Source organism: Anarhichas minor, unplaced genomic scaffold, assembly GCF_050575085.1.
Source record: "Anarhichas minor isolate MPS153535 unplaced genomic scaffold, ASM5057508v1 ptg000028l, whole genome shotgun sequence".
NCBI lineage: Eukaryota > Metazoa > Chordata > Actinopteri > Perciformes > Anarhichadidae > Anarhichas > Anarhichas minor.
Window position 1 is genome coordinate 5,391,126 of NW_027466474.1, and position 62,634 is coordinate 5,453,759.

A 62,634-nucleotide genomic window follows, 5' to 3' on the forward strand; every position below is an offset into this window, starting at 1 on the left:
CTTATGCCTTTTTTTAGTCGAGTTAACAGGGGAGAGCTGACAGCAAATAGGAAGAGGGACAGATGTGGAAAGACATGCTACAGAGGTTACCAGCTGTACCCGAACCAGGGATGCTGCATCAAACAGCCACAACCTAAACCTGATGTGCTGACTTTCAGGAAGCCTTAGAGCAGGATCCATATCAGACCAGTGAATTACAGCCCTTTCTTTACATTGTCCCAGTGTAGCATGCCAAGTATCCTACATGTAGAAACAAAGCATCCAAAGAGTTTATTATTGCCAAACAGGGGAATGTTGACTGACCGATTGAATCATCTGACCTCAGTCCAACTTAGTATGGTTTTCACTTGCTGGAGACCAGGATGGAGTGAAAAAGGCCCAGTGGCTGCTGTACAGGCCTGATGTAGCATCACCAAGAAAAACCCCAAGTGTCTACTGATGTCTGAAAGCTGCAGTCCAACTTCTATGCTAATCCAGTGATCCACTGACGGTGTTCAACCTAGAATGTTTTATCAAGTGGGAATCCATTTAGTAAATTATGCTCACTACATTTAGTGTTTCATTTCCACTTTAAACCTTGAAGCCATTTTTTTTAAATTTCAAATTCAGTGTGGTCTGCTGGATCACAGAGAAAGATGGTCTCTCAAATTCTGTGTTCTAATGTATTTCCTTTTAGTTTCCTTCTCGGTAAACACAAGTGGGTCAAGCTCCCACCTCTGATAAACAATCCACATTAAATCCAACTATAGCCTGAAGAGCACAAGCAGGAGGCAACACCCCCAGCTCCTCTAATGGAGGGAGCCGCGATGTCTTGTGCTATTTGTGGGCGATGTTTTCTCCCCGTCCCTGCTGCTCTGATGTGTGCTGGTGGGGCTGATAAGCAGAGGTGCGAGACACTTTCTGCTCCGGGTAATCTGGTGAGAATGGAGCCACTGCCTTTTCTGTGCCAACTTGGGGCACATGGGGGAGGATGATGGAAGAGAGGCTGTTAAGAGGGACAAATAGCAGAACACTCTATTTGGATTCTCGGCTCTCAGAGGGCACCGAGGTGTTGTGGGATTGAGAGGCCCGGCGGTTAGCAGTGGTGCATTTCATGCAATTCACAAATCTGTTTCTCTACCTGACAATTTCTCCTGTATGAGTTGAAGGCCTGCAGAATGTCAGCTTGTGGTTTTGACTACTGTCACCTGATGAGCTTGTTTAGTCTAAGTTTGTTTTGTTTCCCAGGTGTAAAAGCCAGCTCTGTGCGCTAGTTTTACACAATAAAAGTGTCACTTATTTGTTCTGCTTTCTACTCAAGAGGGATGTGCACAACTTTGTTTCCTGACGCTATAGCTGTCCCCCCCCCCCCCCCCCCCCCCCCCCCTCCTGCCTGTTTACTCTTAGTATGTCTCCAGGGTTCAGAGCCATATAGGTCAACATTATTTATAGTCTGCTTAGCTTCAACTTCTCCCCCTCATTTGTTTTGGCATAGTCCATTTTTGACAATACAGCTTCATATTCAAATAGACCAATTCTTGGCAACACATCATTTTAATTTACCCCTTTCATTTGCAAAAACATTGAGAGTAAGTTATTTCTAAACTGTCCACAAGAAATACTGATAAAGAAGGAGAGGAAGAGAAGTAAATGAGCTGCAGCTGCCCCTCGTGGGAGGTTTCTGCGTCAGCCAGTCAATTACATTAAGTTGTCTTCTTCTGAATGTTGTAAACGCATCAATATTTCTGGGAAGTTGCGCTTGACTCAGTTTGCTGTACATTAAATTGTGTGCAAAAAATCTTTCCATCGTGTCTCATAATTAGAGTAATTTCATGCATTGACTTCTTGACTGGCAGGTGGAAAATTGTTTTCTGTATAACACACCTCTGGTGACAACGCTGTAAGAAAAAGGATAATAAAAGGCTACAAGACACATCTGTAACATCCACATTGTGAGTGAGAAAGAACCAGAAATAAAGGAAGTAACGATATGTGAAGTTAAAAGGATTTATTTTACAGCTTTGACTGTAAAACTGATACATCTGATCATGATACAAATCCTCTACATACCACTTGCAGTAAAGCATAGTCATGAACGGTTTTCAAATTGTTATTTATGATTTTATCAACGTTAATACATCTTTTATTAATGCTTAGCCTGATAATATAATATAATTGCTGATTTTTAAAGCATTAATGAGTAATTTAGTAATTTCTAATACAGTCAATAAAGAAGCACCAAAAGATCCTGCAGTAAGCCTTTCTATTCAGTCCCATATAAAGCACATTATAGAGACATTCATGTCATTTCTGGACATGTAAAGGATGTCACGCCGAAAGTGCGACTGTGAATAAGATGACAAAGATGGAGAGAGGGAGAGTGAGAGAGGAAGGACGGCCGGCAGCCAGCATGTGCTGGCAGTGATGAAGGGTAATGAGTTATAGCGTTCACAGGTACACAGTGCTCACATATATCACAGCTCCATCAGCTCGGCCCGATTCGTGACAGATTATTGGAGACCGATCCAACTCGAGATCTCAGAACCTTGTACACTGGAGTGGCAAAAGCTTTGCTTCCCGTGCGTATACGTGCGTGGCGTTGTGAGCAAGTGCAAGAGATGCTTCGTCAGGATTTGCATCTTCTCTCTTCTTCTTTTTGTCTTTTAGAGTCTCCATGAAGATTCATTATTCTGGCCAAGTGAGGGGCAGAATAACTGATTGGTCAGCGGGTGAAAGACAGAGAAAGAGGGAAATGGAGAAAGAGATCCCAAATAGTGAAAGTGGCAGCCTCCGTTAATGAATGGAGTCCAGAGATGGGCAAAAAGGAAATGAAGGGAGTAGGGGGATGTCAAACTACATGAACGATGAAGCTGCTCATATCGGGGCCTATATCACAGAGTCCTATTAGTCCTCCTGTCTATGGGCGTAATGAGGCAGTCTCCAGAGACCAAACGGATGCCTCCTCTATCTCACCCTCCGACGATGGAGAGTGAGTTTAATGTAGAGTTGTGCAGTAGGCTGTAGTAACCAGCAAGTCTCCTTTGCACTTAAAATATTGTACGATGACACAACTTCTCAAGCACATTCCACTACGACCGGATTTTGTTGACTATTTGTTCAATTCAGATTCAGAAAAATTGTCCATCAAAATGCAGAAGAGATTTGTCTGACGTATCTCTCTCTTTTCGTTTTCTTTTTTCTCGTCTTTTTTTCAAATAAACAACGACAAAGCAAAAGTTTGGGCGTCTCTTGAATCTTTAAAAAAAAATTTGTCAATTGCAATTGTCACGAAAACGTCTTTAAAAACTTAGTCTACTATGTCCTGCGGTATTCATATTGAATACATTCATTCACAAGTATTGATAGTGTATGCGAGAAAAGATTTTCTGTTGAAAATTACGCAGCAAGCCGGAGATGCAACAGGCTGCGTGAAGAGAGCCTGTTCTCACTTCTGTTTGTGGACCCAAACGCACCCCATTTGGACAAATTTGATCCATTGTCGTTCGGGAGAACCTGGATTCAAGCAGGACATTGTCTCTCCTCCTTTTGGACACCAGGATGGCAACAAGAAGAGGCGGAGGTCTGTGTGTCGGTTTAGTGTAGAGAGAGAGAGAGAGAGAGAGAGAGAGAGGCCGGTGTGCTGTGTGGATTCTGTTGTAGAGCGTAGTTGTTGTGTAAGTGGCCTCATTGTTAACGTGACAATTAAGCTTACAGCACAGCTTGTACTTACCTCCTTAAGGATTTAACCTTTTAATAAGCAGCTGTGTCACCTGTAAAAAAAATAAATAAAAAAGGAGAATTTTACGTTCCATGTTCTGTCATGTTTATTCTGTTGATTTTCCTAATTTATTATTCTAATTATTTGGCCGTGGTATCATTTCATTACTGGTACCGAGATTCTTTAGACAGGTATTGTATCAAAGTCACAATTGTAGTATTGTGACAACAGTAGTGCAGTTGTGTGTCTACACTATCCAGTGCACTATTGATCAGAATATAAGTCTGAAAGGTCTTTTTTTTTTACAAAATGTTGGAGTTTGCAAATATGGAGATACAGTATTCTAATGCATATTGTATGGAGGGGATGTAAGGCACTCATTCTTTCACAATCTCTCTTTGAGCCTGTCAGTTTAAAAAGAAAAGAACAGGGACAGTTTGTTAACTTGTTCATTCATTTTTAAAAAGCATACAGGAGCTAAAGTTTGCATGTCACATTGTTGCAAATTTACAGAGGAATTCCTGTGCAGACTGTGTTGCTCCTTGTGTAAACTTTTATTGAAATGTTTAAGAACCCAGGTTGAGGAGGATATCTGTCAGCAACATTTCCTAGACTTTCAAACTAACGGGTATTATTTAAAAAATGTGAGGCAATGTGTCCTTGATTGACACGTCCCATTAAATACCTTTGTATTCAGAAAATTAATTCAGAAAACCTTACATTTTCTTGTTTTTTCCATTTCACTACAGTTTGCTCAACAATAGTATTTGCAGTCCTTTTCTTTTTCTTATGTGACTTTATTCTTTGTGTCACAGGCTGACACCCTTTACCCTTATCATTCCTCACATGTACTGTGGGCGACAATCATGGACAAAACCCCTCATAAAAGAAAGTGCTTCCTCCAGAGATGACAGAGGCACCGACGGAGAGGGCTGACCTTATTAACAGAGCCTGGCAGGTTAACACAGCGCCATGCCATCACTCAGATCATTCTTCACCACTTTGTTTTACTCGCCAGATCATTTCCACCTTGTGTGCATATGAAGACTTAAAGCTGACATGTTCTGCTTACCCATCAGATGGGTTTGTTTTTAAACTGGCCCAATTATGTAAAGACTTGTTTTGATCATGCACAACCTGCAGTTCCCTTCACTTAGAAGGATCTCTGATATGTCTGGATGATTATCTTGTGCATTGCCCCAAAAATGATTTATCTTTTGGGAATCTCCATCTTTTAGGGAAATGGTAAAAGTGACGTTTCTTACTTAACACCGTTGCTGAGCCACTCGACACGAATCGAAAAGCCACAGCAGTGGAGCAATCTCCAGGTATGTAGTCTTCAACCTCTCAAACCCAAAATGACATATTGATTTATTGGACACAATGAGCCCTACAAGCCTGTCCTCAACTCTGAGGCGATTACAGCCATATATACGCTGATACGTCAGCGTCCCAAAGATGTGCGGTATGAGTGTGTGTTCAGCTCCCAAATCTGCACCACCAACCAACCATGTAATCCTGCCAACTAAAATCTAATCCCCGCAACCAAGCTCCTCTATAATTGCAGTGGCCGGATGGTGGAATACATAGATTAAGTTGAGGAGTCTACATAAATAAGGCAGTTGATAGGACAAATAAGGAAGTCTGACACATTTTAAAATTATATCTTAATATAAACATTTTATTCAGTGCATTTTTGTGTATACAACAAATAATAAACAACTGGAAGTTACCAGGCAGCCACAACGCCTGCCTGTAAAATGTTGTTTTTATCAGCTTTAGCCTGGTAGTTTGGAACACATGATCCAACATGGGTTAATACACATAGCCTACATCATGCAGCTCTATACCAGAATTTCCCTGCTTTCTCCCATGCAACAGATAGTTTCACCTAATACAAACCACCTCTGGAGGAACCTAAGAAAAGAAAGCCTCCCAGAAGCATGTACCAGAAAGAAGTTATGTAGCTGAAGGGAAGAGTACCTAGCCCACAAAAAGAGGTCCTTTTTGTACATAATTGTGTTTGTACATGCCCTGTGCAAGAAAGGGAAGGTGTTCATTTTTGTATGTTATTTTTCCTTTTTTTTTTTTTCACTTTTACAAATATGACGTGTCCTATAAAATGTTAAGCCACCTAAAAGTCCACAGTATTTTTTTTTTTAATATAGAAAATATTGTCACCACAATAAGTTACTCAAACACATAACGAGCATCCTGGGAAGGGGCTTGCACCATATTCCTATGGTGAATGGTATCGGTCAATAGATGTCGACAAAAAGGGAGGCGGGGGAGTCGAAGTATGACACACAAGCACAGAGGGAGGAGACGGATCACGAGGACAAAGGACGGAGTCGTTGTGACACAGTGGTAACAGAAGGGAATGGGAACACAGAATAGTCGTTTCAATCCTCGGCCATCGAGCATATCAGCAAAAAGCACAACATCAAGCACGCTGCCACCTCCAAAGTGTTTAAAATCACTTGCTTTGTCCATTGTTCCTTTTATTCCCCCACAAACCTTTGCTTTCTTTCAATAAAAATGTACAATGAAAAAAAAAAAAAATATCCAGTCTTTATACTGGCTTGGTTTTCAGCGGCTTAAAGGGACACTCTTTCGTTCTGTCTTTGGTTTGCTGGAACCCCTTTCTGTGATGTAACAGCAACAAAAATACAAATACTGAACGATGGTGAGGGAAGAGAACAAGAGGGGACAAAAACAAAAAACAGTTATCAAATAAAAAAGCTCTTGGCTAATTCAGAAAAATAGCAAAAAACCCAAGGTGCAGCTGTGGCATTTCTGAAAACAAAAGAAAAACTGCAAGAGAGCCACACACTGTCCCTTTTTATATTTCAGGTCGGCTGAACATAGGCTTCATTTTCCCATGAGCTCAGTCTCTGAGCGTGTGCGCTAGGACGCAGGAGAGCTACCGTCCGGCTGGCCACAGTCCCGGCAGCGCCAGGCTGGGCCACACCAGGGAGTTTATAGGCTTTGTATTCACAGAAGCATGGATGAGACAGAGATCAGGGCTCGTAGACCAGCACTATCACTGGCAGCCCCGAACGCCAACATGTCTAACTTCCTGTCCCTGTCTCGACAGATGCACGAGTGCTTGGTGTCTAAATGACCAAAGGAAGTTAAGAAAAATCAAACAAGATAAAGATGAGCTAACTGGTATGCGATCATCACCAAAAGAGAGTGATCAAGGTAATAGATAAACCAAAGCAAAAATGTACATTTTTTGTTATAACGTTCAGAATGGTTTCTGTGCTGTTAACCTTCTTGCTATTGATGATCTTTTTGATGATGATTGACCAGGATGGTACCTAAGTGTTTGTTATTGATGGTGTCTGCGTATTTGTGTGTGGTTTTGTTGTCGTAGCTAGTCCTGAACCGCCGATCGGTGAGATGAGTCTGCTTGTGTTCGTGCTCTGCTGGAGGTAAGGTTTTCGTGGTTCGGCCCCAGGCCCCGGGGTTTTTCGGCTGCCGGGCTACGTCGACTCGTTCTGGCTCACGGCTTTGCCTCCGTTGAGCACAGCGGAGGCACTCCGACTCTTGGTGGGCGTGCCGCTGCCGGACCGGGAGAACTCTGTCAAGTCATGGAGGGATGGCTCTCTGTACATCGCCACTGTGGAAACACAAAATAATTGAGGATCAGACAAACCGACCTTTTTGTACTCATTATACAAGCAACGACAGACATCAAGGACCGTGATTTGTAATCTACAAAGTGGGACGTCGCGGTTAGAATACTGTGGTTCCAGTGATGGCATGACGTGGGATCTTGTATCCATGCAAACTGCTGAATCAAGAGATTATAGCATTAGATGCTGAAGTAAAAAAACATCCTATATTCACAGCTGGCCATTATAAATGCAGGAGCTGCTAGTGCTCCAGCTTTGCTGTGTATGCAGCATTGGCCCAATGTGCGTCTCAGCAGCCACTTTTCAGAAGAAACATCAGTGATCCGAGTCTTTGGTTTCAGGATGTTGTCGCCAACCTTCTGCCTAGAATGCTATTTGATGTTCATTCCTAAGGGAGTGTGTGGCTGAAACAGCAAACCCAGTCCTTCAGACACTTCACTTAGCCCGGCATATTTTGGTCACGGCAGCAATCCGGAGACCATCCTCACACACATCAATCAATGGTTTCACTGGGAAACTGCTGATGATTGATTCCAGGCTTGTTAGTGACAGTATTGTGTGATTATAACGGTGGGCGACTGACCTCGGGATTATGGTTCCACCTCAACACCAGTGGCACTATATATATTTAGACACGAATCCCCAGTAACAACCATCCATCTCGTCATTTTTCACATTCCTCCACAAATCTCTGGGTGTTTCGGTGAAAGACGCCCCTCGAAGGACCATAGTACACTTTTCACACTCTTTGCATCAATTATTTCCAGAAGACTTGTAAGAGGATCTTCCTGTTTGGGGTTTTGAATGACGGGAGCTGAACTTGCTTTATCCAGAGGAAGACAGAATGAGAGGCTGTGGGCTGAGACTCACAGACTGGAACCAGAAGAGTAGTGAGTAATGGCTGGAGCAGATGCCGTCACCAATACAGAGACAGCTTTTTAATTGGTGCCTTGTAACACCGCCGCCTCTAAATCTTTATGAGCCGCTGGAACAAATTCTCCTTTATTTCTCTCTCTGGTTCCTTTGCAAAGCTCTTTCTAAACCACTTGATACATCTGGAGTTTAAATGAACATGATTTAGTAGATATGGTGCATCACTGGATCATTTAAAATTTGTTCAAAATAAGGAGAATTACTATGTTTAATATGTTTAGTAGTTTTCAGGGACGTTTGTTGTAATCTTTGGGTATTACAACAAACTTATTTTGGATTTGCTGTTGGACTGCAAAAATACTAGATTTCTCCGTGGAGATGAAATGCAAAAAAAGACTGCTGAGGGTAATAGTTTTTGGAATCTGTTAGATTTACTGTCTCACCCAGCCTATATCTATCCTCGTTATTCTCTTTCACAGTATTTTTCTCTGAGCATAAAGCAAGGCAATCCCTCCCTGGTTATTGCTCGTCAGTGTGTTTGAGACCCCCTCGATGGCTCGGTTAAATGAAAGTGAAAAGCTATTATCGTGATCTGGGAGGGCAGACGCAGAATTTTAATAAGATGCTGGCCGGAGGAGCTTCGCCAAAGACGCAAGAAGGGGCAGCATCACTGTAAATAGAAGAATTGAACTGGAATATCCAGCATTACAATCACGCATGAATGCTTTAGTTCAGCCGTGACACAAACTTATATGAAACTGCACTGTACGGATGATCATAACAGAAGAATATGAAGTCACAGTCATAGTGTTTATCTAAAAGAAACTGGAGGGAGAATACACTATCACACCACCATCCACTATGACCTCAATAATTACAAATAAAGTCAACAAAAACTGAAAAAGTATACCCTTTATAAAAGTAGACTTAATGGCAGATCTGTTCTATTGGATTGCATTAGGTTGTAAGTGTGCCTAATGAAATGGTCAGTAAGTGAATGTCAGTTTATTAATTTAAATATCCAGAAATGTGGCAACTAAAGCAAAATATTTACTGATATCAAAATAAAACTTGATTTACATTTTGCCCAAATCCCCTGATCCTTGATAATTGCATGATAACATAATTTAGTACCAGATAAAATATCTTCTCACACAGTTACCGTAGAAGCCAGTAATAAATCGACAGTGCCAGTAGGCATGTTAGTGGGCACACACACACACACACACACACACACACACACACACACACACACACAATAAAGGAGTGAAACTATAAAAAGAGCAACTTGTGATGGATCCAAACTTTGAAACTCGGCTGTCTAAAGGAACGGCCCTCTTTTCGTCATTGTTTGGGCTTTTTTTTGCGCTGCAAGCCTTTTATTCCTTACTAAGAAAAAAAAAAAAGGGTTTTCTTTTATCCCACTGAAGTGAAAACAGACTCTCTCTCTGTTGACAGGTACATCTGTGTCTTGTTGAAGATGAAAGGAAACGGTGGCCTTTTCAACAGAGAGACCCATTTCTGCCTCTCCCTCTCCCTTCCCATTCCTCTGTTCTCCACATTTGCCACACTATCTCACACACACGTTAGCCCGGATGGGTGGGGTTCTCTCTGACCTCACTGTACTGAAAATAAAGTCCTTATTCGAGGCATTAAAGCATGTTGTTCCTGCTGCTTCTGTCTGCAGTGGAGTGTGACCAGCTAGAGGAAGCTAGGTCGACACCAGCATCTCTAAGGGGAATGCTCAATGGCAGAGGGTCATGTAGAAAGCAGCTCTTTAGTAAAAGAATAGAAGTTTAATTAGAGAAACATTATGGTTCCCAGCACAGGTCTCTTATTATAAGAAACAAACTAGAAAAGTGACATTGCTGAATAATTAAGAAACTTTCCCAATCGATTAAGTTGTTACAGCAACTTTATACTTTAGAGTGAAGCTGTTCGGAGTTTACTTTTTTATTATCTTCGTCGTGGTGGGAGCAGGCAGTGTATGAACTAACTCTGACCGAGTATAACTCGACCCCTTAATGGTGGAACAGTAACATGGGAAAGAGGATGTGGGCCGGCTTACCTTTTAGAGGTTTGGGAAGGAAGTGGGCTGCTGGCTTGTTCTTCTTGACGTGGTTGCCCTTCATGATTTCTCCTTCCTTGTTCAGACCGAGGTACCAGCCCCTGCCCGACTGCTGCTGCCGGTATATCATGGAGGAGTATGTCACGTAATAGTTCTCGAACACCGACTCCTTGAATTTGCACTCTGGCGTAAAGTGTTCCTGCGGGGGAGGAAAGGAGAAGGAGATACAGTGCATGGTAGATGTTGGACAGTAATTCACAAGGTCTTAAGAGTGTTTGACATCCCGGTATGAACAGAAGCAGCTGGAATGGAATAGTTCATTACTTGGGAGTGCAACTTAATAATGGTACGTTACATTGCATCTTCTACTCACACTGGGGCACGGAACGAGGGAAGAAGTTATATCAAAGCTCAAGCCCTCTGCTCTGAAATCTTTGTCCCTTGAGAATCTTTTAAAACTATTCAATACATTTACGGTCGTGAATAATGTAGCGCTTTATATCATAGACAACGGTGATATGACAGATACAGAGGAGCATTAATAAACCATAGGGAGTATATTCTCATTTTGCTCCGAGCTGTTCATTATGTATGGGCAGTTCATTATCTTTCACAGTATTGTCCGCTCTATGGGAGATTTAGCAATAATTTAGTACTGCCGTTTCACTCAATTATATTACGTATTTAAGTACTTACTTTTTTTTAAACTACAACAACTGATGAAATACTTTTTAGAAGGTGGCTTTAATAGGCTTATATGTCATCTGGGTGGTGCATACAAGGAGGTGTGTGTGTGTTCTCTACCAATCTTTTAGTTACCTGAGTACCTTATCTCTTCATGAACTGGCTGCCCAGAGACATTTTGCTATTCATCCACCAGACGTGCTGTGCACGGCTTCACTCCCCGTTTCTGTTTGGTTCAGTATCCAGTGCCTGGATAAGATTTGGCCATGAATGCTATAACAGTGAGGTTAATGTCCTCCGAGGCAAAGATTCTGCGTGCGTGTGTGTGTTCTTCGGTCTATAAGAGTGTGTGTTTGTCCAATTTGTAGAGCTGCTCGGGCAGTGAGTCTACAAAACATTCGTCTAATCAATGAGAAGACGATTCCCCCTGAGAGACATCGAGGGACAGTGTACGCGAGTCAGCAGTGAACTGTTCTTGCCACGCTTTTACATTTTCGTCATAGGAAACTGAAAATGCAAATACCACCATGACAGTATCACACAGTCGTAATAGCCAATGGGTCAAACTCACAGAGGGTATTACAAAGGGAACTCTCTCAGATGGATGCTTTTTCAGACCGAAGCAGGTCTACCCAGGATCAGTCCTATCCCAGTGGGGAAAAAAACACCACTTTGGTGGGTGTCAATGGTGAGAGCGATGACGTGTCCCCAAGGGGCCAAAGACCCACTGTGAGATCATGACGAACATCATGTCACTACCAGACAACGAGTCATCCATAACAGCCTCTCTGGGATGTTTTCTAACAGTTTAGCAGCATCACTCTTCATTTGCAGCGCTAACAAGTCTGAAGTTGACGTCTGATGCTGTTGAAGCTTTTGTATACGATGCAGTTAAAACACACAAAAGCCGTGAACTAGGGACGTATTTTTAATTACACCCTTTTCCTTTGCAGTTGTGAGCTTTCGTCTTAAACTCACTCTGAGCCAGGCTGTGGCATGTTTAGTTCAGCTCGAGCCAAGATGACAGAAAGAGAGCCTTAATATGTTTAGTAGTTTTCAGTTGTTGACCTTATTTACTTTTAAATGGCTCTTTCCATAGGCAGGTCACAGCAGTCTGTGATTTCTTGTAAGCTACAGTATTGCAGTATTTGTCAAGTAGTCTGCTAGTTTAAATCGTTTTACTGTTCTCCTCCCTTAAAACCTCAATGTCTTCTGTGCTCTCTTGCTCTGATTAGCAGCAGTCTTGGAGAGGCTGGGCAGCATCCGTCTCAGTCATGCACGGGCAGCAAGTGAAAGCCAAACAACGAGCCGCTCGGCTCTCGAGCCAGGAGTTCTGTTCTACCTCTAATAATGAGCTTATGTGGATTTGGCTGGTTACATACAGATACAGGCACATCTAGAGCCAAGCTGGAGGAGCTGCTGCTGGCTGGGTTCTGCTGTATTGGAGTGGGTCTGTGGACAGGCTCACTCAGACTGTTACCAGGCGGGGCCAAATGGCAGGGGATCCCCGTTTCTCTTCTAACAGGACTGTGATAGACAGAAACATTCAGATTCTTTTGAATGTGCTCCAGAAGCGTCTCCTTCAGTCAATAGCGCATCTATTGTTCACTGAAACTAATCTCCCGGTGGAAAAAAAAAAAAAATCTCACATCACTTTAATCATGACTCCAGTGCCAGATGGAGCGGGGGGGAAATCACTTTAGAAATAAAAAAGCAGGACACTATCTGCATAGAAATAATAAACCAGTCGTGTCATCCCTCTCCCCCCACGTCTCTCTGGCTAAATGGACTTTTAATGATCCCATTACACTACATGGGCTTTTTCCTTGAAATATGCAACTATGACAAGTCCTTGTCCAAATGATGCACAGCTGGCAACCTCACTTACACAATGTCCAGGCAAGCGTTTTTGTAAAAGAATATTAGCCTGCAGCTTTGTCTGAGTGCGCATAGTGCTATTAGGAGCTGTGCCCCTTTCATACAGAACCAATCGGGCGAAAGGAAAAGGAGATGAAAGCCTCCGGTGTGTTTGATACATTAAGGGTTTTGATGCATACGTACCCCTGTTTGAAAATGAATAGGACAGAGGATTGGAATCTTCAGGGTATGTTCATGTTTTATATTTCAAATCTAATACAGTGCCAGCAGCGACCTCTAGTTTCACCTCCTCATATTTACATATCAATTTTAAGATTAGGTCATATTTGTATGTAGGGTGCCTGACATACATGGTATATGAGGAGGGTGTTTTTGCACTCTGATGGTGTGCGAGTAATGCTATAACATTCATTTTTGATCAAAATAACAACTATAGTCACAACAGCACATCAAGATGTATCTTTTTCACAGCTTCAGATTGAATTTTGTGAGAAGCACAGCAGGTTTGCGTAATAAATCCTTCTCTCCTTTCTGCTCCGCCACCTCCGCTCTCTCCTGAAAGTGTCTGTAGTTAAAGGCAGGCACATACACAAATTCATTTACACTTGTCTTAAGTTAATTTCATCTGATGGGCAGAGGGCAGAGAGCGGTCTTACATTACAGCGAGAGGGAAGCCCGGCTGAAGTTATGGCAGCGTTGCCTGTCTTTATGATCCAATAACTGCACATAGGAAGGGGATATTTAAAGGCTAATGCAAGTGTTGAGTGTGACATCCTGAAGGATGATTCCCGGCCCTTTAATGGCACAACAGGCACACACTGCCCATCTGGGGAAACTCTCTTTCTCTATCAACTCTTCACAATTGAGCAGTGGTGAGAGTAACTGTGAAACGAAAATCACATTATCAGTCATGTCAAGAAAACGCGATCAATTATGATGCAAGCTCAAACAGCAGTCTGGTTGGCTTTAGGGGAGTAATTACGCCCCAGTAGTGTTCTCCTGATCCAATCAGTGGGAGAAGAAATACTAGCGTAATGGTTCTGATCTCCTCTGTAAAGATATTGGCTGGACTTTTCACAAGACGAGCCAAATCAATGCCGCACACTGCCCCCGTGTGTATTCAGCTGCCATATCAATACTAAGATGACACCAATTATGTCAATGGAATCGGGGCTGAGTGCTGTTGTAGTTTCTTTGCAGACACATCGATGCTTGTGAGACCCACAAAAGCTAATTCTATGGCCGGGCAGTGAAGACAAATCTTCCTAAATCCGGCTTTTCAATGTCCCAGTCTTTTCAGTCGAGTGGAAGTGGATTAGAAGGCACCTTTTTCTTTAGCTAAAGATAAAATACACTCATAGTATTCATTTGTTTGGGAATACATTGGAGAGCTTTAAGCTGGTGGAAAAGACCCTTGCAAATAGCAAACACAAATAGACACACCCACACAGCGTACACGTTGAAGCCAGTAACACACACACACACACACACACACACACACACACACGCACAACACACACCACAAGCTAGTTAATGACACAGCTCAATGGAGTGGAACCGTACTACAGCAGTGGTTATTTACCAAAGGCATTGTGCCTGCTAAAAAGAATGGGAAGGCATGGGTGTGAGCCAACTCCATATCTAACAAGGGTGTACCAAAAAAAACGAGCACAACGTTACGAGGACTTGTTTGCTGTTTCTATTGTTATCTGTGGTTATCCTACATACAAGTTTAATATGAGTCCAATATGATTTTAACATCTTACACAATCTCTGCATCTTTTATTCAAGATTTATTTTAACCTCCTCTTCCTCCTCATCATCATCATTCTTTTGTTGTCTCCTGTGCATTATTCAGAGGGCGTTACTTTTCATTTCAGATGTTTAGCTGCCACATAATGCATATTCTTAATGCAGGGACTCTTTCACAGGATGCATGAGCATTGCAGGGGATTTAAATGGCCTGGCGATTTGGGTCAAAACGCCTGTAAATCCCAACCCCAACTTGATAAATATCTCCACCCCAAGAGCCCTGAACTCTCCATTTTACACACAGACCAGTCTAGATGACACTCAACTGGAGCCTCAGTGACTCACACTAATTCAAATATGACCCACCAGGAAATTAATAACACCACTTCAAAGGCACGTTGTGAGACACCGCTCAGCTCAGGATGTAAAAATATAACCAAACATCTATAATGTATCAAGAAAAGCTCAAAGCTTTTTGTTCTTCAGATTCCATAAAAATATTCACTGCTTTGCTGGACGTGTTGGAGGGTATTGGGAACATCTCAGTATCTCCACTATGTTTTCAAAAGCAGAGGGCCAAACGGTACAAGAGAGGATTCTAAAGTCAAACGCACATTAATTGGTTCTTCCTCTACCGCACGATGGATGAATATGTTTTCACTGGTGTATTCTGCCTCACCCACACATACAGCACTCTTTTTCTCACTCCTCTCTCTCTCTCTGTTTTTCTTGGTGTATGCTCTTCTACATACAGAACACACAGTTATGTACAAACAGATGCGTATGTGAGGCAGCTCGGTTTATGCTCTAAAAGCCACTTCAATTACGAAGCTATTCAAGAAAATACATAACACATCAGCTTAAACCTAACTATACATTTCCATTTATAATTTAGTATGCATTAGAATGTGTTAAAAATGTAAATTGACTATACATCGCATGAATCCTTTTTATTATTTCGCAAACATTCACTCACGCTCCCATTCATGCATGCGCTTAAGCACACAAGTAGAATAATGGGAGGCATCCAGATCCCAGCAGCAGCAACCCCCCCCCCCCCCCCACGCCACGTCATCTGTTGTCTCTCCACTGTTGATTGGGAATCTCCCCCCCCCCCCCCCCCAGCTGACCTGCTATTGGCTGGTTTAATGTGTGGCTTTAAGGCAGCGCTTTACCACAGCAGCAAGACAGGTACTATTAGGCAGCCAGCTACACATTCAATTCAATTCCTGCTCTAATTTAGCTGAAACAGAAAGCTCCACAACCCCATCCCCCAACTGCTTTCTTCCTATTTAAAACAGCTACAGGATGTACTGTATGGTACATGTGAGAGCTGGTACTTAAAACACCAAAGATGATATACTGTATGCAGCTTTTATGCTCTTCACCATTTGATTAAGACTTTACACATGTACATCACATAAAAGACAAGAGATATATAAATCATAATATTATACAATTAATGATTGCCACAAAAAACATAAAATAAGAAAGTCAAAAAATGCCCAACAATCCAATTGGTGGTAATAGTGAGTTTTAAAGTATAGAAGCCACAGCCTCAAATGAATCGAGTCCTTTGGTTTTAAGCCTGGAGCAAGGTATAACACAAGGTGTTGCTGAGCCAACCCTTGTTAACCAATCATTAACCGACAACATTAGTGCCTGCAGGGGTGCTATTGCAAGCCCTGTGTAACGTTAGTGGGTGTCCGGTCCAGAGAGGGAGAGTGTGTGTGACGATGAGTATGAAGTCAGCAGTAAGGTGATAGCTGTGATCGTAGCAGAGCAGTGTGTGTACAAGACACAAACAGAGTTCCTGTGTCTTGCCAGCCACCTGCTGATTTAGGTGAAGGCGGTTAGCCCCGAAAGTTAGCAACAACTCTGGCTCAGACTCACTTCAGGTCGGCTGACCTTTAAGGTGGACCAGCGCTGTTTGCCTTTCAGCTTGTTTGCTCATTATTTTAATTACTTTTAATTGTTTAACTGATTAACACATTAATCGGTCAAATTCTACTATTGACATCCCTACTATGGACAGCAGCTCAATTGCTTGTGCTTACTATTAAATGCTGAATGACAACAACACTTCTAAAAATGTCTTCTGGTTGCGCTGCTGTGTTCAAACTGTCAGATGAAACCTGCCAGTGTTGGCATGGGTGATTGCAGTCTTCTACTTACATTTGTTATTGAAGAAACCAATGTATTTACGTTGTTTAAATTGCAGTTAAATAGCATTATGTTAGTTCATGAACAGCACTAAGTTGTACATCATTGGCTGTCAAGTAGGGTTCACTATTAGTGGCGTAAACCTCAGCTAATCTTCTTCCAGCATTCAGGTGTTCTAACAGTTCACACTGTTATTCTGCTGATGTATTCATAATGCTGCTCACTGTTGTAGCTGACCCCAAAACCTCAATCTCCTCAATGCTGAGATCTAATGCTCATACATGTGATTGCTGTTTAGGGTGTTGGTCCTTTCAGCAGTATTATTGTTGCTTCTTGGATTCCTTGAGAGCGCCCTCAAAGAGCAGAGTCTATTTCCCCAAAATCTAATTGTATAACCTTCTGCAATTCCTTGACGCAAGTGCATTTAACTGAACTAATGCTTGGTGAGAGCTCGTTTGTGTGTTTGTGTGTATGAGAAGAGTGAACTCCGGGTGGGAGAGAGAGAGAGAGAGAGAGAGAGCCAGAAGGCCTGTTTTCCTTCTTCCTTCATCACATTACTGTCTTAACTATTCAATAGATCATTTGCCAGCAGCAGCTGCAAAATAAAAAGCTACAAGATCATTAGGTTTCCTTTGCTTTTTCTCAGCTTGTTTTCATCAATCCCCATTGTGCCTGTCTACTTAGGCCTTTACCACACAGAACAATCTCTACTAATTTGATTCTGAGGATTGTTTGTTAACAGTGAATGCGTGTGTGTGTGTGTGTGTGTGTGTCTGCACGCCCTCTGGGTGCACATCTTCCCCAGTGACACCTGCCACACAATGCGACGGTGGCATTTGGGGAAAAAGACGAACAGGAACTGGAACATTGTTCGTTCTGCAACTTGGTATTATTCATACGCTCGCACATTTAATCGACGATGAAGAGCCAGCTGCCACGATCAGATATGTCGCTGCTCCACCTGCTTACACTATCCTTCAGCTTTTTATTGACTTATAAAAAGCTGAAGGAATTATATCAGAAAATGATGATGCTTTTTCACCAGAGTTAGGATGGGCGTGCCTTGAGTCGACAAGTGTGAGTGACTACGATAGAGGCCAGGACCCAATCCCATACACACACATTCACACAAGCACTCACACACACATGAAGTGAGACACTTACTGATGTGTACAGGTAGCCCTCACTGTTCATAGCCAGGTAGAGTTTGGTTTGCACCCCCTGGATGGCCACCACTCGCAGCCCCACTGGAATAAGGTTGAATATGGCTGGAAAGAGACAGACAACAGAGACAATTAAACACAACTTGTAATTTCATCTCCATTAATACACTTAATACAATTTTTCAGATAATAAAGTAATGAATAATTGAATGCAGCCTCCATAAATTCTCATGATTCTGTTATAATTTATATTAGATTTATATCACGTACAGTATACTTGAGTTATTCAGTGAGCCAAACACAGCAAAATGAATACCGCCGTTAATATTTCTGTATTAAAATCACAAGCCAGAAAGGGGACAAATGTTCAAATCCACATTTCAGAGCAAGCCCAAGGCGCGAACTGTCAAAACCAAAACCACAAATAGAGGTACGACATAAGCTCAGGGACTCGGCCGCTCTCTCCCCAGCGTGTTTCAAAAAACAAATGAACGGAATTAGAAACAAGAGACAAAAACAGAGACATTGTTGAAGTGACAAAGCAGCTCAGGCTGTGGGAAGTTTAAGTATTGCAAACACAATTTGGAGAATTCTTTGAGATGCAAAGAAATCAAATATGAAAACAAATGTTAATCTGCGCTATGAGGATGACCGCTGTTATCCGAGGAACGCTGCTCTCGCTATGGGCCAGTTGCGATGCGGCATTATGAGAAAAGAAGAGAGAGAAAACACTTACACACCTCTGCACATTGGCTTCATGATCACACACACACAGGTCTATATATATATATATATATATATATATATATATATATAGACCTGTCCGTGACCAGCGGGCTGAGCTCGAGTCGGGAGGCTGAGAGAGCCAGCGGCAGCCCAGTTGGTCAATCAATGAGGTACACTTCTACCTAATTAATGTCAGCCTACACTGTACGCGTGTGTGTTTCATAAAAAGCTGCCGGGGAACCCACGGGCTGAGTAGAGGAAAGCACATGTACATCCTCCTGATAGTCTGTAGTTGTGCTTCTTCTTGCCTTTTGTTCTGACTATTGTTGGACATACTGCAAAACAGGGATGCCATCATCCCTGCTGTTGGATTTCTTTTCTTTTTTATTACCTTTTTTCTACCAAATCCAGTAAATAATGTCAACAGGAGAAGTATAATATTTATCTCAAGTTCCCTATTTGATTGTTAAGACTGGACATCGTCACATTAGTTTAGGAACTCGGTGGTCAAGACATGTGAGAGGTTGAAATTATACTTCATTCTCACGCCCGTTAATCTGTGAGTCAGAGCGTGCCTGCACTATAGGTCCTCTTGTCAACCACTTAGTGGATCCCTATCTGCAGACTCCTTCCAGCGAAGTGCACTATAGAGGCTTTTTGATGGGCTATTTCATCTGCCCTTATCGCTTTAACACTGCACACATCCCTCTCTCTGGGCTTTCATTGTAAACAACAGCCACGGGAATGCGTAATGTATTGACTTGGTAGAGTAAACGGGCATTGCCAGCGTATGCCTGGTTCAGTGAAAAGGTGTTGAAGTCCCAGAAGCACTCGTTTTGTAGTTCTCTGCCTTCCCCATCTCTCTGCTTCTCCCTCTCTTTCTTTCTTTTTTGTTTCTTCAAATGTTATATCCTCAACTTACTCTCTTGTCTCTTCTCCTTGTCACCAATGACCTGTTTGAATTTATTTAACAGTCGGAGCATATCGACAGTAACAACGAAAGTACGTCAGGCTCTCAGATAAAGATCCCATGATCTCATGATCCCATGATCGTCTGCCAGCACTTTAGGAATGACGGATATATTGGATGGTGATCGGAAGCAATTCGTCCAAAACAGCGTTCACAAGCATACAGTATCATGCTTTAGTCCAGCCTGTAATATCATGCTCCATAACACGAGTTCTCTTGTTGTTCTTGTTTTCATGTCATGGTTATATAATCAGAACTCCTGTCCTCCGAAAAATGACTTCTCCTTTCTCAGTCCTCTGTGCATCTTATATCCTCAAATATATCCTCAGGTACGGTACGGTTGAGTTAACTAACAGCTCACACTTAAATTGCTCCATTTTTCAAACACATATGACGGTCTTCTCTTAGTACAGCAATCAAAAGATGTCTGGGGAAAGAAGAACCGCTCTCCATGACAGATTGGTGTGCCTGTGTTTTTTGGGTGACGCCTGCTTTGGCAGATGCTGCCGGTAAAAAGTATATCTCAAACAAATAGGACTTGTATTATACAACCTCAATACCTGCAGTATTTAATATGCACTGTGCAGTAATCTTGTGCATTTATTAAAGCTGACATACCAATGATAGATCTGCTGATTACTGACTGTAAACCAAAGATGGCGAAACTATGACTATAGATTTTGCAATTATGAAGAAGAACAGCATCCTCTCTAAACATAAACAATAATTTGTATATGTACATAATTACTGAACTAGTTCACACCAACATTTACTACACAAATAGTTGGAAAGAGTGGGAGAGCATTCAACACTTCTGGTTTGGTAGTTTTCTTTCATTTTGACAAATGTCCTTCCAACTTTTGCTACTCTTTGGAGCATCCTTCACGACTGCAGTGCGGAGGCTGAACAATTTCTTGCCAGAAATTCATGGTTACAGGTTTCAACGTTCTCCACAACCATTATTCAGACCGATCCATCTTGGCTTTGCTGTATATGGATCTACAATGGATGATATAAAATGTTGCAACCCTGAAACATCTTGCTACCTGAGCACTTTTTGTCTTTATAATGGCACCGTTTCCACTCACTGAGTCCCCCCCCTTTGTACTCCCACCACGATGCACACATAACCTGCTTCATTTCAGAAGGATTACCAGCCGGTGGACTGATGGAGATTTTCAAGAGTGGAAACTCGATTACTTCCTGGCTCCTAGAAACACACTGAAGAGGATGACGGGGGCCGCCGCCCACTCACAGACATTTCAGTGCCGAGAGCCGCGTGGAATAAGAAGGGTGAGGACGCCTGAGGGACAGTGTTCATGATTGCCTGCAGGCTCTCTATGTGCCTAGAAGTCATGACAATGGACTAGTCACATTTTAATCATTTATCCTATCGGTTACTCATTCTGGGAGCAGCCTGCCGGCAATTAGAGCAGGCGAGATATGACAGAACCACAGATAAAAAGTAATGTGTTGTAAAACCTGTGTCACCTCCTAGAAACACCTGAGCACACTGAAGAGGCTCTCTGGCTGGGCTCAATAGGGTTACTTAAGGACAAATGTAAGGCTAAATTAGGTCAATATTGACTATATCTAGACTTACATTTAGCATCAAAAGCAGTTGTGCTGATGCATAAAGGATGGCACTGTTTTTATTATTATTGACTTATTGTTATTGTATGTTCAGGAAGCTCGTGTATGCTCTGATGAAGGTCCTTAAGCACAAAAGCTAACAATAAGGTGTTCTCTGCATAGATTTAAGTGTGCGGGTATCTATTCTACCAGCTTTGATACTTCCAGCAGCTCATTGCCGGGTGAAGCGCTGGTTATCCTGCATGTTCAGGAAGTTTAAAAGGGTTCAAATTAGTTTCACATTAGTGAGGATTAAAGTAAGAACACACACGTCTGTTCACTGGTAGGTGAAGGTATAGGACATTCATGAGCAATTAAATAAAGGCATTGTCTCAAATGTTGCTGACGGTACATTTTTAAGACTGGGCATTTTAACAATCTTTCAAATCCGAACATTATGTTCTACTTACAAAGATGAGGATTGAAAGCAAAACATGTTGGACACGACTGAGAATGGGCAGACTTTTGAACATTGAACAGTAACTTCATTCACAGTTGCCTTACAGTAATGCTCTTCTTTTTTTCTTCTTCACCCAGTGGGTTTGCTCAGTTGTGATGAAACATGGATGAACCAGTTTAAAATGGGAGATAAATCACTGGGATTCATGACTTATGAAACTTCTTTATTGTCAGATCCAAACGGCCAAGGCTTCTCAGCAAGCTACTGTAGCAAAGATCAAATCCATGTTGTGTGTGTGTGTGTGTGTGTGTGTGTGTGTGTGTAGGTCCTCTCCCACCATCACAAGACACCAGTAGCTCCAAGAGGACTGCGCTCTCCGTCACCATGGAGACAAGCGCACCCAGCGCCTAACAATGCTATTTTAGAAACGGTGCAAAGAGCTTCACTCTTCCTCCTTCGCCACTTCAGCAGCACTCTTTAATTTTCTTTTCCAAATGCGGGACAGTTGTTATGTAAGTCAACAGAAAAGTGAGCCCTTGGAGACATGAAGGACGTGAAGGATAGTATTGTGTGTGTGTGTGTGTGTGTAGATGTAATGTCATTCCTTATCATTTCTACTGACACCGTGTTCTCTGTGTAGTACTTTAACTTTATTTAGGAAACAAATTCCAAGGTGGTGTTCTTCTGCAACGTCCCACAAACACAGAGCTGCTATTTATATGTACAGTAAGATGCACACGCCATCTCCACCGGGGGAGTTTAATTGAATATAGAGGTATTAATTCAGAGGCTCCAGAAGTGTTTACATCCGCTTAGTGTCAGGATTACACAGTGAGTATCACATCAAAGGTGTTTCAGTGTGCCATCTTTCTCCGGGTATGGGGGGGGGGGGATTTCACATCAGGTCACTAACTGCTGTACTTTTATTACCTTCAAAAGCGTGTAGTGTTCACTGAAATACCTAATTATAAGGTGGTCTATTTCTGCTGTGTCGTCAGCTGTTCTGTTACTCTTCCATTGATCTCCTCTCTAATTTGTCTATTGGAAAACAAAGAGCTGGTGGGTGTCATGGCGGTGATAGCGACGCATCAACGCACAGTATATAAGACATAACTGGCTCTCACAACAGAGTGTAGGTGAGTAAAAAGACAACCATCATCAGTTTTAAAGTTGCTGTGACTTTGATTAGATAAGATTAACCACCACTCACTTCTGCAGTGGCAAAGAAAAAAGTTTTCTCTGTGTTATGAACCAATACTTTTTTTAAACAAGCTCAGTTTTGAACAGTGAAATTCTGCAATTCGGATGCAGTATTGAGCATTTGTAATTTTAATAAAAGCAAAGCTGCTCTGTCTCTCTCAAGTTGCCATAATGTTGATACTCTGTTAAATAGTAGTCTATAATGCATCCTGTCTGTGGTACAACGAAATGACAGTAGCAAGGTGAAAGGTTCCACCCGGCCAACATCAATGCATGACGTTGGATGCATGATACAAACAAAATATTGGAGTGAAACTCACTGTAGCCATTGTCCTCCTCCTTCGTTCCATCAATGGTTCCATCCGCCTGCAGCTGCAGGTGGAAACCTTGTCGACTGTACAGCTTAGTCACGATCCCCTTTAGCTGGGGCTCTGTGGAAGCAGAGGGGGCACAGAGACAGGAAGACACCAGAATGAAACACGGACTGTAGGAAGATAAAAAAAAAAAAAGAATGTAGCAATGAGATGTCACTCGGAGCCTTCTAAAAGGACATTTTGAAGCTTCAGTTTTTGGGTCACGGCTTGCCGCCGTTTTGGAAAGCCACAAAATCCACTTTAGTCAAAGGGTAGTAAGGTTGAGTGGAGATGAGGTGGGACAGAAAGTAGCAGTTACGATGACTGTGATAGGCTGATGCACTTGTCAATCGAGCAAGCAAGCATGATCATCACCAAAAACATGTCGGAGGAAGAATCTGATTCAACGATTAAAATCTGGCCCATATGCAGATTCCCACTGATCCTGTAGCCACACTTTCTATTATACAGGGGGTAAACAACATAGCAAGGCGTCTGATGAATTAAAACAATTAAATCTAACATTTACGCTTTAGTGAGCTGTAAGATCGACGCATTGATTGATAATAGTATTTAATTGGCAAAATGGTAAGACCTAGAGTTTTATTAATGCTGCTGCGTCTACAGCCGTTTCTCTGCAGCGGACCAGAGGTGACTAAAAAGGCTCCTCAGAGATTTAGGACCACAGATGGACAAGAGCGAATAATATCACATTTAAAAATGGCTTTGGAGGCGGAGCTTGTGGTGACTCGGTGGTCTAAGATGGCTGAGGACATTTCTTGTATGTCACACCCCGTTTCTCCCCCGAGGCTTCCCGTCACTCGCTGCATGTGAACTGTCCAATAAAGCAGAATTTTAGAGAGAAAATATTTTTTTTAAATCGCTGTTTCTTCAAAATCATAATAACTTGTTTAGGATATGTACAGTTAAAAGCAAATATCTAAATTATAATCAATTCAATCAAATCTTTGACTAAGATTTGAAGACCATTAACATTTACTTGCAAATTATGCAGCTTGTGCTATATAGTGCTCAACGTTTGTCATGTTTTTGAAATGGAAAAGAAGGAGCTGTATTATTATTATTTTTTATCTCTGTTGCTGCGTTAGATTTAAAACGAGGACAAAATAGAATTATTCAATGACAATAGTTATAGCTTTACTAATCAAATGAGCAAAGGCCAAAGTAGACAATTAGTAGCAGCATAGAAAAGGACCTACAGTAAGTCTAAAAGACGTCTGAAGTGGCAGATCATTTACTTTTGAAGTGGCCGGGCAGCCTGCCTGTGATACATCAGTGTAGGTCTGATAAGAGCTAAGTGCTCTCCATGGCCTGGTTACTGTCCCTGGTGGAGTGTCCTTTACTGTGGTCTACCACACCTTTCATCTCTCCTTTCATCTCACTCACCTTCCAATACCACCATGTCTTGCCTTATAGGGTTACTTTTGCTTCAGAGAAGGTTTATTCATTGTGTACACCAGAAGTATTGTAAAACTTTGTACTTTTCAGTGGAACACCTTCACTTTACATTAAGAAATGTACATATGTCAGCATGTGCCGTAAACACAGAAGGTCCCTGACGATGTGCACACTGCATTACCCGGCAATGCAGCAAACACGGCGTAAGTGACACACGGACAACGCTGTCTTCTTGGTTGCTTCCTTCACAGGATAGAAATGGAAATTGGAAGCGAGAGCAAAGGTTTCAGAATAGTTGTGTTGTTGCTTAAAAATGAACCCTTATACTTCCAGATGCATCGTATACAGAGTTACAACAGTTGGAAATGAATGGGATTGAATAAAGTTTGGGAGAAAAGAGATTTGAATCTTCACCCCTTCGTCGTCGTCATGTCCACACACACACACAAAGAAAGTGGCACAAGTGACAATAGGTGATCTTCGTGCCTGATGTGATCAGGTCAGATGTGCAGCTGTGGTCACATCTGCACTGGATTTGTCAGGGAGGGGGTGCTTTAGGCTACAAAGACAACACTCCTGACACCACTGCAGTGAGAGTGCTTAAAGAGCATCTTGGCTCACATGTAATACTTATATATAAACTTATAATGCTCATCATTTCAACTCTGACAATCGGGTATCACGTATTGCTCATTATCTGCTAAGCATTTTTTTTTTCAGTTGGATACATATCTGCGACAAAGAACTTGACCAACATATGAGGAAATATAACTTTTGAGCTGAGTGTGAGGTCTGCTTAAAATTCTAAATGAAAGTTAAGACCTACTTCTTTAAATCTATGGGGAAGCAACTCTATATTTAAGTAGTCTACCCAAGGCTGCCATGTAGTAATAGTAATGCATTTTAGAGACCGATAATACGGAATAAGTTAATCACCTATGATGAACTGATCATCCAGTGTAATTTGAAGAGTGAACAGTGAAGTCTTCAGTGATTTTTCCAAAATCCACTTAATAAGCACTTTTGTGTATTCTGTCCAGTGCGGCCTGAATAAGGGGACAGTGAAGGATGAAGTATCTGTTTAATATGTCCCTCGGCAGGCTGAGATGCCAAAGAGGACTTCTCTGTGGACAAACTTCACAAGGGATTCTCCCACCAACCCCTGGCAGAGTGATTCATCTTATGACATTTGCATAGAAATGGAGCAGTACTCAGTGTATTCTCTGTCGTTAAAGAGTCATTTTTGAACTATTACGGCATCCTACAACAGATGGAAGACTTATTGATCCCGATGAAATTTGCCCAACAGACCTGGTCGTCTCCTTCGCCTCTTCTTGGAGCCGAAGAGTTTGACCCGGGAGAAAACGTTCAGTCGGTTGGGTTTTTCACAGGTCCCCTTGACTTTAGCGGGGCTGCTGACGCAGCGGCAGGCATTCGACTTCTCCCGCTCCCTCGCCTGCCTTTTCTGCCGTATGAGGGAGCTGGCGATCGCTGCAGCCATCGCCAGTTTGGCTGCGCGCTGGAGACGACTTCAGCAGAAGCGTGAAAATGATCACCCAGAAAAAAAAAGAAGCTGGATTCCGAAAGGCACACGTCCAAGACGCGGTGGTAACAATCGGCAGTTATTCGTCAAATAACAAAAGTGTTTGCCAAGTGGACTCTTGACGAGTAGACGGTAAAATAGTCCCAGTGGTGCGGTAAAGCCAGTTAGATAATGTCCTAATAATCTCTTTTTTTTCGCGAATTTGGGCGTTATTCAGGAATTGTCCGTTGTGTCTCCGAGGGAGAAAAAAAAGTCAAACTTAACAACACATTAAACCCACCGCTCCACTGTGAAGCTGCACGAATACTTCCCCCCCAGCACGTCGCATGTTTCTCCAACTCTATCATTTTCTCTGCACCACAACAAAAACGCACAACTTTGGTCTCCGTGAGCGGGTTCCCATCGTCCCTCCTAAACTACATGGCCGCGCACATGGTGCTCGGATAGGCAGGTGGTCGTGAATGAACCTCAGCGCGCAGCCAAAGGATGGAAACACCTGTTTGCAGAAAGCGGGAGTGTTTGCAGTGCTCTCTCCTCTCTTTCTCTAATCCCTCACTGAGGCTGCTGCCTGTCACAGAGACTTAACACCGAGTTTTAGAAAGGCAACGCCGAGGATGTGAACGAATCACTTAAGAGATTCCATTTATTTTGTTCTCTCTCTTTTGTTGAAGCGGGTCAACGTAAGGCAACGGCGGCGGCAGCAGGCGCATCATTCTGGGTGCAGTATATCCGAGCAAATCGCAAAGCATCCCACCGACAACCGGTGGGGAGGAGGGAGGGCGCAGGGAGTCTAACTAGTGAGCCACAAACTCAGTTAATGTGCACAGAGGAGAACTACTCCATACAGGCCGTCATATGGGGATCATTCATGGTGCATATCAAGAGAAAGGGGCGTCGATGTGGGGGCGGGGAGTTGGCAAACAGGAGGACGAGAGAGAGAGAGAGAGAGAGAGGAGGGATCACCTCCGATATTTTTTATTTTCTATATTTTATCAGACAAGAGTGGACAGATAATCACGGAAAACGTAAAGAACTACTGGTACAGCTCGGTCGGTTTGGCTGTTACGAATTTCAAAAGATGAATCCCATGTGTCTAACTTGTGTGAGGGTGAACGTCCAGCCGTCAAAGATGATTTAAAACTGTTATTAATCTTATTCAATTGCCCGTATTAGCGTGCAGATAACTGCGAGGGATGAAACGGCGTGTAGCCATCATCAGACATTAATGCAAGATGAGTAAAGTGGAATCAGCAGGGATTTAGTGGGAGCAAATAACAGAAACAGCCTCTAGCCGGTGGATAGATATACGGCATCATAAATTCACATATAACTCATAATAATTATTTCCCTGCAAAATCGTAATACCCAATGCTATTCCACCATTAAGACTCCTATCCCTAGAGGCTGCATTGTTAATGCGCCGCTACTGACAAATTATGAATTTACATAATGAGAAGGCCAACTTAAAAGAGAGAGAGGTCTTTTAGTGCTGTTTTAAACTCCAGAGCAAAAGTAATGTCCCGACACTGATGTCTGTGTCATCTCCACCAATGACTGCCTCGTCGCTTGTGCTTTGCCTCAGTCCTGGACTGAGCCCAGCTAACAGCCTAGCCAATAGTGCCATCTACAGTCGTCAAGCCAAACTGTCGTAGTTGTTTTATTTATTTCTCCTTATTACCAATAAACTGCAGTAACACACCTCAAGATGATGTACTTTTGCGCTGATTAAATATGAGGCGTCGCTTAGTCTGAATCTTTGCGAAATATAAGTAAATATCGGAAAGAGCTCTTTAAAACTAAACAAATAAAATATAAAGCTCAAACAAGAATAGACATAAAGCCTCTAACCAAACGGCGTCAACACTCCAGAGCAAAACAGGGAAGAGATAAAGAGCTCAAACTAAAGCCACTTCAGCACCACGGACAGCTCCCAAGGCGGTTAACTGAGCAGTTCCAAGAAAATCACTACTGTATCAATAGAATAATAAAAAAAAAAAACATCAACTACATTTTTACTTACGACCACTTTGGAAGCCTTTTCTCAAAAACACACTATAAATATGAAGTAAAAACAAGTGCAGCGTGCATTCAAAGAGAAAACAGCAGCCTACCTGAAACAGCTTTTCTCAACGGGAAACTCATGATTGTCTACAGCGAAGCCGAAGCGGTGAATGGGATACTTGCAGTCCTTTTGGGTGGTGAAGTGAAGGCGAGTCTACATCCAGCAAAGTTCAAACCACTGTCAGACAACTGTCAGAGGCGTAGCGGGAGACTAAAGCATCGAGGCGTGGCCATCAACAGGAAGATCATTACAGGACATTAGCGACATGCCATTATGACTTTTCTAAAATGCTCATTAAACATTCATTTAGAGGTCTTGTTGATCCGGCAAAACACGGGCGTGTGTTTACTGTATATCGCTGCGCGGGCTGAAGAAAAGTGATCGAAAATGCAGGCTGAGCTTGTACTTCCTTCTTGGGGCAGGGAAGACTTGGCTCTCATATTACAAAAAAATGCTGTAAAATGATCCGATAATGCGTCGACTAAACTGGTTATACAGGCCGGTCCACTTTGGACCGAGGAACATATCGATGTACAATCAACTGAGACAACATGCATTAGGTAATGTGTTTATACGAAGACAATTCTTTCTTCTTCTGCCTTATTTTTCCCCTCTCAAATCGCCCAGTTAATTCTGAAATTGACCAAATATGGCATGCTATTTATCCGCATCTGAGCATATATTACTGTCAATACAACGCATGGAGTGTGGTCTCTTGGCTTGCTTGTACAGCTCAATGTCGTATTACTGCAATCATGTAAGGCATGTTATTAAATGTAGAGTATCTCTTTATGACAGATGTTTTGCTGCAGTCGGTATACGTAATGATAGACTACTAAACAACGTGCTTACAGTAGGTACTTGTGAGGGTTAGTGCACTCAAGTGACTATGCTTAACTTTGAACACTAGAGGGAGCAAGTGGACAGGCTATCGAGAGCAGCAGATTCAGAAAACATTTTAGACACTACGTCTCTACAGAGCTTCAGGACTTAAATCAATGATTTAATCACACTTTTTGATGTTGATCTATTGACATTAAATCAGCGTGTTACTCTTTGATCTTTGACCGACATCACTGTGACATACAAATGTGTTTAATTTATTGTAGAGCTAATAGTTGTGAATCAGAAAATGTCCTCACACATACTAGTACAATCCAGCACTATCCATAGAGTCTCTATAGATGCATGACCACGGTCTCTTCCTCTGCCCTTCAGATTACTACCGAGCAGCAAACACAGAATGTCGTGTGGAATCAGGCACCTTTAGAGAGTACTATATATTTACAGCTACAAATACCTAATCAATGAAGTCACCACTGCAAAGAAAAATGATATTTAATTCAGAGATTGATGACATGTGGAAGAAAGCTATTTTTGTGATTATGTACTGAAACTAGAATATACATAGTTCATGGATCAATACCAATATATTGACTTTGGCTTAAATAACACAAGGAATACTGTAGAGATAAAAAATATTTGTTTTCCAGTTTACTGACATAGAGGGAGTCAAGCTTTACACACAGAGTGAGAAAAGATGGTCACCAAAGTTGTTTCAATGTTGAACTGGGTTTTATAGAATCAGTATTGTAATCAGTAATGCACTATTTCCTCATTTCCTTCCATCTCTGTCTTGAGCTCACAGGAAACTATATCTAAGACAGATTCAGTAGAGCCGATTAAGCTGCTCAATATTTGCAAACATACACTGCAAAAGATCCAATATTTTGTAACCAAACAAAAGAAGATTCAGGAAACACCTTAAAGGAATAATATGATTTTTGCCTTCTCTGACCTAACTTTGTCTTGACTTATCGTTGGCATATTGTCTTACATTGATGCATTCATTCATATTCTGCTTACAAATTAAGAGGGCACTATTTGTCGCTGTCCATTGACGGAGGGTTCTGAATTAGTATTGCTGTAGCATGTTGTGAAGGAAGAGGAGGGCATCAGAAATGTCCGTAGCCTCGGGGCCTGAAGTAGTATTAAGGCACTTCTGTTTACCTGCCTGGTTCTATCCAATGCCTCTTCATTCTGCCATCAACACACACAGACAGACAGATGGCACCACTACCACAGATCCCAGGTTTTTGCTTCAGTCGTTGCACCACTGATAAACCTGGGCCATCACTCAAGCAGACAGTGTGGCCCTTCAGGAGGACGGCTGGGTTTATCACCGACAGTTAGGAGGACAGAAATAGGTGACGAGAGTCGGGCTGCATTGTACAACAGCGACACTAATCAAACACCGAAGATGATCCTAAAGAAAGTGCAAATGTGTACGGGCCTGATAATGTCTGTCTCGCTGTTAGTGCCGTTCTTAGCAGCAGCCGAGCAATGATGGAGGAGGAATAATACAAAAAGAAAAAGCATACAATAGCACAAGTGGAACTGGTGAGATAAGTACAGGAGAGAGACGTTTTATGTTACAAATAGACAAGGTGTTTAAACAGAAATAGTATAAATCATATGCATTTGTTGTATCCTAACTTCTTCAGTATCATCTGTAGTCTCTGAAGAAAATATAGCTCCAGCCCCCTTTAATAGTTTTACAAGACAAAAGTGGATGATAGCTATATTTGCCTCATTTGAAGTCTACCACACATCTAAACTGAGCTCATTTTACAAGTGGAAGTTGGCAGCCGACGAGTTCATGAACTATGCTTTCAGAAATCAGATGAGAGATAACGTACCCGCCTCTGGTTTTATCCAAATTCAATAATTGTGTCTGTTCCAACAAATATAGACACAAGTGACCTCTGTAACCTACACCTGTAGTCACTGTTAATAAGACTGGCAAGAAAGACGCAAGGACATTCATCACACACACACACACACACACACACACACAGATACTGCCCCTGTGCGCTGTGTGCTTTGGTTGCTTGTGTAGCAATACGCCACGGGCACATTAATTACTGTAGTGCTCCAGAATGCCAGTCGACTGTGGCCTCCCGGGGACACCTTCATTGTACTGCACTCACACACACACACACACAGTGAGAGAGTGTGTTTTGCAATATGCTCAAATGTATAAAATTATTAAAAGTCCAAGACTAGATTTAGATTTGATAAACTTCAGACTTTCCTGCTAAAAAAGGATGTTTAAAAGCCAGAACTGTGGAAAAAGTGTTCTTCAGAAAGTGCTGTCACAGCGAGGCCTCAGAGGTATAGTGCTTACTCTTCCTCACACTGTTAGCTGTTCAAACAAACAGCACCTCTCAGTCTGCAAACACACCTAACCGTGCAAGGACCGCATGACTTCACACAGACCCACAAGGTCCCGGCACCGTGCTGCTCTTTCCTTCTCTGGCCACTAGAGGGCAGAGCTCCAAAGTAAAAGTGTGCAAAGTAAAAGCGTCTGTTGCTGCCAAGGTTGAGCCCCATGTTGACCTTTTGTGTTATTAAATATAACCAAACGATTAAAGCTATCTCCTCTTATTAATAACCCCAGGCTATCATGATAACACCTTGTGTTTAATGAATTTTTTTAATTCGTAGAGAAAAGTGGCCTCCAGGGGCAAACAGTGAATAAATGGCGAGGTTAACCTTGCTCGTGGTGTAATAGAGTTGCATACTAAGACTGTGCCACTGATTGTATTGAGATATTAAATCTCCAAGTAGATACATATCTTAACATTGGAATCTCCAAAAGCAGTGTTTATATTTGAACCTCTTGTTACAGAGCGAGGTGAAAAAGGAACGATCTCTGATGAGCTGCTGCTCAAACCTCTGCTCGCTCTCTGCTCTTTGTGCCGTTACAGTAAATCCACCACCACAACAGCAGCAGCAGCTTGCCGCATGCTAGGCCACCAATGCCATAGTGATACCACGCGTTACCATGGAGACTGCACATACGTAAGAGGGTGTGTGTGTGAAAGAGAGAGAGAGAGAGAGAGAGGATGTACGTTGGGAATGGGGGTTGGATGCTACAGAGCAAGAAACCATAACTCAAGGTTCCAGTAGAGGAGGGGGATACAATACAGTCATGGCTGACTGCAACGGTCGTGTGATCCATCCCACCCCTTTAAGAACCAGAGAGCTGTGTTCGAGACATGAAAGCAAGGAGTCAGTAGACTGGAAATATAGAGGACGTTAGTCCCATTAATTCTCCCAGCATGTATGACAGGATGATCTCCACCTTGGGGACAAAACGTGTAGAGAAAGTGGCCACAACCCCACCATGGATGCTAAAAAATCAGCGAGGAACAGTTACATGTCACATCTTTTAATATGCTGTAGCTCGTGTGTTTTTATCCAAGTGTCAGACAGAGTTTTACCGTATTTATTCACAGGGTAAATGTTTTTTTTTAGTGGCAGTGAAAACATCATAAGACACATCTATTTTCAAACATCACTGCTGTATTAATAGAACGATATCTGTGTGTGTGTAGCTGTGTGGCAGTCTGCTCCTCATTAAATAATCATAAAATCTCGCTTTACATCACCAAGCTAATTAGGAGCAGAAAAACGCAGTGCCTGCCATATTTCATTTAACTTCTCACCTTTTTGTATAACAACTGGCTTCAAAGTCCTTGTCAACTGATCAGCGCTGCCATATTTTCTCTCTCACGGATAAAAACAATGGAGATATTTTTGTTTCCCAAGTGAAAGGAACAGCATTCTACTTCATACATCAATAGAAGCTAAATATGGCACTGAAACAGAGCTGAAACAGCTTCAGGAGCTGAGCATCTGCCAGACACATTGCGTCTCTCTGCTTGATAGTGATACAAATGGATGAGGAGGTGCACTGCTGAGTAATGTGCATCCATTAGATGTGTGTATGCAATCTGGCCCATCACTGCTAAATGAAAGAATCAGAAAGTGTGATATGGTGGAGGAAGAAGAGCTTCATGATCATCTGTGTGTGTGTGTGTGTGTGTGTGTGTGTGTGTGTGCGTGTGCGTGTGCGGCTGTAATGATGTGGAGAAATCTCAATCAGAGGCACCAAACGGTGTGTGAAATGGCCGGAGTTCAGACAGCAGCCTGCTCAGAATGACTAATGCCGGACCAGCAACGTGCTCGTATCCCCCCCCCCCCCCAACACAAGACTGTAAAGCTACAAGCAACAGAGGCTCCCTGTTTCTCTGATACTCCATACCCAGCTGACCCTTCATTTGCTATCAAAATTTAAAAAAAGATGTGGACTGTTCACAATACTTTACTAAAAAAAAACTCCAGGCCAAAGAGCCTGAAGCTGATTCTTTCTGATAATAACAAAGTCTGGCTTGTCTTCTTAGCAGGAATATGAAAAAGAAGCAGGTTTATTCAATGAGATGATGTCAGCAAGCGATACGCTTTTGTTTGGGCCACTAATGGAAATTGAAATGTAATATCTGTGTGTGCGTGCCATGGGTGCACTTGTGTGTGGACGTGTCTACCGATCTCATGACCCTGCAGTTCTCAGGTCCCCTGGGGGATTGTGGGTGAATCATAGCCGATGTTGTCGTAAGCCGGAGGAGGGTGGCTGATAGTCCCTGTGACTGATTGCTGTGTGTGGAGATACAGTGGGGGAAAAAAGTATTTAGTCAGCCACCAATTGTGCAAGTTCTCCCACTTAAAAAGATGAGAGAGGCCTGTAATTTTCATCATAGGTATACCTCAACTATGAGAGACAAAATGAGAAAAAAAAATCCAGAAAATCACATTGTCTGATTTTTAAAGAATTTATTTGTAAATTATGGTGGAAAATAAGTATTTGGTCAATAACAAAAGTTCATCTCAATACTTTGTTATATACCCTTTGTTGGCAATGACAGAGGTCAAACGTTTTCTGTAAGTCTTCACAAGCTTTTCACACACTGTTGCTGGTATTTTGGCCCATTCCTCCATGCAGATCTCCTCTAGAGCAGTGATGTTTTGGGGCTGTCGCTGGGCAACACGGACTTTCAACTCCCTCCACAGATTTTCTATGGGGTTGAGATCTGGAGACTGGCTAGGCCACTCCAGGACCTTGAAATGCTTCTTACGAAGCCACTCCTTCGTTGCCTGGGCGGTGTGTTTGGGATCATTGTCATGCTGAAAGACCCAGCCACGTTTCATCTTCAATGCCCTTGCTGATGGAAGGAGGTTTCCACTCAAAATCTCACGATACATGGCCCCATTCATTCTTTCCTTTACACGGATCAGTTGTCCTGGTCCCCTTGCAGAAAAACAGCCCCAAAGCATGATGTTTCCACCCCCATGCTTCACAGTAGGTATGGTGTTCTTTGGATGCAACTCGGCATTCTTTCTCCTCCAAACACGACGAGTTGAGTTTTTACCAAAAAGTTCTATTTTGGTTTCATCTGACCATATGACATTCTCCCAATCCTCTTCTGGATCATCCAAATGCTCTCTAGCAAACTTCAGACGGGCCTGGACATGTACTGGCTTAAGCAGGGGGACACGTCTGGCACTGCAGGATTTGAGTCCCTGGCGGCGTAGTGTGTTACTGATGGTAGCCTTTGTTACTTTGGTCCCAGCTCTCTGCAGGTAATTCACTAGGTCCCCCTGTGTGGTTCAGGGATTTTTGTTCACCGTTCTTGTGATCATTTTGACCCCACGGGGTGAGATCTTGCGTGGAGCCCCAGATCAAGGGAGACTATCAGTGGTCTTGTATGTCTTCCATTTTCTAATAATTGCTCCCACAGTTGATTTCTTCACACCAAGCTGCTTACCTATTGCAGATTCAGTCTTCCCAGCCTGGTGCAGGTCTACAATTTTGTTTCTGGTGTCCTTTGACAGCTCTTTGGTCTTGGCCATAGTGGAGTTTGGAGTGTGACTGTTTGAGGTTGTGGACAGGGGTCTTTTATACTGATAACGAGTTCAAATACGTGCCATTAATACAGGTAACGAGTGGAGGACAGAGGAGCCTCTTAAAGAAGAAGTTACAGGTCTGTGAGAGCCAGAAATCTTGCTTGTTTGTAGGTGACCAAATACTTATTTTACCGAGGAATTTACCAATTAATTCATTAAAAATCCTACAATGTGATTTCCTGGATTCTTTCCCCCCATTCTGTCTCTCATAGTTGAAGTGTACCTATGATGAAAATTACAGGCATCTCTCATCTTTTTAAGTGGGAGAACTTGCACAATTGGTGGCTGACTAAATACTTTTTTTCCCCACTGTACATTTGCTTTAAACAGCAGCGGGTTCTTACAGAACATTGTGAGGTCGATTCAATAATCAAGACTGAAAAAGCACAAAAGGCAGAGTTCAGAGCAAATTCCAGGCTTACGGTAATTTCATTTAGTACATGTTGCCTTTTTCTGGTTCGCCACAGCACACAGTGTCTAATGCTACATTACTTTTCCATCAGCTAGCTGAGGCAGAGTGATTAGCAGATAAGATCATGCAGCAGGATGTATGCACACATGCACTTGTGTATAGATAATTCAACTAGCACACATACATGCATAGTAGACACACACCCACAGGCAGCCAGCCCGGCAAATCTAATAGGAATCTCTAAATGCCTGTTATCGGAACAACATCCACTATCCATCATTGCCAGCATCACAACAGGAGGTAGCCGGAGGAGGAAATCAAGTGCAAGAGATGCTCCCATGCCAAAAAATGGATGATTGAGCAGTAACATGTTTGACTCATAGACGGTGTCTCGATGGAAGCAGCCCTTTGGCAATATCCATCACGGTGGGAAAGCTGCAGAGACCATAAACGACCACATCACTTTTATTCTCTTTTAAGTTATCCCTCCTCTAACTAACCCGAACACACACACACACACACACACACACACACACACACACACACACACACACACACACACACACACACAGGAGATGGGCTCTCGCCACAGTGAAGAGGGACATCTGGTATCAAAGAGAAATCAAGGAAGTGAGCTGCAGCCAAAATAAAGCAGCTCAGACTCTCTGAAAGTTTGTATGAATAACTCCTCTAATTATACCCCGTCTAGCAAGAGCAGTCTCAGTCCCAGAATACAGTAAGTGAAGTGATGTTGTCCTACATATCCTCTCCAGTATGACACATCAAGGAAGGGGATGGAGCGAGATTAAAGGCATCATCTCCGACACCAGCTGGCTTAAACTGTCTGCTTACCGACGGAGACACAAAGGAACGCTCTGAGACGGGCACCAGAGCACGAGGTCACGCTCGCTTCTTTTTTAAGAGTTTCTAACTTAGGACACATTGTTGTCTTAGTTGATGGACGCTTTTTTAGCGAGGATGATAAAAAGCTAAAACTATGCTACTCTTGAAAGTAAAACTGTAGCTGACATGCTGTCTTGCTTTATAAATGGCAAGTATGCAAGGTCTTAAAGGGGCAGTGCACCCCAGAATCAGAAATACATATTTTTCCTCTTTCCTGTAGTGCTATTTATCAATCTATATTGTTTTTGTGTGAGTTGCAGCGTTTCGGAGGTATCGGCCGTAGAGATGTCTGCCGTATCTCGAATATAATGGGTTTAAGGCATTCGGCTTGTGGTGCTCAAAGCCCCAAATAATATAAAAAAACAACAACAATGTCTCCTTCCAATAAATTATGACCCGGTTTCTCAAGGAAATCCACAGACCTTGTTGTGAGCAGTTTCATGTAGAAACTAAATAGTTCCAGAGGACTAAATCGTTGGAAAGAAGAAAAAATATGCTCTTGATTTTGTGGTGAACTGTCCCTTTAATTTAGATGAAAAACATTTGGCCTCACTTACGCCTGTCAATATGTTTATCATATCTTTCATCCAAGTATTTTAATAGAACCCTGATCTTGTCCATTAACCGGGTCCCTGTCCTCAAAATAACCCCATTACGTCTCTCGTCTGGCCTCGAGAATAGATGTGGATATTATGCCACGAGGTCAAATGTGCAGTGCAGTGAGCTGCGTGTGAACATTAATGAAGCTCATTTAGTCCGGCAACACACTCCTTATTTCCCCTGCCACTGATGCATTTCCGAGAGGAAAGTATTTGGGGTTCATTCCCATGACTGCAAAACCGAGAGACAGGGAAGCTGCAGGGATGAGAATATAGTTCTTCACACAGTCAGCAATAAATGGGTTCTCCATCTCTGGCACTTCACTAAAATGTCAAATGAATATTACAGGGGGATCAGAATGTGTGTGTGTGTACTTAAAAGCCCCAACGTGTTAGGTGGAACAGATTGACTAAGCTGGAAATGACGCGACAGGAGACGTGACTCAACTTATTGGAGTGGGTGGGTAAATAGGTCAACACGGAGTATTCCACTTTTCACTTTCAGTCCCTGCGCCTGTTAGTGGAGTCAGCACACAGAGAAATCAGTGGAAGCATAATGTCAATGGATGGTAGTGGACTATAACTGGTAGGAGGAGCTGTGCACAGCTGATAGAACCCTACAGAGGTATGAAAAAGTAGGGCAACACACAGCAGTAAACGAGTGATGCTTCTCTGTGGTCTGTCGTAGAAATATAATATGAAATGCAACACTGTTACAGAATAGCACTTGTAAATAACAATAATGAAGGTTTCCGTAATAACACAACATTAGCTAATCCCTTTGCAGACCTTACATCATGCCAAGAAATTAACACGAGCCACCAGCCGATTGCAATATTCATGCCTTCTCAAATCCTGCTGTCTTTATGAGCTGCAGTGCATCTGGTTTTAAGGTCTAGGTCAGGGTGAAGGTTGGTGTAAGTCATTTAGTTGTGTAAAGATTAGGGGCTAGACTGCATTATGTCAATAAGGGTCCTCACAGGTACGTGTGTGACTGTATGCAGAAATTTGTGGTGATTGACTTTATGTGTCTCATCTCGAGGAGAAAAAGTAGACCCATCCTCCTCTGTTTTGTTTTAAACTCCTGCAGCTAGTCTAGCTTTTGATGCAGCTATTGATTCCTCCACAACCACTCCTGCAGCATGCTCAGTAGTATCTTTGAATGTACCACTGCAGCATACAGAGAATGTGACTGAGGTTTAGCTATTCTGGGCTCCTCCATCTATCAGGGCCTACAGCCAAGATCTGCCAATGTGGCGTGCAGGGGGTCAGAGGTCATGCTTTAACATGATTGAATGATTGCAGTGAGCCTTCTGCTACCGATTTGAAGGATCAGTACAAATGACTGGGGCTCATATTATATTACAAAGGTTAGGTTCTCCCCAAGCAGCACAGCTGCTGTGGTATTTTGTGTCTGAAGTAGCTGCCGCAAACACGCGCTCATATTCAACGAGTCAGAACAAGTTCAGTGCTGCTGGATTAGATTCGTAGGATTCTGGGCGTGACCTGTGACACGCACACTCCAGGGTCACTGTGTGTGTGTTTGCAATTAAGTACATAACATGTGGAGATTAGGACATATTAACCGATGCTTTGGCTGTCGGAGGGCAGAGATTAGAGATGTGAGGCTGCGTGTCACTGGCCTGTTGTGATGATGGTTTACGAGTGATCATCTGTAATGCTGATGGACTTCTTACCTTCCTGCCTGATTGCTCCTCATTACATCACAATAAACATGCATCTGAGGCCTGTGACATCGTACTCACACACACACACACACACACCAGCAGAACAGAGCCAAGTGTTAGTGTTTTCACCGTTACATTGAGGAGGCACTCATTTCTACAGCAACATGTCAGTAACATGTAGTTGCCTTCTTTTGGTTTCACGTTTTAGCACTCTGACCCATCATGACCTTATGAAGACAGGGGGTTTTAACCTTTTGAGAAAACATGAGAGAGAGAGACAGAGACAGAGGGAGAGAGAAGAGACAGAGGGAGGGAGACAGAGGGAGGGAGAGGGAGGGGTTGAGAGGGAAACATATGAGAGTGAGAGAGAGAGAGAGACAGCTGTAAATGTTTGCTGGCCGGGCCTGATGAGATGTTTCGATGACTATCTCTCCAGCCAGTGGATTAGCGAGCTAACACTTATGGCTGCCATAAGGCCGTAGCGCCCGGAGAACACACGCACACAAAGCTGAGTCTCCTCATAAAAAGAGGATGGATGTGCTGTGTTTTTTTTGTACATTTGGCAGAGGGGTCTGTGGGGTTATCCAGGTTTGCATGGTTGGCTGAGTAGTGGTAGGATTCTGCTATGTCCGTCATTTGCCTTTATTACTGCCATTGTGTGCATACGTATGCGTGTGCGTTTGTATGTGAGCATGCAGCCTGCCATGTCTCACCATGCCTCTCTCTTTGTTGTTTATTCAGTCCAATGCCCCGGCCTGCTTGGTTGCTCTGTATACATGCTGCGAAATTAGATCTGGGTCTAAGATAATGACTCGCGGGCCTCGTGTTCACAGCATACTGATGTGAGACAAGCAGCTGAGGGCGTGTCTGAGAACAATGAAGAACAACAACGCTGTAATGGCACAGGAGCACTACGCTCTGCTGGAGCTTGTTGGAGGTGAAAGTGACTTACTTCCATCAGTGCAGAGGGTAATGGAGGAGCACTGTACACTTTAGTGAGCGGTAACGCATGCTGGAGGGGGAGCTGATGAATGGGAGGGGAAGCAAGAGGGAACTCTCTTTGACAGTTGAAGAATTATCATTTCATTAACAATATGCATTATTTATGTCTAACCCATCTACTGCTCTGGCACATACATTTACAACGACCCCTTTTCAGGCATAAATTTCATCGTCTTTAATAAAAGATCCGTGTGATGATACTGCAAAATCCTAAATTTGAGTGAGACTATGACACATATATGCACACACCTGCCTATATAATACACTATTGCCACTTAGATGTATAAAGCTGTGGAGGTTAAGGAAACCGATCAGGTGTGAAACCCAAAACTCTGTCCAGACATTTAGCCACCATTGAAATGGAAGTAAACAAACAAACTGAGTCTCTAGTGCAGCGCACAAAAATCCAACCAATAAAGTATGATTGGGGAAAGAAGCGGCATAGCATCTGACACGACTGTTGTTACGAGTCTGATCCTATTCTGGACCAAAGGTTGTTGAGAGTAAGCTGACCAACTTGTATCCAACATCACTGTACAGTGTGTTTAACCCATGCATGTAGAGGCAGAACTTTTCTGGTCTTTAAGTTGGCTTTCATCAGGCTCAGTGGAAGAGCCAAGACCTCTCTTGCGGGCTGTCAGGCGACATGATGGGAGAAATTGGATGTCTGTATGAATCCTTGCCAACATCGGCCCTGGCAGGCTGGCGCATTACTCGGTGCTCCCTGAGATGAAGCATGTAAGGTCTTCACAAAACCCCGCCAGCACCCACGATGACCCTTAAACTGCCTGTCAGCTAAACTGGCCTGTTGTTCTCTCAGTCTCTGCTAATGTGGTGCTGAGGCGGTTCTGGTGTCACCTTCACAGAAATGAGGAAGCTTTTAAGGTCTTCAGTAGTCAAAGTGCAATCTTAAGTGTCCAATCTCGAGTTGCCGGAATTTTGCAAGTTAGATAGTATGTATCGTCATATTTCACAATATTAGTTGTAGTGCAGAAACATGTAGGTATGGAAAGCTTTACATAGAGCAGCGGTTTCCAACTGGTCTGGGTTCCACTTTCATACTGTATGTAGGGTTTTGGAATTTCCGACTTTGGCGATACCGAGAACACAGGATATGAAATTGATCTACTAGCAAAAATGATGAAATAAAATGACAGATGCCGTAATGACATAGAAAGTCTCAGTCCTCAGATAAGGTAACTCCCTGTTCAATTAAAGATACAGGGAAACTAAAAGTGTTGGTTATTCGCTGCACGTCTTTTGGCAAAGTTGGCCATAAATTCAGGAACAACTCGTAAACACGTTCAGATCACGACCCACCGTTTGGGAGCTTCTGAAGAAATGATTAACAGCGTGACATTAACATTGACAAATGGAGGTCTGGTCTGTTCATTCATCAAAGTATGAGGTTTATTAAGACCACGTCTGGGGAGGGTATAGATTGAAGATAACAGAAGGTCACAGTCAGAGGTAGCAAAAGAGAGATCCGAAACCTTCTCTCGTAAAATCACAGATATAACATGTTATACAGTAGGGTTCAGTATTTGTTCACATTGAATATATTATCTACTAAATGTCTTCTCCCTAATAAGTGACGCTATTTTGTGTGTATCTGTAATCTCTATCCTGGCAGCTGTTTGGAGCCACTTTGCGAGACTCCCCATTAATGCGGTGCTGACTCAGCAGTGTGCCTCATTGCCCCAATTAAACAGCTCAACGCGTGTTCACTCTGGGGAGAACTTACACACTTGCTTGTGTCACAGTTACTGTAACCTGACTACTCTACAGATGGTTTCTGTCGAGCTCAGATTTAGAGCTGGTCTGTAGTTGGAAACAGGAACTCTACTGAGTAAAACGATGATAAGTTATGACCATTAGTGACATAAACTGGGATTTTCGGGTCAAAGAGAGTAAAGCTGCTAATGTCTATAATTTGTCTATATGGTGTAGAAAACAGTATATTGCTACTGTACTGTAAACTGCATCTTTTTACTCACTGGTATGCAGTGAATATCAATCCTTTCTCTGTCCATTAACATAAGACAAATGTAATGTAATTTATAAACATTACCCTCAAAGCATGCACTAAACAAATAGGACATATAACAGATGTGGACTGTTTACTACTACATTCTGCTTCCTTTCAGTCTCTGTTGCCATTTTTAAGGATGAACAACAATGAGCAGTTTACTTGGCTAAAAAGTTACATGCTAACGATGCAGACGCTTCCATAAAAGTTGATCATTTGCAAAATATGCTACATTTATCAAGAGCACTGTGTAATCTAGGCCCTCCAATTCACAAATCTGATTGGTTTTATGAGATGTTTTTAGTATGTTTAGGTGACATGCAGTACCTGGCACGGTAGAATTTAGAGTAACCATTCCTGATATCCATTCATTCCATTTCTGAACAGAATAGTCCCGGTCCGTTTGGCTGTTTTTGGGATGCGGAGGCGAATACGTGAGAATTGTTAATTAAATAGACACTGATGGAATGTAATAGGCCTGGCAACTTTAGTGTGCTTCACTTCTCTGCTGGTCTCCTGAGTAGTTTCTCATTAATGTTGTCATAAACACCCACTCCTGCTGTTTGTTTATGCCTTTAGATTAAGCTCCAGCCAAGCCAGAAATGAACGCTGTGGCAACATTTCTGCCTTAATCTGAGGAACTAAGTAGATATATAGTAGATAGTGTCTCACTGTGGCTTTAATTCTTGCTCTTCTTATCAGCTATTAAAAGAAATTGAAGCGTATTCACTCACTGACCATCTGTTTCAAAGTCGAGGCTCGTGCTAAAACTTCGATATGTGGCTAAATGCACACTTACAGGCGACCAGATAGGTAAGCGCAGCAGAACCAATGTGACATTGAAACTCTCCTCCCCAGCTTTCATCTCTCCAGGCACCAAATCACATTATCATACACATGATTTATTCATGCACAGTCTATTTATGTATTGACTTAGACAAACAGAGTTGTTGCTTTCATGCAGAAAGACTGCAGAGGAAAAAAAAGAAGATTAAGCCAGCTGTTGTTGGAGCATGAGTGCATCCTGAGGCTGCATGCTTGTCTCCTGTCAACATTGCAGTATAGTGTGCAGGACTCAGTGAGACACTGCAATGGGATACTTTGTCACGCGGAGCGGGGCTGGACCCCCCGAAATGTAATTGCACTCTGTCGACTTCGTGCTGCATCCCCGCCATGTATTTTACATGAATGGGGCAACTATTCATTCCTCTTGCTCCTCTGCTTACATTTTTTCTTGGCTGAGTGAGATGAGTTATTTTGTCAATATGGCTGAAACCAATTAGATAGCGGCGTGAATGTCGAGCAACACGGCTGCTGTACTTCATTCTGTCTGTAAGAGACATATCACATTACTGATGTCTTTACATTTTTTCGTTCAACCACTCAAAACGTGCCTGCGCTGTTAAAATGTAGATATCAAAACATTCCCTTCTCACAACTGCATTACCATACAAAAACATAAACATCATAACGTAATAGCGATACAAAATTCATCATGATGAATTGCTATTCGAGCAACTTTCACATTTCTGCCAGCTACGGTGAAATGAGCAGATACAAAATGCTGCCGAGGGTTGGAAGCCAACCTAACAATTTACTGTGTGCTCCACCAAAAGGTCAGCAGTAATGTGAATTATTATGCGACTTGTAAATAAGGGATATAAAACACACAAAACTGCCGGTTTGATACTTTAAAGGTTAGGTTCACAATATTCAAGTCGGTGTTAAAACATTATTTTAGTGCCTGTATGAACTATATGACAATGTGCTCGCAATTTAAGAGCTGGGGGACAAAATCCACAGTGCTTGTTGTCAGTCGTCTGAGTTATCTAAATCAAGTGAGTGGAAACACAAAGAGAACATTTTGTAATGAAAAGACTAACTATGGAAGAGGATTCGTTTGGGCTTTCAGTTTCATTCTTGATGCTGAAAACAGCTGGGTCAACGACAACTCTTACAGATCACTTCTGAACCCTGATGACCTCACTTGGGACAGCCCCATTCATTTCCAACCCTTTTTAATATGAATGGAAACACATGTCAGACAGTTATCTATTTCTATTTCTAAGTCGTTTGGCATTTTAAAAGTCATCTAGTCACAAATGAAAACATACACATACCGCTCATGCCTTTTTACCTCTGTGTTTACATCTCTTTATGGATATCTGTCTGCCTGTGGCCTGAAACTATAAACACCGAGTCTTGCAGTCATCTGAATTATGAATGGGATATTTACACAGACCGGGCCCCTTCGGGCACCATCTTTTGTTGTCGCTGTGGAGAAACAGAACAGCGCTAAGAGAGAGAGACAGAAGCAGAGGAGACGGGAGAGAATGATTTGAGCATTAAGAGGAATCGAGAGGTGGTGACACAGACTCAGCCGAAGAGCGTGTCAAAGTGACTTTCAAGACAGATAACAAACTGTCTGACTAACTTGATTGACAGCGTGCGGCACACACACACACACACACACACACACACACACACACACACACACACACACACACACACACACACACACACACACCTCAGGATGGAAGAGGCAGGTCCAGTGCTCTCTGTCTGAGTTCTTATGCTCCCTGCAGCTCCACAGAGATGAACCGATATGAATTGAACGCCAGAGCCCAGGCCTGTGTGCTGTTCCTGTGTGCTGTTCTGACGAGCACATCTCCGGTGACTGTTGAAACCAATATCTTGGCTCTCTGTGCCAGCCACCTCAACGTAGTGCTGCTGGGATATGCATCAGAGGAATTGGACTCAGAGGACTTGATACGGCGGATAACTGGCTCTGCCAAAGCCTCGTTAGATCTTAATGTTTGTACCTTTCAGAGCACTTGTCGCTGTCATCTACGCAGCAGCAGACACACTCGAGCATCTCAACTGAACACACACCAACACAATCCTACAAACACTGCCTTTTACTACTTATAGTGTGATAAACAACCTAAATCTAAGACAACCAACCACACTTCCTGACTGAAACGTGTGTGTGTTGCGATCCACTTTGACTTGCAAACTATATTGCACATGAAGCTAAATGATCTAATCCTTAATAAGTGCAACACAAAGGACTTGGAGTGTTGTTGCCATGGTAACGATGTGACAAGGCTGACTTTACTGCTCAGATCTCTCAAAACATACACGCTTCTTGTTTTTCATTTTAATATCAAATACCATTTTCTACATAAAAAATATGTGCAAATATATCAACTTCTACTATTTCAATATGCATGTTGTGTTTATTTGTTATTTACACGTATTGGAAAAGGTGTGTGTGTGTGTGTGTGTGTGTGTGTGTGTGTGTGTGTGTGTGTGTGTGTGTGTGTGTGTGTGTGTGTGTGTGTGTGTGTGTGTGTGTGTGTGTGTGTGTGTGTGTGTGTGTGTGTGTGTGTGTGTGTGTGTGTGTGTGTGTGTGTGTGTGTGTGTGTGCGCGTGTGGGCTGCTCCTCACATGGTTAAACAGAGTTTCCTTCTGCATCATGCATCATGCATCAACATTAATGACGTCCTCACAAACAGCTTATGTAACAGCTGTAGTCTCTCCTCCTTCCTTTGTAAATTCAGTCACGTCCAACTGCTGCAGCCAAACTGAATAATACATCTGTACTTTTCTAGCCAGACCTCCGCTAGTATTCCTCTGCTTTATCTCCCTCTCTCTCCCACAAGGATAAGTGCATGTGCTTGAGTCCTTCAGCAGGCACACAGACATCCATCAACAGGTTAACTGATATCTAAGTGTTGCACTACTGTACCAAACGGGGTCCTCTTTTAGATGCAATAGAGGACACACCAATACATTGCAGAACACATATCAGGAGCAAGATAATTCATATCTTACCTATCAGGAAGTCTGTAAAGGAAAGCAATTTCTACAATCTCAGCACTCTTATCGAGGGATAGATGATAAATGAGGCAGTCAAAGAGCCTGAGTGCCAGACAGTGCAGGGTAAGGAAGCATGCTTGGAGTAAAAGGATCTTTTTTTTACTTTACTACCTGTCCTAACTGTACAAACGTCGATAACGTATACAGTGTAAGGTATGCATGCAGGCATATCGTCATGCTGCTACAAGCACAAAAGATGTGGAAATAGAGGTAGGGGGTAAACGGGGACACGGACGCAGTAGGAGGGAAAGAAGTGCTAGGGAGGAAGGGAAGGAGGAAAGGAAGCACTGAGAGGGTAGGATGCAGCCATCAAGAGCCACAGGAAGAAACATAGGAAGCACAGGGAACAAGAGGGGATTGGGGGGGGTGCTGACTTGCAGTCTGTAGCTAAGTAGATCAGTATTTAGTCATGAATATAACACATTTCAATCTCACATCGTCTTCAGGACAGGAAGATAAAAGCGCTTCACCTTTTTTGTTCTAGAGGCCAGTTGAAGTGGAAGCACACACTGAGATTGAACTCATTAGGGCAGCAGCTGCCTCCATCTATTACCCATTTTACTTTTTGCACGTTGTTTTGGTCCGTGCATGTGCCTCAGGGTGGCAATGACCGAGTTAATGGTTCGGGGTAGGGAGGGGTGGGCAGGGGCTACAGATGCTGTGCTCCTCACTCAGTCCGACGTAAGAGGTGTGCAGGCACACACACGCACACACACTCACACAGTACAAACCCAGGCCGGAGGATCCCAGGGAGAGATGCCCTCCTAAAGGTTCTCTGCAAGCAAACATGCCCTAAGCATTCAGTCTTATACGATGCTCAAACACACACACACACAAGCACTCACACTTCCGCACGCTCGTTCGTGCACAAACACACACATGCTAGAAAGGGGCAGAAACACACCAGATGCTCTCCAAGAACATGAGACGGGAATGAAAGAGAACTTAGGTTTGAGGGGCGGAGAACTATCAGTTCACACAGAATATGAGAGAGAGGGGGGGGAAACAAGACGGGAGTGGGCGGGGGATACGAGGAGCATCAGCAAATCAAAACAAGGAGGGGATGCGATCAAACCTTCGGGCTCTGTGCTGTCTTTGTTGATGGCTTGCTTCAGCGGGCAGCAGAAGATTTCGTGACACTTAGCGCGAAAGGGGGACCCTTTACTCCTTATATCCGCAGAGTGGATGGAGTCCTGCCGTAACATAATGTACTCCTGGGTACCTGGGGCAGCGTCATCCTGGACTGCGGTGGTGCCATAACAGAATGAACTGGGGTTAGAAAAACTCACCACACACAGAAAGAAAAGCACAACAACAGCAAAAAACACAAGGCAGTAACACAGGCAAATGATAATACGTCACATATTAGCTACAGCAATAGCTTTAAATAACAGTAATATAGCACAGAGGGACAGAGAGAGAAGGAAGAGAGAGAATAGAGGGACAGAAGAGGATAAAGAAAGAAATAGACAGGTTTAGATCAAGAACACCAAGTTCACAAAACAAATTAAAGACAACCAACAACAGTTAAATATAGCCTGTGTCACTTAAAAGGAAAAAGTGATCAAATAACACAAGGAAAAGGGGGGAGGAAACAATTATGTTCAAAGTCAGTGTTATGGCGGACACAGATCCATGAGCTGCTGCTGCGCTTTGATGAGGTGACTGTCGGGCCGGGAGAGCAGTGAAAGGTTGTGGGATTGCAGGGCAAGCGTGCAGTCTGCTGCTGTATAGTACACTGCAGAGTATAGTCAGCGCCACTGGAACTGAGGTCAGGTGGTGGGTGAGTATGGCCCCATGTACTGTATGAGTAGGCAGGCAGATGCAAAGGCATGCACGGGCCTCCCGGAGCGGCCAGCGGACTCGTGCTAACGATAAGTGACGTTAAGGAGCGCTGTACTATAACATCGCTCTGCACGTGTGTCTGGAGGGATCCTGTGATCCTGTGATAAGCCCTTTTGTTTCTGTCTGTATCGGATATTTTGCGCTCGTCCTCTTCTGGGCACAGTCCCTGCTTGGCTTCGATCATTGACCTATTTTCTCTCTGTTGATGGATTAGCTACAAGAGAATCAACCCAAATAAATTGTATCTTCTTTTCCTAATGGATTTGAGTGCCATGCCTCTCTCTGACACATTTACTACTTAATGAAAATGACTGTGGAGTAGGCTATCAATCAGAACCACTACAATACTTAATCCCCCTCTATTTATGACTTATGTGCCCAGCATAATTCATTTCATTTTAACTTAACCCACCAGAAGAAATGGTCTCATGAACAGTGTTAAAACTGATGTCCTATTCTCACACAGTTTGTTCTTGATGACCCGATATCCGCTCTTCTTACTGTGATAATATCACAATCGTGTAAGCCTCAGACAGCTTTACTCTGAAAGCTGAAACATGAATGGACTACAGTACCGCCTCAGTTTCTTCTCCCAGAAAGAATACACTAAACTACTAAATATAAACTAAAACATTATGTAGACGGACTCCCACTCACTGACTTCCATGCGCTGTGTTTTCACACAGAGTGTCTTCTTCACAAAAATAAAGATCAAGCAGCACACATTTCTCTCCTTCTGTGTCTCAAACACAAACGAAAACACATACAGGAAATAAAAAAGCCAGACCACGTGTATTAGAGGCACATGGGTCCAATTAATATTATTTTTAAATAGTATTTTAAAGGACAGGAAGAATTTAAAGTTACTGAACACTGTGTACACACTAGACATGTACAGAAAAGCTGTGTGGTGAAGAGTACCAATTAGAATTTAAGGAAAACAACAATATCGCAACTTCAGTCAATGCCTCAAGAGAATATACAGTGAAGGTTTGTGTGCTTTATTTAAATGTAGTCTCATGAATGAATCCTGAAACTATTTGACTATACTGATCTATTGATTATTGGGTCATGATCAGAGATGTGTGGATGCAATGTTACCAGCCGTAAACTACCTGGTATTCATAACACCGACACACTCACCCTGGAAATATAAAGCCAAAACACCTGGTAATATGTTGTAGGTTTACTTTCATTCATAAAGCCCCTTTACACACATGAACATTTAGTGTATTTCATTTAAGTTTGAATGCTTCTCCATTGGAGTATAGTAGTTTACCAAATAGGTCTTAATTGAAATAAAGTTACGCAATTAACAGGAGAGTGCAGAATAGAATTATATCAGAAATAAAGAGAGGGGGATGACCCCCAACCGTACAACCTAAAGCAACTTAATTTAAGGATTTAAGGCACTCTGCTATGATATGTAACCCAACTTAAGCCCTGCCTTAACAAAATAAGGGAATATCTTGATTTAACACACACTCAAGAATTGGAGCCTTGAACTGACAATATGAATAAATAGCCGTCCCAAGAGTGATTCTATTCTGGTTTGGCAGAGCCGCAGATATATCAACTTGAGAAAGATGGTTGTTGACAAAGCTGTCAAGTAAGCCTTACGAAAGATGATCGCAAGCTATCTCTTTCAAACAAAAATAAACTCCCTGTACCAGATGGACCAACTGAACTCTTCTTGATCTTAACGTGAGTGTTTCATAGTGAAACTAAAAGACACACACACACACACTAGCAGACAGCAGATAACCGGGGCTCCACGCCCAGCGCCGTTAATCACCACGTGCCTTTTGTCCTTCGGTGCCTCCTTCAGGCTCCTGGATGACCTGCTACACTGACATGAGTGCAGCCCCTCGCCAGGAAAACCACACTACTGAAACTTTAATGGGGCTTTGGAATGACTAGAGAGGAGGTCTAAGTTTCCTTCCAGGAATATGACCCCATTATCTGCCCCTGAGGCACAGATGTGCTGCTACTGTACTTGATCCAGTAGAAATTGAGCTAAACTGAGCTAATCTCCCCTTTTTTTATAAGAACCTGTAAACTGCACACAGTTTCTGCCGTGTGGTCTATTCGTGTACTGTAAATAAAATCTATGAAACAACGTTGATGAGTAGAAAAAAAGTAAAATATGCAACTTTCCCTTTAGACCAGTGAAATCCTGACTATTTCCCTGTTGCCTGATCAGCTTCTTTCCTCCCCAAACTAACTACACAAACACTGAAGGGTTTGTTTCACCTGCACACCACAGGTGTGAAGATGCAATGAGACAAATCCACAGGTTAGTTGGCAAAGGGTCAAACTTCATACTGCTTACTGGCACAATCATTAATGCACTCCGCAGTTGTTTTCCCTCTTTCATCGCTGCCTGAGCTTGTAGCTGAGTAGAAAAGGTGCGTTTGAGAGATGAGAATAGACTCTCTACAACTTCAGCCAATGTCCAATTCCAGCCGGCGCTTATTAATGAGCCCGCTAACTGGCGGCTCATCCGGGGTAATAAAAATGAGTGACGGCGGGGCCGAACAGAGGAGGCGTGTGCGCCATCTTTAACAGCCCGTCTCCTTCATCCTTGCCTCCAGCCTTGATAAAAGAGCGCATATTGAGATTGAAGGATGCGTGATTGACACGGCATGGACCTGGGATCTCACTCTCAAGACCAGCCCACTTAGAGTGAGCTGTCAGCCGGGTTTAACATAATAGCTGGTGATCTACAGGCCACCGGTGTTGCCACATTGGACCTTCAGCACACTAGCAATAGATGCCCTTGCCCCTCTGATGGGAATACATCTCACAGTAAAGATAAATGGAGACAAAAAGGAGGAGGAAGGGGGGGATGAGATGTGTCTTCGGTTAGTTGCTCATCTGTTTAGTTCAGGTTTTATGGCCGTAGTATGTGTGGGCAGTATTTACCGTATGGAGTATGTAGTAGGTGATATGCTGCGCTTGTGTTTAAGTGTGAGAACAGAAGAGCGGGCTTAATGTGACTAAACGTCATCAGTGACACCCAGGCTCATAAACACCACCTGCCTCGTGTTCAGATGGAGTTCAAGGATGTGTGTAATCAACTGAAGCACCGTCAGGCCCCGGAGAAATGCACTACACTTCCATATATGAGGAGCAATGTGCACCATTTTAGTCAAGTCATGGCTTATATCATCAGGAAGGTGGGACACATTCATCATGACTTGACAAATAGCACACTCACTGAATTAGAATCAGAATTAAGCACAGAAACGGGTCTGAAGCCCGAGGTTTTCAAAAATAGCCGTGGCCTCAATGTGGCTTTACAAAGAGCAGAATCTAGCACATTGTCTTCTGGGATGCCTTTGGTACATCTCAGGAAAGAATAGTTTTATTTCCGTTGTAAGTCACCTTAGAAAGTGAGTTGATTTGAACTTGAGGTTTTCTTTGAAACTCAGAATAAGCTTGCGTTTTTATTCATGCTCTTTCATCCCTCTGAGCTGAATGTTTGTCTCTGTCTCTCTCTCTCTCTCTCTCTCTCTCTCTCTCTCCTTCTTTCTCCATCTGTCTTTCTGTATCTCTCTCTCTCTCTCTCTCTCTCTCTCTCTCTCTCTCTCTCTTTGTTGCTTGGCAGTTCTGTTTTTAAACAAAGGCTCTGTAGTGTGGCATGATAGCTCCGGACAAATATTGTAGCCTTTTGCAATCAAAACATTAAGCGCTGGATAACCAGAATAAATGTGAAACTGAAAAGAATACATTTTAGGTCTCACTGTATCCAGCTACATCTTAGTCATGGCTTTATTAAACGTTCATAACGACTGTTTAGCTGTAGGATATAATAGTACCATTAAAGCAGCAAAATGTAAAATAAAGTATGTTTTTATATAAAATGTGGGCATGCTCCATCGGTGATTTGGAATCTACTTCCATTAATATAAAGTGAGTGTGATGCATAAAAGAGCACAGGAAAACAATTTCCACTAAGGGTGGCCATTACTCAAATGCAATACAATACGGTCATGGCTCTCTAGCTCTGTAGCCATGACATGTATTGCATTTGCAAAATAGCAATCCATTTACACAGTGTGTAAAAAAAGCTGTGAATCTTCCTCCGAGGAAAGCCTGTCATCTTTTTATATTTATTAATCTGGAAGAAAACTGCGTGGAGTAGTCTCATCTTCCTCTCATCTCCCACCCAATGTGCATCATGACAGTGTGAACCACACACACAAGGGGGGGGCAATGAATTAAGACATGGTTGCAAATACATTGTAACTAGCACGGTGTCAACATTTAGCTTGGGGCCAGACCCAGGCATGCTTTAAAACTGATGAGTAAAATGTTAAAATAAAGTCCAAAACCAACAGGGAGCCAATGGGGTGAATGGAGGGTTGAGGTGAAGTGATGTCGTCGGTTAAAACCAGTATGATTGGATGAGTTTCAGACGTATGGAGCTGACCTTTGAGGCCACCTGCATCCTGTATGATGAGGGGAAATCCTGGGAATGAAGCACAGAACCATATTGAGTAGGGCCACCTCTACTCTGACAGACTGTCACATACAGTACAGTATATAGCCCCATCGTCAGAAATGTGGCTGGTTGGTTCTGGTGCTTGTGAGTAAGTGGGGGAGAGCAAGTGCACACACTCATGCGACTCCCACTTGATGAGTCAGAGATATACTGTACGTCGTAGCCGTGTGATAACGAGCATGCTTGTGTGTTGTGGTGGGGTAGAAATATAGAATGTCACTCTGATTAAGAATAGTTTCATCCTGATTGTCCTTTAATCACCAAAGGGAAACGTATAACTCAATTGGCTTCCACTTTAATCTGTGTTTTTTAGAAATTATGAGTGAGAAAGGGTCAAAAGCATGGGCACACTAGTCAGTTAACATCCTCCAAAGACTAAGTCCTCTCACGCTGTACAAGAACGGAACACATTGATGAAGAAGTATCCCTTTTGTCAAAGTTTCATTGTAACAATTGTGTTGTGATTTATAATGAAATATTAGGTTCCGCACTTTTAAACCTGAGTACATGTTCTGTCTCACCCACATGATGCAACAACATTAGAAAACACACTTCCTTTGCTCTTTAAGTCCCATTTAAGAGACAGAAAGAAAAGCTGTTCTTGTTTCACCTTTTCACCCTGAAAACTATTTTTTACGCACCCAATAGTTTTATCACGGAGGTTTAAATCCCTGGAATGCATCTGTTAGCTTGAAAATATGCCAAGTTGACGAAGAAAATCAATGTAGACTCTCTCTTTGTATCTCTGCCATACACACGCATATATTTCTGCTGTTTTTCTAACCTTTTTCCTTTTCAAATGCTTCAATATGCTGCTTCGGATGGCAGAGTGACAGCAGATAAAGTACAAAGAAACTCATGAACATATAAAAACTGAAAATCACAACTTATTTCTTTCATATACAGTCAAACGTCATGTTCGATTGGACACTCTTTTTTTTTTTTCTTTTTTTTTTTTCTCCGAAGCAGTGCGTGTTCATGCCGGCTACTGCAGGACAATTAGATATTGTCTTCTTTAAAAAGTGTACACAAATGATGTAATGTCCTGCTGATAATATATCCTACAACAACCCATAGCTTCCCCATAGAATACCATCAGTCACACATCCTCCCTCTCTCTCATGGATTTAAATGTATCATGGATGTCGTGTCAACAGACAGGGATCAAACACACACACACTCCTGCTTAGGCGGATTAATGCTAAGGATCCCTTTCACAGCAATTAACAGCTGACAAGAGCAAATAGGATTGTAGAGCGTCATATACTAGCGCCTGCCGATTACTAGGCCTTTGAGTTCAGTTAGACTGAAACATTGTGGGAGGAGGTTCGAGTTTAATAGGATCAACAAAGCCTGAGCAGAAAGTTATACCAAGTAGCTTATGATATACGTCATTTCCGCTCCAAAAGTCACGTTTGATTCATACGTGTTCCGTTCAGGTCGACTGTGCCTGCTGTCAAACGTCACACAAGAAGGCTGTGAGGACGCGTTGCCCGTCTGTCCCGCTTGTGATTTGCCATCAGCTGACAGCGTGTTTTATGAGGTGCGGTTCATCCCCAGTCAAGGATTTTAATAGGAAGCATCTGTCTTCTTTTATGCATAAGACGATTAGCACAGTGTCCACAACCTCCTCCGCAGAATTATCGAGAACGAGTGAACTAAGCGCACCAGTGCTCAGTTCACTGGTGTGTTTCACGGCGTGTGTTCAGTTAAGTTCTAAATAAGTTACACGACCGGACACACGCACGTCTGTACACATACTGTGTACAAAAATACACAGTAGACGCAGCTTATACAGTAGATTACCTCATACGTTACGAGGAATGCTCTTAAATAGTATGTCTAAAATGTGTCCTTCATTGGCCCAGTGGCCATTCTCAACACAGAAAAAAAACAAAAAACTGAAAATGCTCTCTGCCAACAGGCCGCTTACGTCTAGCGAGTTGCATAACACGAGGCAATCTCTGAGTGAGACCTGCCGCTCAGAGCAAGAGAGACGGAGAGTCCGAGCTGCAACACATCAGATAGACATCTGCAATCAGAACACGGAGGTCTGATCAGAAACCAATCTGGTGACAAGCATCACATACTGTCAAATCAACTACTTTGACCCACTGATAATAAATAGCATTATGAAATAGGAAAAGTATATTTAGAAGGAGCAGTGGTGACCGTCCCCAACCCTCAGTGCACTTACTGTGCTCGATAACACCTCAGCTCTGTTGGAAACGGAAAGCTTGAACTATCTACCTGCATCCCTTTTCCTCAACTTCCTCTGCTTCTAGATCTCTGTCTCATTTGTCAAAACACTGTCGGCCACAAATCACACGGACGCAAAGAATAATGGAGACACAAAAGATACAGCGTTTCCAAATCTTAAATCACAATACTCAATCCAACAGTTATGTAATGATTGCGAGGACCATATGATCATATCACCATTAAACCTTCACAAGTTTTACGAGCCTCTTTATTAATTACTTTACCAAATAAACCTCCTAGATCCGAGCGTCTCTGCGAGGAACACAGTCCTTGGCAGAGCGGACGTGGACGGCAGCGTCTTCCTCTGCCCTCTGCCAACCAGATCTGATCCCAGACGGGTAGCGGAACCAAACACACACTTCACGCAGTTTATCAATGCACGTATACAGCTTTTTCCTGTTCGTTGAGGAGGAAAGGTAGCAGGGGGGGAGAAGGAAAGAGGAGGAGTGAGGACATGAGTACAGTTGTAAAGAACAGGAGTACGAGGTGGAGCGGAGAAAAGGAGGGTGACCTTAAACGGCATTAGTTTGTTTGAGTCTCAGCACCGCAGAGGTTTTACTGAGTCTTAACATCTGTAACTTATTACAGGAAGGTAGGAAACGAGAGACAGTTAGGTGTGAAGTTGAAATGCACAACAATAGCAGCCGTGTTTACACTGATATCAGATTTGTAAAGAAGTTTTAAAACCAGTTTGATCAGATTTTGCTGTTGTGTCTAAGCCTTGTGGAAACGTTTAACTTATTGTACTTAAAACATTAGTTGTGAGTGTACAGTATGTGTTTGAGTAAATCATTTTGTTTGAGTATGCTTTCATCATTGCATGCCTTATTGACTGGAAGATTGTCATTTTCCTTTGCTGCCATATGAAGATGAATTCCAATGAACAGTACAATCCCCGATGAACCACTAATAACCACTAATAACCAACCTATATTGGGCATAATTCTAATTTGCAGATATTTAGAGCGAGTTTATTTATGAGGAAATCAGCTCACAGCCAATAGAAAGTAATCAGGGGGTGGGAGATACCGGAGGTGATTTAAAGGTGAGCTTTGTAAATAGTTTGACTATGTTTTCATAATTACTTCCTCTGTAAAAGTTAATGTGTTTCCTGTTTGTGTCTCACTGATAAACCGTGGAGGTTAAACAAAATTAGATGAAAATTGCCAGAAGAGAAGAACAAAAAGGATCAAATGAGAGCCAAGAGGATTGAACAATAGCTCCTTACATTGCTGCAGAAGTGAATAACATATAAAATACATTATCAGAGAAAAGGGCTGGTATTATGGCTTCTGCTATATTAACGAGTGAAGAACACACTGTCAATTCCAATTGACCCAAGAGTCCCAACTAGCTTGGCCTTGATGCAGCATTACATAAAGGATTCAAATCCAGGCATTCAGAGAGAGGAGATTTGGGAGCAGCTAACGCCAACGCTATCTGAATCATCAAAAATATGGGATTAGTGTTTGATGGCTCAGTTTCCTGATGATGCATTTTAAGAGGGACAAAATCCAAACACACACGCGCACACACACACACCCCTTCGTTGCTTGTTTCAAGTTGGGTAAACAGCCAGGCATTTGTTGTGCTTTGTGATGGGAACCACAGCAAGAGAGGAGTTGGACCGGAACAAACAGGGTTATTCCAGAACAGTATAGTCTTTGTTGGAGTTAAGTGACGGGACAGCTCACCAATCAGACGAACCTTTTCTTGTTTCCTCCTCATGTGCTTCTTGCACGTGCAGTGACTTTGCACTTTAATGGTGTTTGCTGTTTCTATTTTAATTTCACTACTCGTACCGCATGTTTCTCAAAACTCTTCACACTGTAAATGTAAATGTTAATCCTACATACGTTTTACAAGATTGCAACATGGGAAAAATTGTTGATAACAACCCAGAAATGCAGTTAATCTGACCCAGAAAAGCTGTATAAATAGATCCATGCTGTATTTTGGAAAGTTTGGCGAAACTAGAAATCGAGATTAGTTATTTTTGTTTTTGCAGATTTATAGAAAGACACCTGTCTGCAGCAGTGGCCGAGTTACACAGCTGACACGGGTTGAACGTGTCGTAGAACAAACCGGAGAACAGTAGGTGCATCACTGCAGCCCACTATTTAGAATATGAATTTACAAATATTTCCCAAGTCTTGTGGTCTGACACCGAGGGGATCCTATTCACTCGCAGCTGTTCCCTAGCCTGAACATTTCCTTCTACATCAGCCAAGTCGTCCCACCTGTTAACCTATCATGTGCTCAACACACTCCGAAGACCACGCACCCACATACTCGCATGGGAAGCCAGAGGAAAAGGGACACTGGGACAATGAAGGGTGGTGCTGCAGGCAGTCATCAGTCACGCCAGAACAGTTGTGCAACGGTGACTGTCTGCTGTCGTCTGTTGATCTGCTAACACGTTGTGCTGCACACAGAAGCCTCTCTGTGGTTGCTGTGTTTGCTTTTGACTCTCTGAGTGGATCTAAAGAGTTTGACACGGATCCAAACACGCGATGTTCTGCTGTTTCACCGGTCTATATAGAAATGTCAGCCAGACAGTCTGATTTCCGCCTTTAATGTTTTGCTCGGTGGTGGTTTCTATCAAACTCTTTATGCATGAATCTTTCAGAGCCCAATAGATGTCCACAGAAAAGGTCACATTCATTTTGTCACCCTGTCCAAATACACCGCCAGCACTGTGAAAACAACAGCCTGCTCTGTGTGCTCTGTCACTTTGAAGAACTCAAACCGGAGTTGTAGCACGTAACACCGACGTCACAGTCAGACGGCAATGACGACAATATCCACTGCACTGCTTATGGTGAGGTCATGGTCTCTGATCATCTTGCTTTTCATGTCAGAACAGACTCACACAAAAAAGTGTGTGTGTGTGTGTGTGCAGTGTGCAGTGTGTGCGTGCAGTGTGTCTAATATGCTTGTATAACAAATATCAAAGTGCACACTACAATGTGTGTGTAGGCTGGCTTGTCCGGTGAGTCCATCTGCCCAAGGGGCCCCTAGAGGTGTGTGTGTGTGTGTGTGTGTGAATACACGTTGTACACAAAGCCATAATCCACGTTTTACAACGCCATGACCTGTAGCTTTAAATCATCACAACTTAACAGTCAACCATGCTGTTTTATTGGATTACATTTTGAAGGGACTGATGTAGGAGAGATTCACTAAAACCCACCACAAAAACTACAGTATAACAAGACGGTCCATTAGACTGATGTTTGACTGTATGTCTATGTTTTGTTGCTGTATGCACATTAGTAATGCTGCCTTTACTTTCTCATGCTGGCTGCTCACGTGTCTGTACACGGTAAGCAGAATAATATCAAATCTTGTTGAACGCGGAGAGGTAATTCTATAACAAACTCAATGATTTGATGCATCATAGTATCAGCGGTTAGGATGCAAACCCATAATGTTGTCATTTTGATTTTGGAGAGAGAAAAAAACAAGATTAAACACAAACTGAGTTCCTTGTGGGATATATTTAGTGTGTTTACAGGCACGACTTGTTGCCTGTGTAAGGTTTGTGTGTATAATAATCTCCGGGTAACGTGTCTGTGTGCGTCTAAGCTGTCTTACCCCATGAGGCCCCGAGAGACATGTAGGCTGCACTGGTCTTATTTGAAGTGGCACTCTCCCCATCGTAACACTAACTCACTCCAGCAAATACTGTCCAGATACATGCGGAGACAAGCCTGTACAACATCCACCTTCATGGCCCGGATCTCACTTCTTTTCTTATTTCTGGCTTCGGCTGATAGCTCCAGATGTAAATTGATTACTTTGCTCCGGTAGAATTAATGTGGAACAACAGGCGAATATATTAAACAATTCTCTTGACGAGTGCAGAAAAAAAATAGAGCCTCGTGAATTCTGTAGCTTTCCAATACATTTTTGCGGATATACCTAACAAAGGTGTCACCAGCTGTACAGCAAATAGAAATACAACGGGGTAAAAGAGAATATATTGTGTAATTTAACTTGTGTAATGACTCTGTTTCAGGTTGCATGTGTGGAGGAGGTCGGGGGGGGCATTAGTTGACTCTACCAGTGTTTTATGACTACACAGACAGAAGCCATTACACAGTTGAGCAGTACAGCAGAGGGAGACGGAGAGAGGATTTAGCTTTACACCAAGACATGAATTATGCACTTAGTCCATCCAGACATGGAGCTGAGTATCTTGTATAAATGCCTTTACATAGGCAAAGCAACTTTAGCCAACATTTCCTCCCGCCACTCAGCGCTACACGTCAAGAGAGAGCGAGGGATAGAAAGAAGAAAAAAAGAACGAGAAGCTTCTGGCACCACCGTTGATAGAAAAAAAAAACACTGACATCCCAGAGCGAGGCAGCTGAAAGAGTTCATTCCGTGCTGAACTTGAAGGATTTCAAAATGATACTTGGGAGTAGAGTTCTCCCCCGTCTCACTTTCGTCCCGAGTGAGCGTTTTGACAAGCATCATATTCGGTCATGAGCGTAAATAGGACGAGGGGTACCGTCTGTGATAAGGGGGTCATCATGTTGAGCCCTGCGGATGGTGACCAATCAAAAGCACAAGTGCTGTAAGTGGCCACTCATTTTGTTTTTCAAGCATTAGACGCTGTGATTTTAAGGACAATTAACATTTGAAGAGGCCCATGAAGTCCAGGTGTCTCTGCACTGGCATGTGAGTATAAGTGTACGTGAAACAGAGACTGTGTGTCAAGTGCTGAGTCGGGCTCCGGGCTAGTTTTACTATCTGGTGTTTACAGAGCGCCTGATCAGAGGGATCACAATTACACAGGATTACACATACACTGACTCCTGACAACACACACACACACACACACACACACACACAAGTGGTAAATAGAAATCTAAACCGCTCCTGGTATTTACGAGCACTTGCAGTAGCAACAGTTGACTAACCAGGGTCCTGGTAGTTTTTATTGACAACATTTCTTCAGAGATTACTGGCATCCAGATATCTCCAACAACAAGTCAAACAGTGTCTGAAAAGAGAATTATTTTTCAGTCTCTCTGAAGTTTCCTGTCACTGTTCAACCTTTAGGCCCTCGTAGTATTCCATATGACGAAGCCCATCAGTAAGATATGCATAGCTAGACATATAACGATGCAAGAGATTGAATAGATTCCTATGTAGGTTTTGATTTATAGTTCAGCATCTTATTTCACCCGTTGATAGCACTGCTGCAACACTAGATGGCTGGATCATAAGTGCGTTTACATTCCTTCATTTATTTTGTTACGTTGAGTAAACTGTGTGCTGCTTCGTCTCATTACTGAAGATGAGACCACTATCGTGCAATCACTTTGTTTACGTTCTTTCATTCACTGTGATAGGCAGCTTCCAACGAGGGGAGTAGAAGGTTTGCAGTGCAAATGGCTTTGCTAGATGTGTGTTACTGAAAAGCAGCATACCTTAACTTCACTACCAACAATCTCTTCTAGATATTGGAAAGGAGAAAGCATATTATGTGCTCAATCGGATCAATCACAGTTCTTGCGGTCTCCAGGTGCAATGACCGAATTCTCTGTATCCCCGATGTCTAGATGTGTTTTTTAGGAGGCGCACATCACGTACAGCATACAGCATACTGTAAGCACCGTAGCTCTGCCGTCAACCCTTAAGCCACAACTATAAAACCAGCTCCAGCACATCTGGGTTACAGCGAACCATGAAAATGATGTTTCAAAGAAATAATCCTGGTGTACTTTTGTTTCTAAAGATGTGTAATCATTCTTTGGCAGCATTGTCATGACTCTATGCCTCATTAATTGGCTGATGTACTTAAGCAGCCTTCTGTTGGAGAGAAGCTGGTACAAACCACATGGGGTTTCAGGTTGTCCCAGCAACTATCTTTACCACAACACAACTTAATCCTTAACACCTGGAAAGAGAGCGGCCAAACTCTTTATTAATGCCGTGCGAGTGATCGACAGCGTCAGGGAGGGACGGTGTGAGATGAAGGAGAGGGCCAGTTGTTAATGATCCTCATGTGAAAATGGTTCTGTAACTGAAGACCACTTGTTACCCTGCCACGCTATTCCAGAACATTCTACCCCGCGAGGCCAGGGCAGCAGCTGGCGACCCACACAGAATTACTCCATCTCCAGTTAAATGTTGTTGTTTTTTGGTATGGCAACAATCATTCCATTCATTTATTCACTCATTGATTGATTTGCTGATGGATGAATGAATAGCTGAGATACAGAGCCCAGTACCTGCCTTCTCCTCCACCTGCACAGAGAGATTATTGTGTTCTCCCCCTCATTAACGGTGCCACAGCTTTTTTTGGGTGTTTGTGTTCATACGAACAGCCAACAGTGACGTAGCAGGAGCCAAGGCCACAAAACACTTAACCGCTTCACCATGTTCCAGATAATTACCATGACAACATCCACGGCTTGAGAGGAGAAATGAGAGCGAATCGTCTGCACTGTTACAGAACGGTATCAAATGAGGCAGTGTGGTCAGGATGCGGGCTATTAGTGTGGTCGATACCTGTTTAATGAGGAACAATTGTAACAATTAGGCATTAATGGCTACATCACACTTATCTGCCCTGATGCCTACATTGAGTACATTGTGAGTGGGCTTCACCTACTGATTTGTGTCAGAGTTGATTATCTTCAAAACGCAGCGAACCCGTCATTCAAAAGGAGCAGTGGTGAATCAGTATGCCTGTCAGGATTCGTGCCGTCAACATGAGAGACGTGTGTACGTCCTGGTCCATACATGCTGCTGTAACTTTGATTGTTGTTTCTGGCAAAACACATCGTCACTTCAGCAATTACTCCTGAAATGAGAGACGTGTTTGTCTACTCTGCAGTAGAAATCCTTGTCAACCACACTTTGCCATGTTAAATAATTGAAGACACATATATGCAGCAAATGGTTATTGACAATGAGCAAGGCTTGGCTCAATCACTGCAAAAGCGCATTTGTGCTGTATGTTATTTGCACACATTATATTAATGCTATTCTTAAAAAAGGAAGCATTCAAAGGCCTACAGTTAGTGCTTAAGCTAGAAAAAATTAAGAAGAAATACTGCTCCCTCGTTTTTTTAATGAACAGATGAGAATTAGTGCCCAGTCGTAAACACTTTATTTTAAATGGATGGCACTGATCTTATGTATCTGGGCAGCCATTTGGTGAAGATAATGAGCTGTCCCTAAGTCAGTTTGTACTAACAGCGCTGCCCTTTTTGTTTTTAACACAAAACCAATCAGCACACTGGGAACAAATGCCACACTGCTGCACTAGAGCGATGGAAATGGCACTGAGAGAGCATCTTGATACAGCATCTATTTCCTCCTGTTATTCCTCATGTAAAGGCACTTTAAGGCGGAGAGCATGATGACAGCATAGCGACCAATTCATTCTTTAAATAAAACAACTGACTGCAACTTATGTTGACAACTGAAATGGATGGTGGACTGAGAAGGCTGAGTTCCACAACAGGCCAGAGGGAATATGTGAGCGGATGAGATTGATGCAATTATGCTTCTGACCTTGGGATTAGTGTCAATGTATAGAGAGACAAGAACAGACATAGTCTAAGTGGTGCTGGTGTTCAAAGGGGGGAAATCAAAGCTCTTTGCAGACAAAAGTATTTTATATTCAAGTTTTTTAATTCATTTTTCTTCTTTTTCTCCTTTAGTCACGATTTGGAATAATCCCCCCGCACTGCAGTCGTTGTCCCATTGTTAGACCAGGGTAAGATGTTGACTGCTATGTGTTGTAATTGTGTTTGATAGGGTGCTGGAAGCTAATGTGTGAATTTAACCTCTACTGCTGTGTCATCCGAGCCTTTAATAGAAAACATATATATAAACGCATCCCTTCTTAGCTTGTCAGTAAGCCAGAAATCTAAACCAATGACTTTGTGCATGACAGCCACTCGGGTTTCATGTGCAGCTGGAATTGTACGTCTCATCTTCTTCCTCCGTTGCTATATGTCGTCTCCATTAGAGACACAGAAATAGAGAGGAGACGGATTTGATCTGAATCCATGATCACACACACGGTATGTATTTTTCACTGTCTACAGCAGAGGTTGGAAAGATACCGTATGTGCAAGTTAGCTCTGAACACCAGGGACTAGATTCACTAGCTGCAATAAAAGTCAAATACTTCCTCCGAAGCCTTGAAATGTCTGTTTTCAATTTGTCAAATAAAGAACAGAAAACACACGCAAAAAAACATGGCATTATATATGAGACGCATATTTTAGTTTTATATAATATTAAAATGTGGCATTCCAGAAATAGCTCATTGTAAACTCAATCCAGTTTAGCTCTCAATCATGAATAATTCATTCTACATTTTACAGGTGAGAATGAGCTCATCCACATACTCCTACAGTGCTGCATCTGAGGCAACGAAAATGCCAGAAAGTAACGCACCATACATGGTCACATACGTCCACAACCGTCCACAACATCAAACA

General features: G+C 42.6%; 1 protein-coding gene across 3 annotated transcripts; it reads right to left on the reverse strand.

Annotated features, from left to right (window-relative positions):
• Positions 1-6,877: 6,877 nt before the first annotated feature.
• fgf13a (fibroblast growth factor 13a) lies at positions 6,878-46,751 on the reverse strand. 3 transcript variants are annotated; one of them, XM_076103936.1, is made up of 5 exons: positions 46,622-46,751; positions 23,168-23,278; positions 17,921-18,024; positions 10,280-10,478; positions 6,878-7,322 (listed from the first exon to the last, which is right to left on the reverse strand). In XM_076103936.1, exons 1-5 carry the CDS (start codon positions 46,749-46,751, stop codon positions 7,186-7,188), a joined length of 681 nt encoding a protein of 226 aa, XP_075960051.1. In that variant the 3' UTR covers positions 6,878-7,185. The 3 variants fall into 3 exon arrangements, with proteins under 3 accessions (XP_075960051.1, XP_075960052.1, XP_075960050.1); XM_076103937.1 differs by lacking the exon at positions 46,622-46,751 and adding an exon at positions 28,274-28,304; XM_076103935.1 differs by lacking the exon at positions 46,622-46,751 and adding an exon at positions 25,931-26,120.
• Positions 46,752-62,634: the final 15,883 nt, after the last annotated feature.

Bases quoted from the DNA above. Each gene is read 5' to 3' on its own strand.
- fgf13a (XM_076103935.1), bottom strand. From the start codon at position 26,120: ATGGCTGCAGCGATCGCCAGCTCCCTCATACGGCAGAAAAGGCAGGCG. The intron at 18,025-23,167 runs GTGAGTTTCACT...GTCTCTTTCCAG, and splicing joins GGAGGAGGACAATGGCTACA to CCATATTCAACCTTATTCCA. The intron at 10,479-17,920 runs GTAAGTGTCTCA...CCTCCCCCGCAG, and splicing joins AGGGCTACCTGTACACATCA to GAACACTTTACGCCAGAGTG.